Source organism: Malus sylvestris, chromosome 13, assembly GCF_916048215.2.
Source record: "Malus sylvestris chromosome 13, drMalSylv7.2, whole genome shotgun sequence".
Lineage (NCBI taxonomy): Eukaryota > Viridiplantae > Streptophyta > Magnoliopsida > Rosales > Rosaceae > Malus > Malus sylvestris.
Window position 1 is genome coordinate 16,478,874 of NC_062272.1, and position 62,355 is coordinate 16,541,228.

Sequence of the window (62,355 nt, forward strand, 5' to 3'; positions counted from 1 at the left end):
AAACCCTATACTTTTGACACCCAATAAGCTTTTAAACTTTAGATTACTCATTCTTATTGTCCTTGTAGTGTATTTTATGTGCTTATTTGCTTAAGTTCCAAAGGTTGTCAAATGCACACTCGTTTGATCACATGAACGCCCAAAACAGTTCAAATACACTTCAAAGAGAAAAAACTGTGTACTTTCGAGACCCCATAAGCTTTTAAACTTTTTATTACTTATTATTATGGTCCTAGTATCATATTTTATGTGTTTATTTTCTTAAGTTCCAAATGGTGTTAAATGCACATTCGTTTGATCACATGAAGGCCGAAACAATCCAAATACACACCAAAGAGAAAAAAACGTGTACTTTTGACACCTAAAAAGCTTTTGATCTTTTGAGAACACATTCTTAGGGCCCTAGTAATGCATTATATGTGTTTATTTCTTATGTTCTAAATGGTGTCAAACGTACGTTCATTTTATACTATGAATGCCGAAAACATTGCAAATACAATTGAAATTGAGAAACTGTGTACTTTGACACCTAATAAGATTTTGATCTTTTGAGTAATCATTCTCAATGTCCTAGTACCGTATTATATGTGTTTATTTGCTTAAGTTCCATAGGGTGTCCAAATACACCCGAAGAGACAAACTATGTACTTTTGACAACCAATAAGATTTTGAACTTTTGAGTACTTATCGTATGATACTTGTAGTGTATTGTATGTATTTACTTGCTTGTGTTCCAAAGGTTATCAAACGCACACTCGTTTGATCACATGAATGTCGAAAACAGTCCAAATACAATCCAAACAGAAAACTGTGTATTTTTTACACCTAATAATCTTTTGAACTTTTAAATACTCATTCTTATTGTCCTAGTAGTGTATTGTATGTGTTTATTTGCTTAACTTCCAAATGTTGACAAACGCACACTCGTTTGATCACATGAATGCTGAAAACAGTCCAAATACACTCCATAAGGAAAAAATGTGTACTTTTGACACTTAATAAGCTTTTCATCTTTTTATTACTTGTTCTTATTGTCCTAGTAGCTTATTATATGTTGGCTTAAGTTCCATAGGTGTCAAATGCACGCTCGTTTGATCACATGAATGCTGAAAACAATCCAAATACACTCCAAAGAGAACAAATGTGCACTTTTGACACCTAATAAGCTTTTAAACTTTTGAGTACTCATTCTTATGGTCCGAGTAGCCTATTGTATGTGTTTATTTAATTAAGTTCCAAAGGGTGTCAAACCCATGCTCGTTTATTTCCATGAATGCTGAAAACTGTCCAAACATGCTACAAAAGGAAAAACCACATACTTTTGACACCCAATAAGCTATTGAATTTTGTGTACTCATTTTTATGGTCCTAGTGGCGTATTATATGTGTTTAATAACTTAAGTTCCAAATGGTGTCATACGCAAGCTCGTTTGTTTCCATAAATCCTGAAAGCAGTCCAAAACACTCCATAAGGAAAAACTGTGTACTTTTGACACCAAATAGACTTTTGATCTTTTGAGTACTCATTCTTATTGTCCAGAGAGTGTTAAACACACGGTCGTTTGATCACATGAATGCTAAAACAGTCCAAATACACACCAAAGGGAAAAACTGTATACTTTTGACACCAAATAGGCCTTTGATATTTTAACTACTCATTCTTATGGTCCTCATTACATATTATTATTTTTTACTTGCTTAAGTTTTGAAGGGTCTCAATGTTTGATCACACAAATTCCGAAAACAGTCCAAAGAGAAAAACTGTGTACCTTTGACACCGAACTAGCTTTTGAACTTTTGAGTACTCATTGTTATGGTCCTAGTAGCGTATTGTACGTGTTTATTTTCTTTAGTTTCAAAAGGTGTCAAACGCACACTCGTTCAATCACATGAATGTAAAACTGTCCGAATACACTCCAAAGAGAAAAACTGTGTACTTTTCACTCCCAATAAACTTTTGAACTTTTGAGTACTCATTCTTATGGTCCAAGTAGCGTATTGTATGTTTTATTTGCTTAAGTTCCAAAGGGTGTCAAACGCACGCTTGTTTGTTTCCATGAATATCGAAAACAATACAAATACGCAGTCTAAGGAAAAACTACGTATTTTTGACACCCAATAAGATTTGGAAACTTTGTGTACTCATTTTTACTGTCCTAGTAGCATATTATATATGTTTAATTACTTAAGTTCCAAAGGGTGGCAAACGCACGCTTGTTTGTTTCCATGAATCCCAAAAGCGGTCCAAAAACTCCATAAAGAAAAACTATGAACTTTTGACAGCAAATAGGCTTTTAATCTTTTAAGTACTCATTCTTATTGTTGTATTAGCGTATTGTAGGTGTTTATTTGCTTAAGTTCCAAAGGGTGTCAAACGCAAACTTGTTTGATCACCTGAATGCCTAAAACTGTCCAAATACACTCCAAAGAGAAAAATTGTGTACTTCTGACACCCAATAAGTGTTTGAACTTTTGAGTACTCATTCTTATGGTCCTAGTAGTGTAATGTATGTGTTTATTTTCTTAAGTTCCAAAAGGGTGTCAAACGAACTCTCGTTTGATCAAGTGAATTCTGAAAACATTCCAAATACTCACTCTAAGAAAAAATTGCATATTGTTGACACGCAATAAGCTTTTGAAATTTTGTGTACTCATTTTGATGGTCCTAGTAGCATATTATATGTGTTTATTTGCTTAAGTTCCAAGGGGTTTCAAACGCACTCTCGTTTGATCACATGTATGTCGAAAAATGTCCAAATATGCACTGCACTCTAAGGAAAAACTGTGTATTTTTTACACTCAACAAGCTTTTGATATTTTGTGTACTCATTTGTGCAGTCCTAGTAGAATATTATATGTATTTAATTACTTAAGTTTTAAAGGGTGTCAAATACACACTCGTTTGTTCCCATGAATCTCGAAAGCAATCCAAAACACTCCATAAGGAAAAACTGTGTACTTTTGACACCTAATAGGCTTTTTATATTTTGAGTACTCATTCTTATTGTCCTAGTATAGTATTATACGTGTTTATTTGCTTAAGTTCCATAGGGTGTTAAACACAGGGTCGTTTGATCCCATGAATGCCAAAATTGCCCAAATATACTTCAAAGAGAAAAACTGTATACTTTTGACACTCAATAAGCTTTTGAAATTTTAATTACTCATTCTTATGGTCCTAGTTGCATATTATTTTTGTTTATTTTCTTAAGTTCCAAATATTGTCAAACGCACACTCGTTTGATCAATGCCGAAAACAATCCAAATACAGACCAAAGAGAAAAACTGTGTAATATTGACACCCAATAAGCTTTATTTATTTTGATTACTCATTCTTATGGTGCTAGTAGCGTATTGTATATGTTTATTTTCTTAAGTTCCAAAGGGTGTCAAACGAACACTCGTTTGATCACATGAAAGCTGAAAATAGTCCAAATACAATCCAAAGAGAAAAACTGTCTACTCTTTTGTATGTGTTTATTTGCTTAACTTCCAAACGGTATCAAACGCACGCTCGTTTGTTTTCATGAATGCCAAAAAATTGTCCAAATACTCACCATAAGGAAAAACTGCGTACTTTTGACACCCAACAAGCTTTTGAAATTTTGAGTAGTCATTTTTATGTCCTAGTAGCGTATTATATGTGATTGTTTGCTTAAGTTCCATAGGGTGTTAAAAGCACACTCGTTAGATCACATGAATGTTGAAAACAGTCCAAATACATTTCAAAGAGAAAAACTGTATTCTTTTGACACCCAATAAGCTTTTGAACTCTTAAGTACTCATTCATATGGTCCTAGTAGTGTATTGTATGTGTTTATTTTCTAAAGTTCCAAAGGGTATCAGACACACGCTCGTTTGATCTCATGAATGCCGAAAACAGTCCAAATACACTCCAAAGAGAAGAACTATGTACATTTGACACCCAATAAGCTTTTCAAATTTTGAGTACTCATTCTTATGGTCCTTGTAGTGCATTGTATGTGTTTAATTTTTTATGTTCCAAAGGTTGTCAAACGCACACTCGTTTAATCACATGAATGTCGAAAACAGTCCAAAGAGAAAAATTGTGTACTTTTGACACCCAACAAGCTTTTGATCTTTTGAGTATTCATTCTTATGGTCCTAGTAGCTTATTATATGTTTTTATTCGCTTAAGTTCCAAAGGGTGACAAACGCATGCTCATTTGTTTCCATGAATGCCGAAAATAGTCCAAATATACTCCAAAGAAAAAAACTATGTTCTTTTGACACCCATAAGCTTTTGAACTTTTGATTCTTATGGTCCTAGTACCGTATTTTATGTGTTTATTTGCTTATGTTCCAAAGGTTGGTAAGTGTACGCTATTTTGTTTACATTAATGCCAAAAACAGTCCAAATATACTCCATAAAGAAAAACTGCGCACTTTTGACACCTAATAACCTTTTGAACTTTTGAGTACTCATTCATATGGGTCTAATAGCTTATTGTATGTGTTTATTTTCTTAAGTTTCAAAGGGTGTCAAACGCATGCTCATTTGTTTCCATGAATGCCGAAACAGTCCAAATACACACCATAAGGAAAAACTGCATACTTTTGACACCCAATAAGCTTTTGAAATTTGGTGTTCTTATTTTTATGGTCCTAGTAGTGTATTATATGTATTCGATTTCTTAAACTCCAAAGGGTGTCAAATGCACGCTCGTTTGTTTCCATGAATCCTGAAAGCAGTTCAAATACACTTCCTAAGGAAAAATTGTGTACTTTTGGCACCTAATAGGCTTCTGATCTTGTGACTCGTGAGTACTTATTCTTATTGTCCTAGTAGTGTATTATATGTTTTTATTTGCTTAAGTTCCATAGGGTTTTAAACGCATGCTCGTTTGATCACATGAAGCCGAAAACAGTCCAAACACACTCCAAAGAGACAAACTGTGTACTTTTGACACCCAATAAACTTTTGAACTTCTAAGTACTCATTCTTATGGTCCTAGTAGCGTACTGTACGTGTTTATTTTCTTATGTTCCAATGGTTATTTATTTTCTTATGTTCCAATGGTTGTCAAACCCATGCTCGTTTGATCACATGGATGCCGAAAACAGTCCAAATACACTTCAAAGAGAAAAACTGTGCAGTTTTGACGCACAATAAGATTTTATACTTTTGAGTACTCATTGCTATGGTCCTAGTAGCATATTGTATGTGTTTATTTACTTAAGTTCCAAAGGTTGTCAAATGCACACTCGTTTGATCACATGAATGCCGAAAATAGTATAAATACACTCAAAAGAGAAAAACTGTGTACTTTTGACAACCCATAAGCTTTTGAACTTTTACGTACTCATTCTTGTTGTCCTAGTAGCGTATTATAGGTTTTTATTTGCTTAAGTACCAAGAGGTGCATGTGAAAGCTAAAAACAGTCCAAATACACTCCAAGAGAAAAATTGTGTACTTTTGACAACCCATATGCTTGTGAACTTTTGAGTACCCATTCTTATGGTCCTAATAGCGTATTTTATGTGTTCATTTGCTTATGTTCCAAAGTTTGTCAAGTGTACACTATTTTGTTTCCATGAATGCCGAAAACAGTCCAAATATACTCCATAAGGAAAAATTGCGGACTTTTGACACCCAATAAGCTTTTGAACTTTTAAGTTCTGATTCGTATGGCTCTAGTAGCATATTATATGTGTTTGTTTGCTTATGTTCCAAAGGGTGTCAAACGCACGCTTGTTTGTTTCCATTAATGCCGAAAACAGTCCAAATAACAAAAAACTGCATACTTTTGAACCCAATAAGCTTTTGAACTTTTGAGTACTCATTCTTATGGTCCTAGTAGCAAATTGTATGTGTTTAATTGCTTAAGTTCCAAAGAATGTCAAACGCACATTCGTTTGTTTCCATGAAATCCGAAAACAGGCCAAATACAATCCATAAGGAAAAACTGTGTACTTTTAACACGTAATAAGTTTTTGATCTTTTGAATACCGTTCTTATTGTCCTAGTAGCGTATTTCTTGAATTTCTTTTGTTTTTTATGGGTGATTGAGAAATTTAGGGATTAGGGTTGGGTCGGGGTCTGTTTGGTTGCCTGGAAAAATTTGGGAAGGAAAATTGGGTCATAGGATTTCTTGATTTGTTGTTGGATTTGTGGGAATTGTAATTTCTGGTTGAATTTTTCTGTTTTCATGTTTTTGATTAAAGAAGAATCGGAAAGCCAAAGAGGAGAAAGGAAAACTTAAACAAAAGACCTTTCCTTCTCCTTGCCATTCTTTTGCCCATCTTCCACTTCTAAGTTTATGACATTTCTCATGAGGCCTTCAAACTTCTTTAGTCTCATGGCCCCACATATTAATTTGATGGTGGGGTCCACTTAAAATACTGGGGACAAAGCATCTCTATGCTTATTCTTAGTTTAGCAGTTTTTGCCCAAGTTGGTTTGCTCTGCCCACCTTAATGAAGAAATGAAACATCTTAATTATATTCTCTGTTTTTTTATCTGAGTTTGGTAGGAGCATCTAAATCCCTAAATGTAAATTTAATCTCATAAGTTCTAAATATTGATGCGTGAGATTGGCCACATTTCATTTCTTCAAGGAGTCCATTTTTAAGATGTTGAAAATAAAGAATAGTGGGGGTTTCACAATTGACACTTTCATATGATGTTTTAGGGGACATGCAATTGATGATATGTGAAAACAGTTGTTAGCTAAAAAGTAAATATATGCATGTCTGAGAAAGTGGTGTGGAGCAATGCATAAATGTAAAGTTGTGATCTACTCAAACCACGTCTCATCAATTTTCACAAAGTAAATTCAAAGCAATTATGCAATACAATGGATGTTAAGAGTAATTTATGTTAGTTTGATTCACATTGTCGGTCTATCTTCTGATAGTTTAAAGTTTCGAGTCTGGTAACAAAGTTTTAGTTTTTTTTTTTTTTTCTTTTTGAGGTTTCGTTGTGTCGTGCATCCACTTATGCTTAAGCTATTGGGGTTTAGTAGTTATCTAATTTGAAATTTCATAAGGATTCATTGTGTTGTGCATCTTTCTATGCTTAAAACTTAGATTTCATGAGGTTTTGTTGTGCTGTGCATTTTTCGTACGTCTGCTTATATCTATTTCTGCTTAAGCTTTTGGAGCATGGTTGTGGATGCAAATTTCCACCATCTTCTTCTTTGACGAAAATGTACCTGCAAAATAATACCACCTAAGATTAAGGTCAAAGTCAGAATTCTAAAAAGAATGTATTTAGGAGTTTGTGGGTAGCAAATGGCTTAGCTTTTTACTGGGATAATAGGGCTATTTATAGGGGAGTGGCCGACCCTATTTTGAGAATAGTGGTCGACCATTTATGGTGTAATTGGGTGAATAATTACAAGATATTATGTGAAATAATATCTTGCAATGGCAATTAATCCTAAATTAAATAGGAAATTTTGGGAGTTACCTTTTGAATAAGGATTTGATGAGGAGTGATGAGAGGGATTTGAATAAATAGCATTTTGATCACTTTGACTCTTCCTTGATTGAGTCATTGTTGTCCGTTGCATGGGCATGGGAATCGCGGTGTGCCTCGAGGGTAATTTTGTCATTTTAACCCAAAAGTCCACGTGTCACCTCCATAATTTTCTTGATTATTTTTTGCTCCACAAATGCTCCCACATCTGCTGGGCTGCTCGTAAGAAAGGGTAGTAGGTGTAGAGATCTTCCCTTGCTTTAGGAAACATAAGATTGTTTCCTATTTTGATGTAGATTCCCACTTTAATTGGAAACTATATCCTTCTAGGAAAGGGAAATAAATCACTTCCAAAGTCTATTTAAGTCTACCTTAGGTAGATGATTATATCAACTATAGAAAACAATTTATTCTACCCTACAAGAGAGAGAAAGCTAGAGGATATTTGTTCTCCATCCCCTAGCAATCTTCTTCACTTTCCCATGCAAATGACCGTCTTTTGTTGCTTTCTTCGTCTTCACGCTGCACCAAGGTAAGAAATAATTAATTTTCCTTGTCGTCTTAATTTTTTGAGAGCTTCGGGGCTTGAAATTTGGCTCAAAGGGGATCAAGGATGTGTTAAATAATGGTTGGGGAGCCACAACATGGCTGCTGTCATGGGGCTGCTTCCTCAGCACCAAGGGCTGGCGGCGTGTAGCTAGCTTGGGCCAGAACTTGAGCACTGGGGAGCTGGGCTTGGGCCGTTGGGCTCGAACCTGTCCGGGTGAGAGGAATGAGGTACGGGTTAGCTGCCCCCTTCCTATTAGTTTTGGGCCATGAGCCCCTAGGTTGGCCCACAAGAGAGATGAGAATGAGAAAGGCGTAGGGGTTGGGCTCCCTTGGTTGCTGTCCTTGGGCCCCTTTTACACCTTTTTTTTTTTTTTGTGCAGTCATCTAACGATTCTTCCTTGTATCTTTGTAGAATTTCTTTGACCATGTCTTCTTCAAGCCACAAGAGTGACGATGCTTTGTCGCTGTTGTACTGTCAAGGTGGGTTTTTGAGTAAAGTGGGCTACTTCAAGGCTGCTCACTTCAAAATTAGTTCAGATGACTCTTTCAGAAATTTCCTTGAAGCATACAGGCATGTCATTCCATCCCGAGGTGTGTGTGAAGTGTGTCAAGGAGGGGAGCAGTCGTGAGCCATGTAGTGGGGCTCAGAGAGTTATCAAGTTTCACCCCTACTACTTCGTGTTGGGATTTACTTTTCCTATGCCGCGTTTCTTCCATGAAGTGTGCCCCCGCTTAATGTTCTCCAAATGTGGTCCGTGTGATGGTGGGATTCCTTAACCTGAGCCAATTCTTTGACTTGGATCTAATTGTCAACGAATTCTGGTACTTCTTTAACATAGGCCGCATTAATGGAGTTGGGCAATTGCGATCCCACATAGGCTCTTCGTTCATTCGAGCAAGGGAAATCATGACTAGGCCAATGAGACTTTGAAGATAAGTGGAAAATGAGAGTCTGATTCTTCTTCTGAGTTGCGTGTTCCGATGATTTTCATCACCGGTAAGTACACTGTTTGGTCTTTAGACTGCTTTGTGCTTTTGATAAGTTGCTCTCTGATTTGTTGATTGTCCTCATCTGCTTATGTAGATTCCAAATTTGGCTCAACTCCCAAGACTTCTCCAGATATGAAGAAGGTGCATGTTACTTTAGGTATTTCTGCTGGGTACCGTGAATGGTGTTGAATGGTTAGTCCTCTTTGCAGGGACAAAGGTGGGCTACCCTTGAGATAAGAGATAAAGTGGATCAAGGTGGATGCATTGGCTCGTCCGTTCGCTATCGTGGAGCCTGCTATGAATGAAGGTGGAAAGAATAGACCTTCCCTGCCTGCTCAAGAGATGCCGGTTGAGAAAAAACCAAAGACTTCATCCGCTGCTCGTGAGGGTTTGCTTGTTGCTGAGAGGCCTGTGATTGACTTGACTTTTTCTAAAAGGAAGAAAGATGAGGCTGCTAGATCTCAGCTAGTGACGTCTGCCATGCCGAAGATAGCTAGTATGATTGCTGACAGGATTGCTCAACGTAAAGGTTCTGTCTTGGCCTAAGTGCCAAAGTCTTTGCTAAGACGTCCGTTGGAAGCTAAGTCTGGTTCACCTTTTGAGATGATTGATATAATGAAGAGCGATAAGGTGGACTCTGCTGTTAAAATGCGACAGGGCCTAGTCCTCTTGCTGTTCAGACTGGTTCGCCTGCTGGGAAAGAAGAGACTGCTCGTGTGAGCAGTTGTGAGAAATTCACCAAGCCTGTATCTAGAAAGTTTGCTGAGATTTGTGCGCTTTTGAAGCCAGAGCTACTTGAAGACATGGATGCGTGTGCCAAGCTTGTTGATGGTGTTAGAAGGGTTGTTTGCCCAAGTTCCTTTACGAATCATACGACCCAATATAAGAGGACTGCTCTGCTTGCCATGAAGCAGAAAACGACGATTCTGGTAGCCGAGTCTAACTTCTTGACCAAGAAGATACCAAGGCTTCCAATGAGATGGCAACGACTATGGCAGCTGAGGTTTATTCTTCTGCCGAGATGATCAAAATGTTGGAGTCTGAGCTCGTCGCTTTAAAAGGGTCCAATATCTCTGCCCCACTTCTTTGTAACTTGAGACCGCCGGCCAGGAGATCGTTGACTTGAAGACTAGGCTTGACGCAATCTAAAGTATGAAAGTGCAAAGAATGAGATTGGTAGTTACATACCTCATATTCAAGATCTTGAATGCGAGCTTCATTCTACTGTTTACGCAAATGATGAAGAGATTATTGTTGATTATAATCAAGTGATCCACTTCCAGAAGACGCGCTGAAGATGCGTTGAAGATCAACGAAAATATGAAGAAGAAGGCGGATGAGCTGCAGGGCATCCATATTGGTCTGCTCAAGGAGAACGAACAGCTGAAGGGTGAAAACGTTGGACTCGAGGCTTCGCTTGTTCATAGTTAGGCTGATTTCTACAAGCTAGGTTATCTAGATCATCTCTTTGGTAGGGCGTCTGACTTTGAGTTTGCTGAGAAAGACTTCGAGACCTTCTCTATTTCTCCAGAATACTTGTTTGCCTTTACTTTTGAGGCTTCCATTGGTGAAGTAGTCGAAGAAATTAGTGCCCAAGATGAGGCAGCCAGGGGTAAAGCGCCGGATGATGCTGCTACTAAGAGTGTGGCAGCTGCTAAAGGTGTGGTAACCGAGTAGTTGTGGGATGTCCAAGCTACTGAAGAGTAGTCTTCTAGGTAACCATTAGGATTTTCTTTGTTTTCCTTGTTGCTTTTTGCTTTGCTTAAACTTCATCGATCTTTGCTATTTGTTCTCAATTTTGCTAGAAAATTTAATAAACTTGCTTCCTTTGCTTTTCTTCATCTTCGCTTCTTTTGTTTACGCCTAACCTTTGACTTTTAGACCAGCGGTAAGCGTGCTACTTTTTTATAAGCAGACATGCCCACATAGCCTATGCAACTATAGGTTTTGGTGTAGATCTTTTGCAAAGTTGTTAGCCATAGGGTCAGCAGCCAGATACCTTATTTACAGAGGCAGACGAGTCTACGTGACCATTTGGCTGTTAACTTTGGCTTTCTTCAATCCTTTGAGTTGTGCGACCTGCATCACAACATACTAAAGATTTATGGGGCATGAAATTCACTAACTTTTTGTATCAAAAGTACGTGGTTGTATGGAATTTCTAGGTAAAGGTTCGAGAGAACTCCTTGCTCTTTATGTAACCAATTATGTAGGTTGCGTAGCAAGTATCACAACACTTTAGGAATTAGTGTAGATCTGAACTATCATTCCGCGCTTGGTAGAGGTAAAGCTTATTGACTTTGTAGCATGTCAGTAGTGGATAGAGTTTCGTATATGCATGCTAATTGTTTAACCTTTCACAAAAATGTGCGGTTGTATAAGTTTAGCACGGCTTGCTGCTCATTTGGCTGAAAGCAAGAGAATTATGGATTAAGCTTGTTTTAGAGTTGTTGGATTTATGCTTTTCTTGAGATTTTGGGTTTGATGATGGAAGAGAGTGAAAAAAAATAGAGAATTTGGATGGGGATGGCTATGGTGAATTTGAGTATGCACCGTATCTAACATTTCCTCTTTCTATTTTTCTTTATGGTTACAACGAGAGACCAAAATTGAGAGAGAAAGAGTGGTGACCCGTTATTCCATGGCGGCCGACGAGGAGGAGGTGGAGGATGATGTCGTCTGCAACATCATAACCCCTCTATTTTCTCGTACGAATCTAATCCAACTCTGGCTACATTCCTCCTATTCCATCAAGAAACCCCCACAACCCTCTTGATTTCCAGTGACCCACCCATTCGCCGGTTCTTTAATTTAATAATTTTTTTGCTACACCCATTTTTTATTCAGGGACAAATTGGAATATAATTTTATTCAAAAAAAAACAATGGGTGTAGTGATAAGATTGCAGGGTTCAAATAAAATTTCACTAACTAAAATAACGCAAACATAATATTTAAAACAACAAAAGTATAACACAAGTATTAGAGACTTAGGTGACGTTAGATCGGGTTGCTTTTAGGCTTTAGTTTTTGTATTTCCACATTGCCCCAAATGTTTCAATGTTTCCAAAACTAACTCAAAATATTTTTCAAATTTGTAAAAACGGCTTAACCAGTGTCTTGACCGTGTCCAACCCGTGTCGGGGGCATGTCAGAGGCTTGTCGACGTGGCAGAGTGTTGGGTTTCGGAAGGTTTGTGCAACCTAGATGGCAGGCAACAAGGCTTTCCAGTGCTCAGTAATCATTGCTGGCAACAAGGCTGTAATTGTAAGGTCATCTCCAACCGAATGAGGGCCATAGGGCTCTCTTTAGCCCTATAGCCCTCCAAGAAATTATATTTTAATGAATAGTGTCAGGCCATATTTCATACCATCTCCAACGGAGGGGGCCAAAGGGCCATAGGCCAAACATAATTTATTATTTCAATTTAAAGAATATAACAACTTAAATTTAAAAATTACAACTTAAATATTAAAGACTACAACTTGAATTTAAAGACTATAATCATCATCATCATTCGCCATTGTAGGAGTATAGTCGGATGTAAACAACTCCCGTCGGGCCATAATTTCCCTCTTTTTCCTATCAAAATATGTCTTACTCATCAGAATGTAATCCGAAGTGTTCATTTGCATGTTCCTATCATCTATCTCTTTTTGTATTTGTTTTGCCCGTTCTTCGTGCCTAAAGTTCCTTTTTTCCGCGGCAAAGGCATTTTGCTCCACCATTAATCGCAATAAGGATGCCATTTCCTGTTGAAAGGCGTAAACATCCTTTGCCTTGCCCTTTTCCTTCAATTTTCGGGCCTTGTTTCATCCCGTAGCCCTAGGTATGGAACCTTCACCCGGAGACGGATTTCTACCCTTGTTTCTTGAATGGTAAGAAAGATTATTGGAAGAGATAAGAGAATAGAATGTGAAGAATTGAAATAAAATGAAGTAAGATAGTATGGAATGGTGAAAATTATGTGAGAAATGGTGTATGAATGGCTTAGGTATATATAGGAAAAAAAAATTAGATATTTTTTTTTTAAATTTTGTCTGGAAAAAAAAAATTCAAATCCAACGGTAATCTGGCGTCAGCATGACGTCAACTAGCCATTGCTAGCACCATTGGGTTTGAAATTCTGGTGCTGGCTCGGGGCTAGCTGGCTAGCTTCTTTGGGCTAGCTGGCTAGCTTCTTTGGGCTAGCTGGCTAGCTTCTTTGGGCTAGCCGATTGGCCTGATTTGATGGTTTTGGCCCGGAGGGGTCCACGAGCCCTTTGGCCTAACCCTTGGTTGGAGACGGTTTTGGTGTCATTTCGAGCTATTTTTAGCCCTTTGGCCGGGTCGGTTGGAGATGGCCTAATCATCCAAGCTGCATACGAGTAGGCGAGCAATAAGGCATTTCAACCTAACTGGTTGCGGGCCTTTTTTTATGTAAAATTTAACTACACAGGTATGAGGCCGAAACAGAAAGTCGGTTTTCAAGAAGTGTGCCTCATTCCCAGTCCTAGTGGAATATGCTAGATCCACAGATGAGTAGATGTTGTCTTATAATTACGAATTAACTTCGCATCACTGACGGATATAATAGCTCCAAAACGCCAATCAGCATTTTCATTTTGTAATACTTCAAAAACAGCACAGAGAGCCAATGCTAACTTCCCCAATTGGACGGTTGCAGGAATTTCAAAAGAATATGCACTTATATAACGAGGGTAGTCATAACCAGAAGATACCTGTAACACAGTAGTAACAGTGTTACCTTAATTATATATAATCCCCTGTTTACCAGAGAGAGAGAGAGAGAGAGACCTGATTCAGAACCTTGAGGTTTTGCAACTCATAATTGCTGGATGGCAGAGTTGTAAGATCCTCACGGTATGATAAATACAACTCTTGAATCCCAAAATGAGATACCCAATTGATAAGTGTAAGTCTTTTATGGCAGTGCCTTGTAGATTCATATATCTTACGGATCCCATCTTTCCCACAATTACTGGAAAATGCGTAAGCCTAAAGCATCTCCGAGGTCAATAACTTCTAGAGATTTCAAGCTGATTCTTCTTGGAAATATCACGAGGTTAAAGCAGCCCCTAACTCTCAACTCAACAAGTTTATCAAGGAATCCAACTGAAGGATGAACCTCAACTAAACCTCTGCAGTAATTTAGATTCAAACGCTTTAAGTTTGGGATTCCGGTGCAGTCAGGGATTTCCTCTAAGAATTTACAACGTTCAAAATTCATATTTGTCAAATTTGGGAATGCCTGCGCAACGAGAAAAAGAAGGGCTAGAGAAAAGAAAGGATAAAATAAACCTTCATAGAAATCTTCAGCCTAAAAATATGAGAAAAAATAGGGGATGAATACTTCAAAGTACCTTGAATCCCTCCCACAGTCCGGTTATGCAGCTTCCGGGCATCTTCAGCGCAAAGAGTTTCATTGGATGAAAATATGATGGCAAAGATTGTAACGAACATCCAGGCCAGTCAAGCCTCCTCGACTCATTGGAGAGATAATCAAAGTCCCCAGAAAAGAGTGCATCATAGTTCACGAAGAATTTCAGATCTTTCATCTCTGAGAAGCTTTTAGCATTCAAGCATATGTGATTATATGGTTCAGGTACCTTTACCATAATTCCTTTGATTGCATTTGTTCCCTGTTGCACGAAAACAAAACAATAGTTTTAAGAAACCTGGTTATACTTTATCCAGTAAAGTGCAAGTCTTTTCAAAATATAAATATTTTGCTTAAGATTTTACCAAGGAAATAATAATCAGATATGGGCTTGCTTGTAGAATTGAATGCCACAACATATAATTTATACGTACAGTATTTTCAGTTATCAAACGATAAACATCCTCGTGGAACCACAATCTGCTACGCTTTCCAGGTTCATTTGGCCATTCTTGGCAAACTATTTCTTTACCCATTTCTTCTAGCGAGTCATGCATCAGAATCCGAGTTCCATCTAGAGTTATGAGAGCCTTTTCTACAAGTATTTGAATGCCAATCGTAGGGTTGAGGTCACAACATTGTAAAATTTCTGTTACATAGGCTACATCTTTACCTTTAAAGAAACATGCAATGTCAAGGAAAACTTCTTTCACAAGATCTTCCAATCCAGAAAAACTTATTTTGAGTATTTCATGTATCTGTTTTTTAGAAGCTCTTTTGTAACTATCTACTGTCCCTAGCCAGTGATCTGCACTTCTGCCACACAAATGAGAACCCAAAACTATCAGAGCCAATGGGAGGCCTTGAACATGGTGTACTGGACGTTTAGTGAGTTCCTCATAACCATTCGGGGGTTGATTTGTTTTGAATGCATTCCAACTGAACAACTCAAGAGCTTTTCGACCATCTAATGCCTTGACGTCGTATACAAAATGAACTTGATGAGCAGTCAGCAAATGCTTATCTCTTTCTACTGCCCGATCCAAACCAATCAGACCCTCGAGCTAATTTGTTTAACTGTTCCAATTGGTCCACATCATCAAGAATTAAGAGAACCTTTTTATTGCCTAGCCTCTTCTTTATCAGCTGAGCTCCTCTATCAACACTAGTGACCTTCAACCCTTTTCCCCTAAGAATTTCAGCTAGAAGAGTCTCTTGCAATTGGACTACGCCTCCACATGCCAATGAATTTTCTCTAACATTTGCCAAAAAACTACTACCATCAAACTAAGAGGCAATTGAATTATAAACAGCTTTCGCAATTGTTGTCTTGCCTATTCCACCAGTCCCCCATATCCCTACCATTCTAACACCATCTCCCCCAACATCTAAGAACTTATCCACTTCTTTTATGCAAGACTCTAATCCAACTGGATATGGAGCAACATCCAAACATGTCTGGTGTAACACTTCAACTGAAATCTCCTCAAAGATCATATGGATAAATTGAGATTCATGCCTGCCAATTTGAAAAAACAATTAAAAAAACAATATTTCATATATCAACATTACACCTTGAAAACACAACACTTCACACCAAAATTAGTCGACCACTTGTTGCAGTCTCATTGTTTTAGCCTTTGTTTTTAACTCGATTTTACCTCACTGGTGATGTTAATTGCCACCTTCTTTTAAAATTCCCTAAATTTGTCCTCCAAATAATTATGTTCGAAATTTTTTCCATAAATCAATATCCATTTTATGTTTGGGCGCCGATTTTTCACACCCCATAAAGAAACTGGTTTAGGAGTGGTGAATATATTAAAAAAAAAATCAGTTTTTGACAAATAAAGCAGTTTTTTAGTAAAACAAATAATAAAGCAGTTTAAGCGAAAATGAAAACTGAAATATCCCAAAATATACAAAAAAAAAGGCTAGTAATTAGGCACTGGAGTGGTTAGTAATAAACGTACCCATCCAAGAAAGGCCACCCAGACAAGCTTGCTGCTTCTGAAAGAGCTTCCCTCCATCTGTACACCTTCTCAATATTATCTTTGAATGTTCGCTCGTGTTGAGCAAGTGCCTCACCATATGATCCTCTTTGGTTTCGTACATTCGACGGATCCACCTTGTAAAAAATTGACCTAACCATTTGTTGTTTTGATTTTTTACACTCAAGGATCTTCTCGAGTTCATCCAAGCACCACTTGGACTCGGCATAATTTTCAGAGAGTACGATGATAGAAATCTGACTCTTCAATTGCTCTGAGAAGAGATGCTGATATATTTTCTCCTCTTCTGATCCCATCATCTATGAAGGTAGTGATTCCCTTCTGACGCAAAGCGTTGTACAAATGACCTGTAAAATTATTGCGCGTGTCCTCACCTCTGAAACTCAGAAACACATCATAAGTGTATGGATTTGAGATAGAAAAAGAGGAAGAGGCTGCTTGATTGGCCAGACAAGCCATATTGTTTGTCTGGGGTCCAGATAACTAAACAGCCAGAGAGTTGGGAATTGTACTCATTTCTGAAACTGTTCGTGTTGAGAAAAACTTTATTGGGGTTGACCCCGATAGTGCATCTCTCGCAAAAACACGAGACTCGGTATTTTGGTCTCACCAGACCTTACTGATCCCACATGGTGTGAGAACCTCCCTGCTCGGGCAGCGCTGTGGAAGTTTCTCTCCTTGTAGGAAGCAGCTTCCTGCTGCCTGCAAATACAAATGTGAAGTCAAACGTGAGGACCCTTAAGGTTTGATATTTCTTTGTTCCTGACGCGTTTTTCACACAAAGAAACAACAAGAAGTAGTCTTTCGCTCTTGTCCAATTGACTTAATTTATACCGTCTCGCGTGCGTGCGTGTGTGTCGAACGGTAATTTCCCGGTCTTATATTTTCAACACAAACTTGCCAAGGGAGTGACAATCAGAGCACATTCTGAGGTTGTTAACCATATGAATCGGCACTCCTTGACATGCTCCGATCAGCCCGAAAGCAATGGCAAGTTTCTAACTGTGTCGACTGAGCAAGTATCCCTTTTCCTTCTCATCGACATCAAGCAGGACAATATCCAAATCAGGAACATGACCGGCTTCTCTTAGTCTGCAGTTGATTTCTTGCAGCATCAATCCAGTCTGGCTCTTCTCTGTGCTAGTATCATGGCCTGATGTAAACTCGTGGATCATTCCGTTGACGTGTAATTCTATGGAGCTTGATCCGCCACCTTGTGGACGCCTTTCTCCTTCAACTGCAGCCTCACTTTTACAACGTCAGCCCATTTCCCAGTAGATGCATATATGTTTGACAGAAGCACATGAATTCCGGTCCTCTGAGTAGACAGCTTGGATATCCGTTCGGCTGCATGTGATGCAATTTCGACATTTTGTGGGTTCGGCAAGCAGCCAAGAGAGTCCCCCAAATGACGTCGTTGGGCTCCATTGGCATGCTCTTTACCATGCAACCGTAATGAACAATGTGGGGGGGAAGCCGTGGACAGGCTACATTAACCTGAAATTGTTCCAAAAACCCTACATCGCTGCATGCTGTTAGTAGTGCCACAAAGAATACTACATCTGGTTTCACTCCTTGCCTAATTATCTCACCAAAGAGCTGTAGAGTCCGTTTCCCATTCCCTCCATGGCCATTGCTCCAACGGCTGCGGTCCATGCAGAAACATCTCTTATTCTCATGTTATCGATCGAACAAGTCCATTGCACTTTGAGGATCGTCGCATCTAGCGAACTTGTCGACCAAAGCTGTGTCAAGCCGCATATCACAGTCGATTTTCTTTTTCTCAATATAAGCATGGGTCCACTTTGCAAGATAAAGAGCCTAGATATCCACAGGCAGATGCCACTTCCACCATGGTCACCCTATCTCCCTTTATTCCCTCGGCCTGCATCACCCCAAAAAGCTCAATTGCTTCCTCAAACATATATTCTTGGTCCAAAGCATCAATCATGGTGTGTTCCAAGAGACAAGATCACTCTTCGGCATCTCATTGAACATCTGCCAAGCGGACTTTAAGTCACCACATTTGATTAAACCTGCAATCATGGAGTTCAATGACACTACAGTCCTATTCAACATATTAAAAAAAATTCTGCAGGCTATCTCTTGTTTTCCACATTTCATGCCATGGCAGCACTTTCCGAACAGAGAATCGCCCAGTTGTGTACACGCACAACAATGTAACCCTGTCGCGTCATTTCAAAGACAGCAAGTGCCTCCCTAGCCAGTCCTTGACGCACATAATTTGACAAAATTGTATTGTAAAGCAACAAATTCTTATCTACATATTCGTCAAAAATCTGTTATATATGTAGCATCCATAGCTCCACATTTCATTTACATATCAACAAGGGAATTCACCATAAGCGTATTAACCTTCACTCCCGACTCACCAAGATAAGCACACACCCTCTCACTTAACTCAAGATCCTTCAACTTTGCACAAGCAGAAATGACACACACAGTGGTAACCGAATTAGGTTCAACACCCGCATCACCATTTCAAAAAACAAAGAAACAACCTCTTTCACCAAGTTCCTCCTAGCATAACCACAAATCAAGCTAGTCCACGACACGGTATTTCTCTCAGACATTCCATCAATGAATTCTCGATATACGCATCTCCCTGAAACCCCATCTTCACAAGCGCTCGATGCAGCTGAACCCTTCATAAAAAGCCACAATCTTCGAGCAAGCGCTCAGCGAGAATGGAAACGTGAACTTATCAGGCAAAATGCCCTTCACCGACATCTGAACATAAGGCAGAATCGCCTCATCACCAAGCCCAGCACTGGCATAACCCCTTATCAGAGAATTGCACATGAACAAAATACCCTTTGTTTCTTGGTCTCCAAGGAAAAAGTCGAAGGCTTTTCGGGCATAATCCAAGCTTTCGGAGGTGCCCATTTCGGCGCATGTGGAAATCAGCTTGGTGACACTGGAGGGTCAGTTGCCATGGCCGGTTTTGGAGAAGCGACAGTGGAGTTGCTTTACTTGGTCCATGGTTTTGCACTTTTTGAGTGACCCACCCACTTGGGGAAGTTTCCATGGCTGTGGTTTTGGGTGTTGGGAGCTGTGAAGCTTGGGGTGGCGGAGGCCAGAGGGTTCGGTTGAAGCGTCGCAGCCATGGTGGTGGGATTTGCTCTATTTGGTGTTTGCACTTTGCACCGACTGTCAACTAACTTAACTGAAATGTTTCAATTGCTTCCTTTTCCGTTGGGATCAAACTCTGAATCGCACTAGATTCCGTCATAGTTGTTTTGTAGGGTTTCCTGTTGAGCCCAGCTATGTGAGCCCAAGCCCAATACTTCTTCTCTTGTAGTTGACCCGTACCTGCACCACCTTCGGGTCCATATAGTTAGGGTTACCTTTATGAGGAATATATATATGTAATAATGAGAGATGTGGAAACTTATGAATGATTGAATGAACTCTGTCTCTCTTTCCCTCAATTTCTCTCTTCCCCTTTTTCTCTTAATTTTTGCACTTTCTCTGTTTTCCCCTTTTTAATCATCTGAATCCAATTGGGCATACCAACTGGTATCAGAGCTCGTCGATTTGATGGGCAAGAACACACATTCCACCACCCTCGATCAAGATGCCATAGCTGCGGCAGCCGATGTTCTCAAGAACACCTGCGTACACAAGTCAACGACTTGGGTGAATCCATTTCCGCCCTGGAAACGCAGCAAACACACCTCCAACAATCTATTGATGCCTTGACCACCTCCAACACAACTTTTCAAAATAATATGACTTCCCAGTTTGCAGTGTTCCAATGCCTCCTCCTTGACGAACTCAGACTCCTTAAATCGAGTGTCCTACCCCTCCCCAAACAACCACCCACACCGTCACCCACCACACAGCCACCCCCTCTTCAACACCCATTCACCTTTCAATCCCCGCCCTTTTAACCCCAACGCATCACCTTCATTTCACTCCCTTTTTATGCCTCCCAGTACTCAATCATTATCAAGTCTCGGCCTTTCCCACCCACATTCCTCAAACCTAGCCCCCCTCCCCACCTATTCCACCACGCGACCCAACCCAGTTACCACTACCACACCAAGCTAACCCAACCCTACCCACCCTTCCTACGCATCATCATCACTCTTCTCCCTCCCACACACCCTCTTCTTTTTTGACCCATCCACAATCTTCTCATATCCTTCCTTGTACAACCCCCCACGCCCCCCCCCAACTCCCTACTTCACCCATATTAACAAACCCACCTCTCAAGAACCCTCATTCCCATTTTAAAGCTATAAAAATGGAATTGCCACGATTTAATGGCGAAGATCCCTACGGCTGGCTAGCCATGGCAGAACGTTACCTTGACTACTATGAGGTACCACCCCATCCATGGGTACTCGTGAGGGGCTGATGCCTCCATTTGGATGCAAGGTTTTGAGTAACGGTATGCGCTAGAAAATCGGAGCTTTTTTGTGGAGATGTTTCTCCAACGATTCGAAGGCGATGATAGTGCCAACATCAAATCTCAACTCACACATATCCAGCAAAAGACCTTCGTTGAGGATTATTTGGAAAATTTCACAAGACTTTCTTGTTGGGTCACGAATTGGACAGAGAACCAATTGAAACATGTGTTCTTAGGCGGCTTGAAAAAGGACATCCGCCATGACGTCCTCGCTCTTGAACCAGAATCATTACATCAAGCTCAGAAGTTGGCCAGAATTTTTGAAACAAAGCTCCAAGCCAAACGTTCTGTCCATTCCATTTTTCCCTGCCATTACCCATCCCCTACCACCACTCCTCATTCATCCATCACCACTCCAACACCAACAACCACCACAAGGCAATCACCTCTGCCTATCGGGCCCCTCAAGCGTTTAACACCAACTGAGGTGCAGGAAAAATGACACAAGAATGAATGTTTTAGCTGCCAAGAGCAATACAGCCCCACCCATAAATGCAAAGCCCCACTGCTTGTCGTACTTGACCCTACACTGCAGGAGGAAGATTCCCAAGAATTCCATGATTGCCATGAGGAGACTACGGTTGTTGAAGAACCTTCTTGTCACATGCTTGAGCTTTTCACAATTCCTGGCATAAATATAAGCAGACTAATGCAGTTGAAAGGGTCCATCTCTTCCAAACCAGTCATTGTCCTCATTGATTCCAGAGCAGCATGTAATGTTCTCAATCCTCGTATTGCCATACAATTGGACTTACCTGTGCACGAAATTAAACCTGTGAAATTCATCACAGCATTACATGACCGCTACTCCTCCAAATGAGCAACGGGTGTGACTCTCAAGATCCAAGATTACACATTACACAATTCGTTCCTCTTGCTAACTATACCTGGGTGCGACCTCATTTTGGGGGCAGAATGGTTAGAATCATTGGGATTCATTGGATGGGATTTTATACCCTCCAAGGATTGACACCCTCAACGTCCCTATTCCCTACATGTTACAACGTCGATACCTTATTGGACCACCTATACTCCCTCTTAGCCTCCATTCTCACCCCAAATACCACACTTACCCTACCCATTGACACTCACCCAGCCATTATATCTTTCATCCACCAATACAAACACCTCTTTGATCCCCTAGTTGGCCTTCCCCTCGAGAGATCAGTAGACCACACCATACCACTTCTTCCAAATACAAACCCTATAAAAGTCCGCCCATATTGATATCCCCACTTCTAAAAGGCTGAAATTGACAAACAAGTGCAGGAATTCTTAACTTCGGGTGTCGTTCACCCAAGTTCAAGCCATTTTTCTTCCCCGGTCCTCCTTGTTAAGAAGAAAGATGAGACATGGCGTTTATGTATTGATTATCGTGCCTTAAACGCAGTCACTATCAAAGACCGTTTTCCTATACCAGTGGTGGATGAACTCTTGGACGAGTTGAATAGCGCAATCATCTTCTCCAAACTGAACCTGAGATCGGATACCACCAAATCCGAATGAGTACCGAGTACATCCCTAAGACAGCGTTCCGCACCTACGACAGACACTATGAATTCACGATAATGGCCTTTGGCTTATCAAATGCGCCTGCAACATTTCAATCTTTGATGAATTCTATTTTCCGTCCATACTTACAGAAATTTGTCTTAGTCTTTTTTGATGATTTACTTGTTTATAGTCCTTCATTAGCTACTCACCTCTCCCATTTGGAGACCATTTTCGAAACTCTGTCTCACCACAGCTTGAACGTTAAATTAAGCAAGTGCTCATTTGGCCAAGAACAAGTTGACTATCGGGGACATACGATATCGGGCAAGGGAGTGGCTCTTGATGCATCCAAAATAAAGGCCATCGTGGACTAGCCGCAACCGACATCACTAAAAGGCCTTAGAGGGTTCCTCGGATTAACAAGCTACTATCGTAAATTTGTCAAGCACTACGACATACTTGCCAAGCCCCTCACCAATATGTTGAAACAGGGCAGATTCTCATGGTCCCCTAACTCTATCCAGGCCTTCAAAGCATTGAAACATGTATTAGCATCAACACCGGTGCTTGCCCTCCCAAATTTTTCGAAGCAATTTGTCGTCGAAACTGATGCATCAGGCAGCGGTATTGGGACCGTATTAAGCTAAGAGGGTCACCCAATTGCTTACCTAAGCAAAGCACTTTCAGAACGAACTATGGGTTTCTCTACATATGACAAGGAGATGCTAGCAATTGTCTTCGCAGTGCAACATTGGTGTCGGTACCTATTGGGCCAGCATTTCCGCATCCTCACTAACCATCAACCTATCAAACATTTTATGGAGCAATGGATTACAACCCCATAACAACAAAAATGGTTGGTGAAATTGTTGGGATACAACTATTCTTTCGAATATAGACCGGGTACACAAAACAGTGTTCCAGATGCTCTCTTCCGAAAACATGAACTTCTGCTTTTAATGGGCCTCTCAACACCCATATTCGACTGTATTCCACTTTTACAACGGTCCTATACTCATGATCCAGAGGTGTAAAAGGCTTAGAACCTTTTAGCTCAAGATCCAAACACTTCAATCAAGGGTTTCTCTCTCATCAATAATGTACTGCACTACAAACAAAGGGTCTTTGTTCCACTCACATCCCCATGGAGGCCTAAACTATTAGAAAAATTCCATGCTTCTCTCCAAGGGGGACACTCGGGTTTCTTGCGAACTTACAAGCGACTCTCCAGGAATTTTTTGTGGCCAGGAATTTGGAAAGAAACAAAACAATTTATGGTTGAATGCACTGAATGTCAGCGCCAAAATATCAAGAACATACATCCTCCCGAGTTGTTACAGCCCCTACCCATTCTCGCTGGCATTTGGCAGGACATAGTTATGGATTTCATCGAAGCACTTCCCCATCTAACAGCTACACCGTCATCCTCGTGGTCGTCAATCGTCTTTCAAAATATGGCCACTTTGTTCCTCTTAAACACCCATACTCAGTTACCTCTGTCGTTGATACTTTCATAAAGGAAATTTTTCGACTACACGGACTACCCAAATCAATTGTGTCTGATTGAGACCCGATTTTCATCAGCAACTTTGGGCACGAATTTTTTAAACTTCAAGGCAGCAAACTTTGCCTAAGTTCAGCCTACCACCCTCAAACAGATGGCCAAACGGAAGTCCTTAACCGCACTTTAGAACATTATCTTTGATGCTTTTCCTCTGACAAACCCTCTAAATGGTCTTCCCTCCTTCCTTGGGTCGAATGGTGGTATAATTCAAGCTTTCAATCTGCCATCAAAATGTGTCCTTATCAGGCGGTTTACGGAGTAGAACCACCAACAATCCACATGTATATGTGACACGCCCCGACCCTAATATTCCCCGAATACCAGGATAGACATGTGCTGGCCCGAAACCCGAGGGTGACGAAAGCCATTAATTGATACAAAAGCTAAGAATAAGAAGTAAATAAGGGTTATGAATTTAAATACAATGAGTTAATAATTTAGGAACGTATTCAGAGCATATAACTAACTAGAGCTCTAAAAGAATTAATATAAAATTGAATAAATAAAAGGATGTGGGTCCTACACCGAGATGACTCGAATATGCCAATGCGAAAGAGTTGACGTCGAGATTGTATGCCTCGATTCTAAATCCTAAAAGGGGGCGCAAAACAACCTTTCGCTAGGGATTATTTCTCCCGGCCTAACTGCCAACACCAGATCCTCGCCCCAGGTGACATACTGTTCACTAGGTACACACACATAGTTACGCCTCTCAAAAATAACCACTTCATAGTATAAAGTCATCCATGTTTATACTATAAAGAGGGGTTTCGAAAACATGTTCTAGCATCCTATCATTATCCATCAGATAGTTTACCAGTTCATGGTTTTTATAGAAAATACGATATATTAAAATATAGCTCAATATATGCCAACAATTAATTTCTTACAAATAACGGGATGATAATCAACATTTCAGTAAACATGCTTAACATAAAATCAGTTCATAAACTCGTAAGGCATGCATTTCATTTATGCAAATAAACTATAAAATTATGTAATTTTAGAAAGGGTCCACTCATAGTACTTAGCCGCCAAAAACTGCGCCACTAGCAAAGACGGAAACATCACAATAATTTCCCCTAAGCACATAAATAGCACATTTAGTCAAACTCTACTCAAACGATTTAATTTGGGAAAATAGACATCAGAAACGGATTCAGGATGTCGAAATTAGCCTAGGAAAGGTCTCGAACGAAAACTAAAAGTCAACCCGAAAGTCAAAGTCAACGGGTCAGTCAATGGGTTTTGAACTTGGATCCGGATTAGGGCTTAGGTCCAAAACCCCAAGGGTTTAGAGATTGGGTTTAAAGCCCTTATCAGAAAATGGCCCAAGGGGCTTTATTTGATTTAAAACAATTTAATTAAAAGAAAATGGGTTTTGGGTTGGGATAGGTTTAGGGTTGTCTGGGCTTGGGCCCAAACCCACACATACACACACACTGCCCGAAGGCCTTATTGCAAAGAGGGTTGGGCTTTAAGCTCTTTAACTGAAACTGGTCTTAAAAGCCCTTTGAGACTTAAGAACAAATAAAAATAAAATGGAATGGGTTGGGTTTTTTGGCTAACTCACCACAGGCCTAAGGCCCGAGACCTGTAGGGACGGCCTGAAAGGCCTGGTGTCGACGAAACCAAACGGAGAAGAAAACCGAAGCTTCTACAGCTCCGATCAACTGCAAACGTTCACCTTAGACCTCGATCTAAGTATCAAATTGAAGAGTGAGATGAGGGGAAGAGATTTATACCTTCTATTATCCGTGAAACAGCCGGAGGTGAACGGAAAGCTCCTTGACACCCACGGTTTCGCCTGAAATGGGTTTGGTACACCAAAGCCGATTTCGTACTAAAACCTTGGTAAATATAATGGAATCACTTCAATAATCACCTCCAAACATAAACCCATGAAGAATATAAGGAAATACGAGGCTTACCTAATCGAAAAACGAAGAACTCTCGTCGGAGAGTTTTCTGGGTTCGCCGAGTCGCACGACGACGGGGGAGAGAGAGAGAGGCGGCATGAAGGAGATGATGATGGTGATGTCTTCCTCACAAGTGGTGTAGCTCTGTGTGTGTGTGTGTGTGTGTGTGTGTGTGTGTGTGTGTTGTGTTCACGGTGCAAGAAAGGGAGAGGGATTAGAGTTTCGAGAGAGAAAGAAGGGAGAGTGAGTGCAGAGACAAAGAGAGAGAAAGGAAATGGGTCACAGGGTAGGGGAGAGAGAGAAAAAAAATGTGAGGTTTGTTAGGGTGTTGCCACGTGGCAGCTCAATCGGGTAAAGGAATATGGACTAAATTGATAATTTCATAAATATTTTAGGGAACAACAAAATTATACATATAATTAGGGTTTTAGGTGTTACAATATGCCTGGTTCGACAGCGGTACAAGCTGTCGATACGGCTCTGCAAGATCGGGACAAATTGATCCGCCTACTGCGCACAAATCTACAACTTGCTCACAATAGAATGCACCAGGTGTATGACAACAAGAGAACCGAGAGAGAATTCCAAGTTAGAGATTGGGTCTACCTTAAGCTTCATCCATATCGACAATAATCAGTGGCTACAAGATCAAACAACAAGCTGGCACCCAAGTTCTATGGACCTTTCCAAGTAACTCAGCGCATTGGTTCCATAGCATATCGCCTCTTTTTGCCTGCAGACTCCAAAATCCACCCAGTATTTCATGTGTCACTCCTCAAACGAAAGCTTAGAAATGCTTCTCCACCACTGTCTGTTTTGCCTCCGCTCGACTCCACCGGGGCACTTCAATGGCTACCAGAAACAATTTTAGACAAGGGCATGTTCAAGGTTAAAAACAAAGCTCTAACAAAATGGCTATTAAGTGGGCTAGCCTACCAACTGAAGACGCCACTTGGGAGATCGCTAATGACATCTTGGCCCGTTACCCAGATTTCAAGGCTTGAAGACAGGCTTGTTCTTACGGGGGAGGAGTTATTGAGCCCAGCTATGTAAGCCCAATACTTCTTCTTTTGTAGTTGACTCGTACCTGTACCACCTTTGGGTCCATATAGTTAGGGTTACCTCTATGAGGAATATATATATGTAATAATGAAAGCTGTGGAAACTTATGAATGATTGAATGAACTCTATCTCTCTTTCCCTCAATTTCTCTCTTTCCCTTTTTTCTCTTAATTTCTACACTTTCTCTGTCAAGTTTCCCCTTTTTAACCATCTGGATCCAATTGGGCATACCATTTCCCCCTGTGTTTCAGTTAATGGGAGATTTCTTTTTTTTTTCCTTAATATTAATGATTATTTCTTAAAATTAAGAGAAAATATTACTCTTTTGAAGTCCTTTAATAAAAAAAATAATGAACACACATTCTGTTTTCACCTCTTTTATATTATTGTTTAATTTTGTATGTTGTTTTATTTCACTTATTCAATTTAATGGCTAAAAATAAAAATAGTTGTGAAGATTAGTTCCCAAAACTGAACTTATACTGGTAAATTCAACCATTGTAAAGTTGAGATCTTAGTATGTAGGAATTTAAGTTGCAAAAAGGTTCTTTCCTTCGACGATATTGAAGTTGCATAACATTAATGTTTTGTTAAGTACAATAACACAAGATATTATTAGGCTGTTATGCAAGTGCAATTCTCTGAACTGACTAGTTTAAAGTCGAGAAGAGATAAATTGTTGGTTTTGTGATTTTTTCTTTTAGCAACAAAGGTAAAATCTTTTATTACCAACACAACTATTGCACAACAATGGCCTAAACCAATTACACAAAGCGAAAGGGTACCAACCAAACGTAACAACAAACGTTTAAGCAAGATATTAGGCCCAAAAATAGAAGCAAACCAAAAGAAAACCCTACCCTTCTACTATTACCGCAACTGCAACACCTCACAAACAGCACGAACCATCGACCCAACGAACGCCAGAAATTGAACCAAACAACGCCTCAAAGATGGAAGGAAGGAAGACTCCATCATCCAGCAAAGAATCCTTTTCCGATCGTAACCACCAAGTAGAAGAAATCAAAGAAACCAGTGAGATATCCACAATCAACACTGCCAACAATGATAGGCTGAAAGAAGGTGGTAGTGCCAACACCTAAGCCAGTGTGAACACCAAAACTCTACACACATTCCCGATGGACCCCAAAAAATCGCGGTCAAAAGTGATTGCATACCAAATGGCAGAGGATGGATGAGGGATGTGAAGATGGAGAGAGAACATGGGATAGAGAAAAGAAAAGAGTTGATATGAAGAAGATAGTTGAGCAGGATCAACGGCTTGTGGTGTGGAAAGTGTTAGGAATGTCGGTACTACAAGATAGAAAATGCACAAGGTAAAGTAGAAAATGGACACCAAGAATTTATGTGGTTCGGCAATTTATGCCTACGTCCACGAAACAAGGATCAATCTTCACTATATGAAAATGATGAGTACAACAAGAGTAGTCTTACCAAGCCAAAGACAAGGCTTGATGAATACAAGAAAGTATGACACACACTTTCTATCACTCTAAACTTCACTCACAATGTGTAGTGGAACACTCTCACTCTCACTCTCACTCTTGGAGTGGAACTCTAGCTTTGGACTTGATCTTTTGCTACTCACACTTAGTTCTTAATTGGTTACTTCACTACAACATCACACCCATATTTATAGGTGAGGGTTTGGCATTCTACTAGTTTCTAGTGTATTCTTCAAACCTCTAGCATAGATAATTTTAGACTAGCCACAAAATTGTAGCTTCTAGATCTTTCCATTTGCAACCAAGGAAGCTAGTACTCTCTAGCTTCTTCCATCAACTTAATAACATGTTAGAATTGTCTAGCATGCTCCAACCACCTCACTTGCTTACTAGAATAATTTAGAACATTCATCATGGGCTAGACCATATACCAACAATCTCCCCCTCCAGTCCATGAGGGAGGAATTCTGATCATGACTCCAAGTTACCTGGAGTCCATCCCAACAGCCTTCATGCAGAATTCCAACTTTGATGTTATGACTACCTTTGTCAACATGTCTGAAGAATTATTATCGGTATGAATCTTCTTCAGCTGTAGCAACTTGTTCTCGATAGCATCTCTAATCCAGTGATAACAAATATCAATGTGCTTAGTGCGTGAATGATATGTAGTGTTCTTGCTTAAATCCAGAGTACTCTAACTATCACAATAAACGCCATAATCACTTTGCTTCAAACCCAACTCTTGGAGAAACCACTTCAGCCATAACAACTCCTTGCATGCTTCTGTAGCGGCTATGTATTCAGCCTCGGTTGTGGACAAAGCTACACACTTTTGCAACTTGGATTGCCAAGACATGGCTCCCCCTACAAAAGTAAACAATTACCCAGACGTAGATTTTCTACAATCCAGGTCACCTCCCATGTCAGCATCTGTAAATCCTTCCAAGATTGGTTTGGAACCGCCAAAGCACAAGCACATCTTAGAAGTCCCCTTCAAATATCTGAGAATCCACTTAACAGCTTCCCAATGGTCTTTCCCTAGATTAGAGAGAAACCTGCTCACCACGCCTACTGCATGAGCAATATCTGGCCGTGTGCACACCATTGTATACATGATACTTCCTACCGCTGAAGAGTAGGGAACAACTGTCATTTTCTCTTTTTTCTCTTTGCTCAACTTGATATGATTGGCTAAAGGTGAGCTTACCGATTTGGCTGCTTTCATGTTGAACCTTTCAAGCACCCATTCAACATACTTTTCTTGTGACGGCCACAACTTCTTGGATTTTCTGTCACGAATTATCTCCATGCCCAAAATCTGCTTGGTTGGCCCTAAGTCTTTCATGTCAAAGGACTTAGATAACTCTTCTTTGAGCTTTTTAATCATAGAAGCATCTTGAACGACAATCAACATGTCATCAACATAAAGCAATAAAATGATGAATTTACCTCTAGAAAATTGTTTGATATAGACACAAGAGTCAGCATGAGTTCTCTTGTACCCATTACTCACCATGAATGAGTTGAACTTTTTATTCCACTGTCTCGGAGCCTGCTTAAGACCATATAAGCTTTTCTTGAGCTTGCACACCAAAGTTTCTTTACCTTTGACTTCAAAGCCTTTGGGTTGCTCCATATATATCTCCTCTTCTAAGTTGTCGTGGAGAAATGCAATTTTAACGTCTAACTGCTCGAGCTCAACATCCATGCTTGCTTCCATACCAAGGATAACTCGAATGGAAGTCATCTTCACCACCGGTGAGAAAATCTCATTAAAGTCAACTCCTTTCTTTTGACCAAAACCTTTGACAACCAAACGAGCCTTGTACCTTGTCATGTTGTCGTCCCTTTTCAATTTGAACACCCACTTGTTTTTCAATGTTTTTCTGCACTTTGGAACCTTCACCAGCTCATAGGTATCATTCTTTAATAAAGACTTCATTGCCTTCATCTATTTATCACTGTCGTTATAAGCTCTGGCCTCCTCATAAGTTTCGGGCTCTCTATAATTAGTCAACATGATATACTCTGATGAAGAATACTTGGTAGACGGTCTTCGACTTCTTGTGGATCTTCTGACCTGATCTTCATTCTCTTGTGGGGCTGGAGGCTCCCCCTGATTGGGTTCTCCTTGAATCTGCTCTTCTTGACTAGGCTCCCCTTGATCAGCAATCTCATGGTCTGGCACATCTTGATCAGGCTCCCATTGATCAGCATTATCTGGTTCTGTAGGTACTTCATTAGCAGCTGTTTTAGGGATGTCATCGTGACTTTCTTCATCTGAAGCTAATGGATCAACTCCTCTAACTGCATCATCTGGTTGTGCCTCTTTATCCGAATCCCCAATTGTTTGATCTTCATAAAAGACTACGTCTCTACTTTGGATAAACTTCTTCTGGTATGGGTCTCATAATCTGTAACCAAAATTTTCACCGTCATAACCAAGAAAGATACATGGTGTAGCTTTGTAGTCTAACTTCGATCTCTGATCTTTGGGCACATGCACAAATGCTTTGCAACCAAACACCTTCATATGAGAGTAAGACACATCATTACCAGTCCATACTCTCTCTGGAACATCATGACCTAATGGTACTGATGGAGATCGGTTGATTAAATAGCATGTTGTCTTACAGCTTCACCCTAGAACTGCTTAGATAACTTTGCAGTCCTTAGCATACACCTGACTTTCTCCATGATGGTTCGGTTCATTCTTTAAGCAACACCGTTATGTTGTGGAGTTCCAGGAACTGTCTTCTTCTGACGTATGCCATGTTTCACACAATACTCTCTAAACTGGTTAGATGTGTACTCGCCGCCGTTGTCACTACGAAGGCACTTGAGAGGTTTCCCAATTTCCCTATCCACCATGGCATGGAACTCTTGGAATGTCTGAAACACCTGGTCTTTGGATTTCAACAAATACACCCAGACTCTTCGTGAAGCGTCATCAATATAAGTAACAAAATATTTATTTCTTTCAAGTGATTCGACTTCCATGGGACCACACACATCTGAATAAACAAGATCTAACAAATTTCCTTTCTTTGTAGATGGAACAGAAAAACTAATTCTTCTTTGTTTTCGGAATAAACAATGCTCACAAGAGTTTAACGACGTACATTTGGCAAAGGGAATGTGAGACTTCTTTGCCAAAACTTGTAGGCTTTTCTCGCTCATATGGCCTAGCCTCTTATGCCACAAGTCTATAGATGAGTCCTCCACAACATTCAACTCACCTTTCAAAACCTTGGCATTTGACCGGTACAACGTACAACAAAGTCGTGTTCTTGCTACCACCATTAAGCCTTTAATAAGCTTCAATTTTCCTTCGCCAATATGGTGATAATATCCTTGTCGATCAAGGGTACCGATGGATATCAGATTGAGATGTATATCAGGAATATGTCTCACATCTTTCAAAATCAACTGGCAACCGAGATTAGTTCTTAGGCAAATATCACCAATTCCAAGAATTTTGGAATAGCTTTCATTCCCCATCTTCACTTTGCCAAAGTCACCTTCTTTGTATGTACTAAAGAACTCCCGTTTGGACGTAGCATGGAAGGAAGCTCCATTGTCAAAGATCCATTTAATGTCTTTGTCAGAGTTGCGCATATGCAGAAATTCACCAGCAAACAATATTTCTGGTACATCACCACATATGACAGCGGTGGTATTGCCAATATCATCTTTCTTCTGATTGTTTCCTTCCCTTTGCTCTCTCCTCCAAACTCAACAATTTTTCTTCATATGGCCTTCTTTGCCACAATGGTGGCATGTACCCCTGAACCTTGACTTGGATCGGCTAGGACTCTTACCATGACCTCTAGGCCCTCTGCTCTTGCTTCTTCTGTGGTTCTCTATGACAAATAGTTGGCTACTATCTACACCGGAAGTCTTTCTCCTTGTTTCGTCATTGAGCATGTTATTTTTAACATTATCAAGAGCAAGAACACCATTAGAAGCAGAGTTACTTACACTCACCACAAAGGTCTCCCAACTGTCTGGTAAGGATCCAAGTAGCAATAGCGTTTGCAGCTCGTCCTCAATCGTCATTTTCATAGTAGCCAACTGGTTGATGATATTTTGGAAATTGTTTAAGTGTTCTACTACACTTATACCATCCTTGTACTTCACATTGATGAGCTCTTTGATCAAGAAGGCTTTCTTGGCTGGGGTCTTCTTCTCGAACAAGGACTCAAGCTTCGTCCAAAACTCGCGGGCATTGGTTTCATTAGACACATGGTGAAAAACACTATCGTCGACCCATTGTCTAATTATGCTAATAGCCTTGCGATTCATCTTCTTCCACTCAACATCGGACATGGTCTCGGGCTTAGCGGCATCTCCTTCAATTGGCTCATGCAGATCCTTGCAATAGAGAATGTCCTTCATCCTTGGCTTCCATGTTACCCAATTAGAGTTGGTGAGTTTGATCATAGTGCCACTTCCTTCCATCTCGTAGTACGAGCCAACCTGGCTCTGATACCACTTGTTAGGAATGTCGGTATTACAAGATAGAGAATGCACAAGGTAAAGTAGAAAATGGACACCAAGAATTTATGTGGTTCGGCAATTTATGCCTACATCCACGAAACAAGGATCAATCTTCACTATATGAAAATGATGAGTACAACAAGAGTAGTCTTACCAAGCCAAAGACAAAGCTTGATGGATACAAGAAAATATGACACACACTTTCTATCACTCTAAACTTCACTCACAATGTGTAGTGGAACACTCTCACTCTCACTCTTGGAGTGGAACTCTAGCTTTGGACTTGATCCTTTGCTACTCACACTTGGTTTTTAATTGGTTACTTCACTACAACATCACACCCATATTTATAGGTGAGGGTTTGGCATTCTACTAGTTTCTAGTATATTCTTCAAACCTCTAGCATAGATAATTCTAGACTAGCCACAAAATTGTAGCTTCTAGATCTTTCAATTTGCAACCAGCTTCTTCCATCAACTTAATAACATGCTAGAATTGTCTAGTATCCTCCAGCCATCTCACTTGATTACTAGAATAATCTAGAACATTCATCATGGGCTGGACCATATACCAACAGAAAGACCATGCGGGAAAGACAGTAATAGAAAGAAAGGAAGGAAAAAAAACAAAAAGAAGTGACTACCACCGACCCTGGCCAGTGCAAGGCCGCCGGCTGAACGGAAAGCCGGAAGAAGGAAGGAACAACCTCACACAAGCAGTGGGAAAAGCTCTCAGAGAGAGAGGACTCTCACCAACACGGGAGAGACACTTATGATTTGCATTGGATCCATGATAGAGAAACTTAGTTGTAATATCTGCATATTACATTTCTGTATCTCTTATTACGATCTCTTGTATCATTCTTTTCAAGATTTCCTTGTTCCTTAGACTAAAACAGTTACTAACCACAACAGACGCCGGTATAAGATAATTTCCAGAACATGTAAGAATGCGACTGAGTACGGACCCAAAACCTCAGAGACTGCCAGAAAATTCTACCCTTGAAATTAATAAACACAGTTATTTGGAAAAACCTCACCATAACAAGCACTGTTATTCACTTATTCTGGAACAGACTCGCCATGGTGATATTTTTACTACTTCCTCGGAGTTACAAAACAAGCAAAGAAAAATGATACAAAGGTTTTTATTCTTAGAATATTTACACACCAGTTTCTGAGAACTCGGTTAAGCATCATCGTTAACGGTAGAAGAAGACTTGTTGGAGAGAGTTTTAGATATGGCTCTGATGGTATTTGGAGTAGTCCTGCAGCAGCCTCCAAATAGAGAAGCCCCAGCCTCACACCACTTGTCTATGGCTATGTCTGCAAACTCTTCATTAACCACACCAGTCGATTTCTGCAATCGAAAAGTTCCATTCAAAAATTTTCAACACCGCTTTAGACATCAACATGGATTAATTTAGCATCAAGATTTCATAACTTTTAACAAACGTTTGCTCCGTTGATGTTTTTAGGTGCCAGTAGATGTTGTAAAAGGTAGGGTACGTAATGTTCTATTGTCCGACATGCTCATGTTCCTAGATTGTAACTTGGGCCACGTCTTCAAGCATCAAATTCAGTTTGACAACATAAGTATTTTCCACATAACACAACTCTAGATTGATGCTTATTGACTAATTTATGACATATGCATGCTAATTAATTTAATAGAAATTATACCATTAATTTGAAAGAAAAGAAAAACATATTTTATTTGGGAGGGATAACGAGTATGGATTAACAGTTTAAGATCTAAGGTTTCATATTTTGAAAATCATGTGTTTCTCTTTCATAATGTTCTATTGTCAGACTTATATTGTCAAACAAGTGATTATGTTGAAAGATTATAATTTGGACTATGCGTTCAAGCAAGAATTAACATGACTCATGTTGCAGATTCACAATCTAGCAGCATAAGTATTTTTTGTGAATAGTAACCTCATATGGTCGTATTGATGCCTACGTGACATATATATGGTCATCTACTTGATGCAATACCATTTGAAAGCAAAGCAAAGAAATTTTATTTTAGGAGGGTTAGTGTCAGAAAATGGGAAGTAACAACATATATAGAAGGGAAACTCACCACCCACTGCTTGGTCTGACCATCATAAGTCTCACCGCTGTTAGGGTATATCACTATTGGTTTGTTTGTAACCTGCCAAGTAGATAGGTAAGGAACATTATATAAGATGGTTTTATGGGCTAATTAAGTATTTTTAATTACTCATAACTTGATCGAAGATTATACATTCCGAATAGATGAAACCAGTCCGTAGATAAATCTAGGAGGTGTGCAGTTGATTCCAACAGCAACAACGTTCTTGCATGAATCTGCAATGGAGGCACATTCTAACATGGAATCCCCGCTGACCACATTGATTCCATCCTTCGAAGAGAAGGAAAACCAGGCTGGAATTTCTATTCCTTCTTCATCAAGAAGCTCAGCATATGCCTGCATCACATTTAAGCAAGGAATATTTAGCCAAAATCCAGACTGGAACTGCTGATACCAACAGATCCACATACATATAGCGGACAAATTGCAAATGAGAGTGCAATGGGGCATGATGCCTAAAGAATATGAGTTTATTCAATGAATTGTAACTAAATAAAAGTAATTTGTCCGGTTGCCTCAAGAGAAATATCAGTTACCTTTGCTTCTATCTTATTTGGAATCGTCTCAAATGCGATCAGATCAGCACCAGAATTGGCCAGAATCTGTACCCTTTCCCTGTGGAAATCCTTCAATGTTTCTACAGTTATCGCATCTCCATAGTTCCCACTGCAAAGGAAAACAGAATAATCAAGCCAAAGAAAATGAACCTAAAATCAAGATCATTAATGCTCATATAAACAACGTACATGAAGAAACTGTAGGCAGAGTTTTAATTATTTACCATTGATCAGAAAGTTATCAAGTCACCTTAGTAATTTATTTGTGACAATGAGTGGAAAATGAGTTCACTAGTTACCTATATTCGGAACCATCAGCCAAGTAAGCGCCATAGCTGCCGATAGATGCTGCAACTAGAACTGGACGTCTTGATTGAAACTTATCATAGTAAATTTCTCGCGCCTCAATTGCAATTTCAACACTTTTCCTAAGCAAATCTTTGGCTTCTTCCTTAGAGAAACCTTTGGCCTCAAAACCCTGAATGGTGGCCTGTATCAAACATAAATTATAACTCCTCAAACTTTAATTTATTTAAAAAAAACTAAAAAAAAAAAAAAACACAACCTATATACGTTGAGATCACGTGGTGGGAAGGATGAACAAAATTAAATACCTGATAAGATGCGGTTAGTATGATGTTTGCACCGGCATCAAGGTAGTCCAAGTGTACCTATATTTTTTTCCCAACCAAGTTAAAAGAGGAAAACAAACAATTGAGGTTATGTTTTAATCTTTCTTCTTTGTTGTATTTAGCAAGTGTATAAGTTTAAAACATGACGCAGTAATGATATGAGACTGTGTCCAAAGTATGACACGAGTCCTAAAACTTACGCAATTACATGACGAGGGATATAGAAACAGAAGAGTGTTGGAACTTATTAAAGGTAAGTTTTAGTCCACGAGAAGTATGATGACAAAACCATGATGCTAGAACACGAGAATAAGTTTTGGTGCATAATCAATAAACTAAGGTGTAATGACACAAACTCAAGTTTTGGTCTAAAAACTAAAAATTAAGGTATAATACCAGAATAAGAACCTAATTAATTAAAGGACGAAGAGCTGTTCTAAAATTTCCCATACCAGAATAAGAACCTAATTAATTAAAGTATGACGATCTGTTTTAAAAATTCTCGCCTAGGTGATGCTAAACGGATGATCATCATTCCGATTAACTTTTAAGTGTTAGAAAATTAAAAAATGATGTCTAAAACTCCTTAGACCCTCTCCAAATGAGATATCAAATATACCAAATATGATTAAAAGATATTTAGGTGTTCTCCAATTGATATACCATATATGATGTGGCATGTGAGTCATTTGACTCATTGCTTTCCAGCTACTTTCTTTTTTTTTTTTTACAGCAAACAAAGGAGTCAAATATATTTAATTGAATTTTTTAATACATGGGTCTCATTAACAACCAATAGAATAAAAACTACAATTAATTTTTGACACATTCATTGGAAAATAAGATAATTTAGCACTTGTATTCAATTTGCTACATCAGTCATCAAATAAAATTTTGACATATTATATTTGACATATTATAAAAATAATAAAATATGTTGACATAATTTAACCGTAATCGCATAAATAGAAAAGAATGAGAAAGACATGGTAAAAGGAGGGCAGACAATCTGCCTCCTTCCTTATGCACCAATGTTTTTTTTATTCATTGTTGTGCAGGCGCCCTGAAAATCACGGCGTGAGTTCATCAGAAGATGAGCCCAAATGTTTTGTGGTTCGCCACGTTACTGTCAGAAGCTGACGTGGTTCACTTACTAAATATCTATTTTATTATTTTTAAGCATCAAGAAATTACTCTAACTTATCCAAAAAAAAGTCGTTCTGCATTCAGAAGACCAAAATATGCTCTTGCTCTTAGTAAATAACAAAGGGCTTGATCAAACACACATCACCAACAATACATAGTTCATTTTATTTATGCTCCCAAAAATATGTACACACAAAAAATAAGCAAAGACAAAGAATTTTGCATATATAAAATGAATATTGACCATTTTCTTCTCATTTCTTTCAATTGTTTCTTTTATGTATTAATTAAACTATGAAAAAAATTTCCCCCTCTTATTTTTCGCATGCACTACAATTTACATGTTTAATTTAAATTGAATAAATCAAAGAAAATCGTCAAAACAAAACAAAAAAGGGAATCGAAAGTCTTTAAAGGAAAATATAAAAGAAAAAGATAACAATTAAGCGTAACCGATCGAATAACAGATGAAGTACCGTACGTACCCGTCTAACAAGGTGAGGTGAAGTGATAAGGCATTTGGCGCTCCAAAGAGGGTCGTTGAGATCAGCTCCATGCCGTTCAAGCTCCGTAGCAAAACCGCCGTCGAGGACAGCATAGCCACCACATTTTTCTAGGAAATCAGACAGGAACGACGACGTTTCCTTGCTTCCTAAACCCATAGTGCTATAGGTGTGCTGTAGTTGTATGGGGTAGCAGAAGGTCTCCGCGTATTTTCTGTTTTTGTAACCGAAGCGGCTTCTTGAATAATGGATGTGGCCACCTTCCTGAAGTTGAAGCATTGTGTAGAGGGAAGACAATGATGTGGATTTACAATTATACCCCTTCACGTTGCTTAAAAACATTTTTTGTGTATAAACTTTTTTTTTTTATATTCGTTCTAATCTTTACATTGTTTTATTTTAGGGAACTTTAACGAAAAGCACCCGATACTGTTCACTTTAACGAAAAACCACATTTTTACACTAAAAAGTCAATCCTGGTACTATTCACTTTACCCTTTATTTTGTCCTTATCATTAAAACTCAAAGTTTTCAAGCCATTTTCATTAGTTTTCCTTTTATTTTATTGGGTATATAACTTTACAACCGTGACTCTCTGGTATTCCAATAATAAAGGAACAATGTTCAAGTGTAGCGTGATAGAAACTAAAGGCTAGAGTAGAAAATGGAGAATATGGGAGGTGAGTGGATTGCCTTACTTAAAACAATAAAATTTACAAAATTAGAATGAGATCATGTATAATTATCAAATTGGTAACAAAATACCAATGAAAAAAATAGAGTTTTTTTTTTTTGTTAAACTGTTCCAACTGTGTATTTGAGCCAAAATCGATTACGAAGGATTTAAGTTGCATTTTGATGGCAATATATGTTTTGTTAGACTTATTTTCCAACGGCGGATTTGAGCCAAACCAATTTTCAATGATTTAAGTCGCATTCTAATAACAATATGTTATTTTAGATCTATGCTGAGAGACTAACAAGGTGTAATCAACAAATGTACAAATTCACGCTTTACATGAATCAAGCAAAGAACATATTGTAATATATTTTTTTTTTATATAACGATATATTTACATTAAAAATAATAAAATGTATAATTAAATCCAAACATAATCCAATTAACACACTAATTAATCAACTCTAACGTACATTGTGATATTCTTCATTTTTGGTACACCTTACATTGTGATATTTCCCCCTAAATAAGGAATAGGCACTATATGGCCAAATGCGTACGGGGTTACTAAAGGACAACCCAAAAACTATGCAAGTTATCATTTGTTCTTATCACCAACTCATCAAAGTCACATTTCGTGTTGAAATTTCTTACTAAAATATGAATAAAGCACGCACTACCGCCACGTATGTGATTCCTGTCTGAAATTTATACCAAACAAATATCTAATGTGCAAGTAATTGTGTTTCTATTGGAGCGCACGAAAGTTGTGATCTTATGTATGAATGTGATTGAACTGAACAAGTTTTCTAGGCTCTAGGCCATTCGATACTTCACATTTCTCAAATATTTCTTCTCCCTTGATAATCATTCCAACTTTTACTTTTTAATTTTAATTTTCTAGTTTTGGTTTTTATTTAGACAAAAAACCAAAACTTATTTGTTTAGCAAGTGGTCCTTATTACAGTAATGGAAAGATATTGAGTTCTTACATAATCGCATGGATTCGAATCTCATCGGTGACTAATCTAACCTCTAATCTAACAAAATTTATCGTTTGACACCAAAAAAAAAAAAAAAAAAAAAAAAAAACTTATTTGTTCACTGTTTTCCGTTTAAACTTGCTTGATAACGTTTACATTCTTTTGAAAAAAAAAAATTAAAATCAAGATGCATGTCGGTTTGATAACCATGGGTTTTAGTCTTTGGTTTATGGTTTGTGATTTTTTAGATTTTAGTTTTCACTTTATGATATGAGAGAACAATGAGTAAAAACAAAATCTGAAAACAAATTCAAATACCTTTTGATTTTGGTTTTAGTTTTTAGTGTTGTGGCCTATTTTATCTGACAATATTAAAGAGGGCTGGCGGCAAGGGAAGAGAGAAAAAAGAGATGTGTTTATAGAATTGTAGGGGAATGTGTATTGTTATCTCTCCTATATTGTGTCTTTATTTATAGTAGTAAAGGGAGAGAAGATATTCCTTCTTCCCCAAGTAATACAAGCTGTAATAGGAAATGATAATTAGAATCAAATCTAATCTAAGATTTACACAATCACACTTAAACTAGGAATGTTTACAACACTCCCACTTGAGTGTGTAAATACTCAAGGTAGATTTAGCATCATCCAGAAGTTGAGGAAGTCGACTCATCGGCACTGATTCAAAGAAACAACGTTTATTCTCCATAAGGTAGGAACTTGCATAAGTAGTAAGTCTCACTAAAAAAACCCTAAAGCTATGGTAAAAACCCGAGGAGGGACAAAATCCATAGTCTAAGGAAAAATGCGTGAGAAATGCAAAAGTCAAATAAACGTCTACGGGACGTCATCAAAGATATGACCAGCCCAAGGTGGGTGCCTCGTTAAAACCCAGTTAGGTAGCAAAAACCCAGTGGGAAAATACTCCTAATTGTGGGGAAAAATAGTACATTAAGATCAAGCAAGTATCTACAGGATACTCCCCCTGAGTTTGACATAATTCCAAAGAGAAATAGCAAAGTTACAACTCAAAAAGTTTACGCATACCAATTCCATAAACAAGCTTTTGAAACGTCGTCTTCGGCAGTGATTTGGTGAAGAGGTCAGCCAAATTGTCTTGTGAACGGATTTGCGTGACTTCAATCTTCTGATGCTCTTGTTGTTGATGTGAAAAGAAGAACTTTGGTGCAATGTGCTTGGTGTTGTCTCCTTTGATGTAACCTTTCTTGAGGTGTTCGATGCAAGCTGCATTGTCTTCAAAGATCGTCATCGGGACATCAACGGCTGGATGAAGATCGTCGTCAAAATGAAACTAGAAACTCTCTTCTATAAATAGAGATCATTCTCTCACAATATTTCCTAATGTCATTTGTACTAAATCATTCACTAGTACTCACTAAATGAGAGCTTGAACCTATATACTTATGCAAACACTTCACAATTAATGAGAACTCCTCTACTCCGTAGACGTAGCCAATCTGGATGAACCACGTACATCTTGTGTTTGCTTCCTTGTCCCTATCCATTTACATACTTATCCACACTAGTGACCGGAGCAATCTAGCGAAGGTCACAAACTTAACACTTTCTGTTGTACCAAAGTCCTCACTGATTTTGTGCATCAACAGGTATGGCACGACAATTTGACAAAAAAATTCACCCCTAATTATATTTGTACAATAATGTAATTTAAATTGAAATGACGAATTTAACCCCTCCCTTGATAGTCATGTGAATTTGTTTCCGAAATACCAACAAAAGTTTGGGTTTAGACCTGAATTGCTAATAGGCGAAGTTTAATTAACAACTTTTACACAACAAAGATGATATTAAAAGTGGCGTGTCACCATAAGGACCATAAAAAAAATTTGGCCATATTATTTCCAGTTTCTATGCATGCATACAGTCCATTTAACGTCTACATTCTTCATGGGTGAAAGTTATAGATAAGGTGAAGGTCAAGTGGGAGAGGCTGCATTATATGGAGAGTGACAATGATATAACTTGGTGCAAGTGGTGCCACCACTACGCCCAAAAGTGTACGGTTAATCCATATAATAATCGATTACGTAAATTAAAGGACGTCATATCATATCAGCTAGAGATATCTTGTTATCAAGATAAAAGGGTATTTTATAAAATAAAATAAAATAAAAAATCATGTAACATCCGAAAAGTAAAAGGTGGTAATGCGTAACTACTGTGCATTTGTGCCTTAGGCATTACAAGGACATTTGGTTCCAAGTCCCACTTCCGCCAGTACCTACAGGAATCAAGAAAGCAATACTGCAGGAGACAAGTGAGGTGAGGATCCTCCTCATGATCCATTACTAAATTCGTCCGACTAGTAACTTGTAACCGTCGGAATTGGGGTCGGTGAAAAAGTAACTTCGTACTCGGTGGTGTAAGTAAAAATAATAATAATAACGATAACCAAAATACAGGGTTGAAAAATAAAACTAAAGAGGGTAGACGAGCTATTGTTTCACTCGCCCTTTATATGTTAGAAGAGCAAGATAATTTTTTTTATTATTTTATGTATACCTGTAAGGATTTGGAGTTATCATTTTAACAGTAAAGTTTATTTTCAACCTTTTATTTCATTTCTTCGCTTTTATTTTTATTTTAACTTATTCATCGAGCGCGGAGTTATTTTACACCGATCCTAAGTTCAAGGCGCGACATAACTCCACTCATATTTATATGGCAACTGTATGACAACAAGAAGTGTTGAGGAGAGATTTCCTCTGGGTCATTTGGAGCTCTTCAAAGGCGCATGTAATCCAACTCCGACTAACCTAGATGCATGGTGAATGGTTTACAGGGAATGGATACGCTATTAAGTGGTGTTCCGTATCAATGAAATAAGGAAATGTAAACAAAACTTGTGTCCTTATTTGATTAGTGCCAAACATCACCGTGACGGTATATTTATATCATATAAGTCATTCTCTAATGGATAGACGTGCGAATTCATACTAGAATCTCACTTACGCTTTTCTTTTTTTTTGGGTCGAAATCTTTCATTTGAACACCCATCATTTCTAGCATTGGCATGTGAAATCTTGCCATGCTACTTGTGAAGGAAAACTAATTAGTCTGTTTGGTATCCCTATTGCGTCCAATTCTTTGCTTTTAGAACTATGAGTACGACTGAGGATCCTCTTCGGATCCTCTTTGTGAGGATCTCGGGGATCCTTCTATCACATTTATTTATCGTACATCGTGCAACTAGTTTTCGTCAGATACTGTTTATATTTAATTTTAAATAAAAAAAATTTACAATGATTTCTGACCGCACAATATACGATAAACAGATGTGATTGAAGAATCTCCACGATCCTCACAAAGAGCTCCTTATTGCCCACTTCTTTTGATCCATCCCAAACCAAAGCTCAAATACTATATAGAGCGGCCATGAGTTGCTTGCAAACATTAGATGTAGCTTGGGTTCTAAATTCTATTATTTTGTTCTATACTTTTGATTGTTCTCTTCTATTTTAGGTATGACTTGTTTGATACGATAATCGTACTAAAATTTCTTATCAATTGTTGTACCAAATTTTTGGTATGACAACATTATTTACCATCTTTGTGCAAAACTTTTAGAACATTAACCACTCAAGTGGATTTGAGTATCTTTGAGAGCATTCAGGCATATAGATAGACTCGAAGAGGGTCTCGAATGGCTTTATGTTCTCTTTTGTACAAGTAATATTGGGAGAGGGAGAACTGAACTTGAAGGTGCATAGATAAATATTTGTAATAACCCGCATTTAAAAAAAAAAAAAAATATATATATATATATATATGTTACTAACATTATGTATTATTATGTTTCTTTCAAGTATAAATTTTTTTTATTGGGTTTCTTTTATGCACAATGTTTATGCATACAAGAATTATATTTTTGCATGCAAGCTAGTCTCAAATGTGAGGTCTTTTACTATGGCCAGTCAGAGTCATCAATGGCAGCCATGGCGGACGAGAAGATGGATGAGGCGGTGGCTAATTAAGTTGTCATGAGAACCACTCCATGTGCACCATCTGTTCCCGCTAACGTGCCTATCACCACACCCTTGGTTATGCATTGTTAACAGACAATGAGATGGTGAGAAAGAGATGATGTAAGAGTGAAGTGTGTGGGGAGAGAGAGAGAGAGAGATAGATAGATGATGTGCTTATCCTCTCAAAGATGTGCACATCCATTATAAACCAATCTTTAGTCTTGCAGAAAATGATATGGGTGAACTGATGCAGGGTATATTAATCAACTAATAGACTACTACAAGTACAAACCAAATTGTCATCGAGTGACTCTAGGTTGAAGTTCATCATGCAAACAAAACATGTTCACATTATTCGTTTAATGAACAAAAGTCTGTTGATCAACAAATGGGACTTCCCTTTCCACAATTTTAGCCACAAAAATCACATATGACAATACCATTTCTATACAACATTACTCTAGTATTATTTAAACCTTTTAGGTAGATTGGCACTAACCGTACATTGTCAAAGATATCAAACACACATAAGGATCCAAGTTTCATTCTTTACTTCCTTCATAATACCACACAATATCTCCACTAAACATAATTCTAAATTTTCATTTTCTTTTCCTCAACTTTTCCACCAACTCACATAGGATTATTTGGCAAGGTTCCTTCTTAATTTGCAACCCCAAATCACATCAAGTTCCAAAAATCTGTAATCTCATGTTTTCGGTGATGGTGGAAGTGATTGTTTCCGATTGTAATCTGATATGTTGATTAGAGCATCCAATTTCACGTGGAATTTGTGCTGGATTTTCATTTACTTGTTGTGGTTTTATTGGTAATTTGCTTGCCGTGTATCTTGCCAATTTACTGTGTTTGAGAGGATAAATTTCTTCTGTGTTCCTAGATACTTTCTACTGTTGTGGCTTTGAAATCTAGGGTAGAGAATCCACCCTGCAAATTTTGAAGTGTAGAGTAGGATAAGTTACCAGCATGGAGACCCCACAACACAACACAACCCACCCACAAATATTCTAAACTCTCATCCAAAACCGAAACTCTCTCCAATTTCACACGAAAATGTAAACTTGAACAACAATTACTACAATTTGAAGCAAAATTCAAGCTACCAATACTCCAATTCAACAACTAGCAATAATACCAATATCCCCAACAGAGAGAAAAAATAACACAAAAAAATGGAACCCCAAATAAAAAATTCAACACTTTTGCAGAGAAAAATAGCAGCTTTACCTCCCTCCAATAACAGTAATTGAAAGTTCAGCACTTACATTTGTTGGGTGGCAGCGATGACGCCATAGAGAAAGCTGAGCTCCCATCCCACGCCGATGTACTTGGCTAGACTGCTACTCATGATAGGGAGTTAAGTTTAACTGAACCTAGATAGGCCGTCCGGTCAACACTCGGTTAATGTTAATCGTAAATCCCAATCTAGCAATCAAGTAAAAAAGTTGGTATGTGAATAACCAAGCATACTTGCACATACTGTATGCCTCTCTTTGGTTCAGTGTTTTGCAGACAATCCAACATTTCTTCTCTTGGTACACATATTTTTTGGACTGTTTATGTATCTATGCATTTAACGATATCCTGGTATGCTATATTCCTACATCGTCCTTCTGAGCCTACTGACTAAAACAAAAGTAAAGCAAAAGAAACACTGCCTCTTTCTCTTTCTCATAATCCAAAAGGTCTCAAAACGACATATAGTGCACACTGCACACTCACAAATACGTTTCAGATACAACATCTTTAAAATCTCAAAAACCCAACACAAACAAAAGCATTGGTGTAAATTAACTATCTAGCTGAAGAAACTAAAACAAAAGTAAAGCAAATTATATACCTCAAAATGTCAAGCAACCAAGTTATTCTTCTAACGACCCAAAATTCTGAAAATTCCAAAAAAAAAATAAAGGTAAATCCCTTGGCTATTCAGAGCATACGAACCATGCCTATGTCTAGTAGGAAAGGGAGAAGAATTGATTGCCAGTGCCGTCGTCGAAGGTGGCGGTGGCAGAGGAGGGATAGTGTTTAGGGATTGATTTTGGAGGACGATTTGGGCGGGAAAGAGGAGAGAGAAGTCGAGGTTTCTGAGAGAGGGAAGGCGAGGAGGTCGAAATGAAAGCAGAATTGGGGAGTTTGTACTCGTAGTAGTTCTAACCATGGTCAACACGTGGATAATATGGGTAGTTTGGTAATTTAATTGTTCCAAGGAGAAAAAAGAAAGAAAAACTAATGAAAAGTAAAAAAAAAAAAAACTTTAGTTTTAATGAAAAACAACAAATAAAGATGTAGTGGATAGTATCAGAAAAAGTTAAAATTGTTGTAAACATTCCTAGTTTAAGTATGATTGGGTAAATCCTAGATAAGATTTGATTCTAGTTATCCTTTCCTATTACAACTTGTATTACTTGGAGAAGAAGGAATATCTTCTCTCCCTTTACTACTATAAATAAAGGCACAATGTAGGAGGGATAACAACACACACATTCCCCTACAATTCTACAAACACACCTCTCTCTCGTCTCTCTCTCTGCCGCCGGCCCTAGTCCCTCTGTCAAATAAAATAGACCACAACACGTTATCAGCACACTCCTACCGCTGCGCTTAGGAATCTGACGTTGGAGATTTTTTTCTGCATCAAACCAGTTCATCTATATCATCACGCAATCAGGTTCTTTCCAAACAACAGCTTTTAACTCGATATTTTGCAAGCCCTGATAGCATGAACATTCACCATTAAGCATGACCCAACTTTACGTTTAACGTATTTTAGATTCTACGTAAATTGTGTATGCTTCATAATCAAAATTGCTACAATTATGTGAATTTGATATTTGTCATGAATTGAATCCTACATATGTACATGCATTGAAACTATTATTTGCATATGCATCAAAGTAAATATGTGATTCATTGAATTATATATGCATCTAATTAAAAAAAAAAAAAAAAAAAAAAAAAAAATTTAGGGCTGCACACAGCAGCCCATTCCCCTCTTCTCACCCCGTGGGCCTGTAATCCCACCCGAGGGTTCTTGGCTTATACTTTTAGGCCCCGAGATTTTATTATTTAATATTTTTTTTAAATATGGGTTTTTATATTTTCACCCACATTTTAATTTGGCCCCGAAGACCAAAAATAAATTAATTCACTTATCATTATACAATATTTCTGCATATATTCTTTGCATATTTGTTTGCATATATATTTGTGTTTGCCTGCAGGAATATATGAACCTGAAGTTCATAATTACTTTGAAACCCGAAGTTTCTTATACACATGCCTTGTTAGAAAACCCGAAGTTTTCACTTAAATATATCACCCATGAAAACCCGAAGTTTTTCATGCAAAATTAAACCAATACATGTCTATTAGAACCTGTATGTTCTACTCCTATGTGAATGGATTGATTTTTCTCCATTACACTAACCACATCTTGTCCATCTATTTTGATAGGACCATGTCGAATTTGAACAAACTCGACTTCACCGCTTTGGAGGTTTCTGGAAGGAACTACCTCAAGTGGGTTCAAGATGTGAAGCTCCACCTCACTGCAAAGAACTTGCGTCCTGCTATTGAAGAAGCAACAGATAAACCTGTTGGCGAAGCTGAAAAAGCCACTGCTATGATCTTCATCCGAAGACATATCCATGACGCTCTACAAACTGAGTACCTTGCTGAGGAGGATCCACGTGCATTATGGGTCGCTTTGGCTGATCGTTTCGATCACCAAAAGGACATATTCTTGCCTGAAGCAAGACACGACTGGCAGCACTTGCGCTTCCAAGACTTTAAGTCTGTGAATGAATATAATTCTGAAGTTTGTCGAATCCGATCACTTCTCAAGTTTTGCAATGAAACTTTGACTGAAGAGGATCTCCTGGAGAAGACCTACTCGACCTTCTCTGCTTCTAATATTGTCCTGCAGCAACAATATAGAGCTCAGAAGTTCACTAAGTTCTCGGATTTGATCTCTGTTTTACTTCTTGCTGAAAAGCAGAACCAGCTGTTGATGAAGAATCATCAAGCTCGACCTACTGGGGCTACTGCTGTGCCTGAAGCACATTATAGCATTAATCAGCACCCAAAACGCCAAAAGAGGCGTGGTAAGGGCGGCCAGAAGCCATCCCACCAAGGTCAACAGAGCCAAGGCCCATCCAAGGGAGGAAACAAAGCCCAGAAGCGCCCAAACCTCGCTCCCAAGGCCCCGAACTTCAAAAATAAGGGCAAAGCACCAGCCACAATGAATGACGATATGTGCTATCGTTGTGGTTCCAAGGACCATTGGTCCCGTATTTGCCGTGCTCCCAAGAAGGTTGTGGATGCATATCATTCTCGTCGTACGAAGTTTGAATCAAACTTCCTGCAAGTGGACGAACCGGAGACTACAAAGATGGAGGTTTCTGATTTTCAGGAGGATACCACTCCTATGGAAGATTAGAATCTTAGACATAGACTTATTTTTCAGTTAAAATAAGACAATTGGGGCCGAATTCCACCTTGTGGCCGAACCCCACCTTGTTTTTTGGTTGATTTTGAACAATTTTCCTTTATGTTTTGGATTATTAGTTGGCGATTTATTTTGGATATTAAGTTTTTTCCTTGAATAAATGAAATTATTTTGAATTGATACTTGTTTTTATAAACTTTTATGCATGTGACCAATTCAAATTAATTTTTCATTCTAGGTATGACTAGTGGGAAAGTTAGTTGTCTGGCAGATAGTGCAACCACGCATACTGTTTTGCGTGAACGCATCTATTTCACTAACTTCGTACCTAAAAATGCACCTCTGACAACCCTCTCAGGCCCATCCAACCTGATCGAAGGATACGGTAAGGCACGTATAATGTTGTCCAATGGTACAATCTTGACCATTGCTGAGGCACTCTATTCTCCACGTTCCGAAAGAACGTTACTAAGTCTCAAGGACATTAGAGATAACAATTACCACGCTGAAACCCACGTAGAAAACGGAGTTGAATTTCTGTGCGTAACTTCCTACGAATATGGCCAGAAGCGTATTCTAGAGAAGATGGAGCGTAACCCGAGTGGTCTGTATACTACGACCATACGCCCCATAATGCCACTATGTGGCCGGCCCTACCACAGGGACCGCGCACGAAATTACACTTTGGCATGATCGTTTGGGACATCCTGGACGAATAGCGATGCGTCGTATCCTCAAAACTTCACACGGGCATCCACTAACCCGAAGCTTAGGTTCGATCCATGAAATTGCATGTCAAACATGTTCTATGGGAAAGCTTATTACTAAGCCTTCTTATGACAAGATTCGTTCGAATCCTCCCATTTTTCTACAACGGATTCAGGGGGACATTTGTGGACCGATTCAACCTCCCTGCGGACCATTTAGATATTTTATGGTTTTGGTTGACGCTTCTACACATTGGTCACACGTGTGCTTGTTGTCCACAAGGAACGCTGCATTCTCCAAACTGTTGGCTCAGGTTATCAAGCTCAGGGCTCACCACCCTGATTATCCGATCAAATCTATTCGATTGGATAATGCTGGAGAATTCACATCTAAAACTTTTGATGACTATTGCATGTCGGTTGGGGTTGAAGTTGAACATCCTGTACCCCATGTTCACACCCAGAACGGCCTGGCAGAGGCTTTCATTAAGCGTTTACAAATGATTGCTCGATCGTTGGTCATACGTACCAAGCTCCCGATCGCTGCTTGGGGCCATGCAATATTGCACGCAGCAAAGTTGGTCCGCCTGAGGCCTGTTGCGACACAACCATTTAGTGCCCTTCAGTTGGTCACCGGATGCGAACCCGACATATCGCATCTGCGCGTTTTTGGTTGTGCGGTCTATGTGCCGATCTCGCCGCCCTTACGTACAAAAATGGGGCCTCAGCGAAGGATGGGAATCTATGTCGGATATGATTCTCCTTCGATTATTCGTTACTTAGAACCTTTGACAGGCGATCTGTTTACCGCTCGTTTCGCGGATTGTCACTTCTATGAGACAGTCTTCCCGTCGTTAGGGGGAGATAAGAACGTCAACGTTCCTAATGAACGACGCGAATTATCGTGGACGACTCCCACTTTGTCTCATTTAGATCCCCGCACCGCTCAGTCTGAAGCTGAAGTGCAGCGCATATTAGATCTCCAGAGCATAGCTCAGAGCATGCCAGATGCTTTCACCGATCTAGCGCGCGTGACAAGATCACATATTCCAGCTGCGAATACGCCTGCAAAGATGGATGTACCAAATGTACGACGGACTACCCTCCTGGAAGCCCGGGACGCCAATTCTGGTGATCCACGTACATTAGCGGCTAGCCAATCATCTGCCCCTACACAAAAGCGTGGCAGACCCCTTGGTTCAAAGGATTCACACCCCCGGAAGAGGAAAACCACGGCACAAGGTCCTGAAGAGCCTACCGTGAATCCGACTATCGCTTACTCATTTTACCCAACTCATGAGGAAATTCTAGATTATGGAAGCGTCCTTGAAGAGACGAATCCTCCTCCCGAGAATCGTGAGATTTCGGTCTATTATGCTAGCTTAGATGATGTGTGGCGTAGAAATGAGATGATTGTCGACGATGCATTAGCATTTGCAGTGGCTACTGAGATCATGTTGAGCGATGACATTGAACCGCGTTCGGTTGATGAATGTCGACGTAGAGCTGATTGGTCAAACTGGAAACAAGCAATCCAAGTCGAACTTGATTCACTTGCGAAACGTAAGGTGTTTGGACCTGTAGTTCCTACTCCTCCACATGTGAAGCCCGTTGGCTACAAGTGGGTTTTCGTTCGGAAGCGTAATGAGAAGAACGAAATTGTGCGTTACAAAGCTCGTCTTGTAGCACAAGGTTTCTCACAACGCCCCGGGATTGACTATGACGAAACTTACTCACCCGTTATGGATGTGATTACTTTTCGATACCTTATCAGTTTGGTAGTTTCCGAAAAACTGGATATGCAGCTGATGGATGTAGTAACCGCGTATCTCTATGGGGATCTTGATACGGAAATTTATATGAAAGTTCCCGAAGGACTTACATTGACTGGTTCAAATATTTCCAAACCCCGGAACACGCTCTCAATTCGGCTGAGGCGTTCACTATACGGTTTGAAACAATCCGGAAGAATGTGGTATAACCGTTTAAGTGAGTATTTGACTAGTCAGGGATATGTGAATAACGAACTATGCCCTTGTGTGTTCATTAAGAAGTCACATTCCGGATTTGCGATTGTTGCAGTATATGTCGATGACATGAATCTCATCGGAACTCCTGAAGAGCTCGCGAGAACTGCTTCGCACCTGAAGTCGGAATTTGAGATGAAAGATCTAGGTAAGACTCGATACTGTCTCGGTCTCGAGATAGAGCATTGTTCGGATGGAATCTTAGTACATCAATCGAACTACACCCAGAAGGTGTTGCGCCGTTTTAATGAGGATAAAACGAAGTCTTCGAGTACTACTATGGTCGTTCGTACGCTAGATGCAAAACGAGATCCCTTCCGTCCGAAGGAGGATGATGAAGAGATTTTGGAGCCTGAAGTTCCTTATCTAAGTGCGATAGGCGCTTTATTGTACTTAGCTCAATGCACTAGACCCGACATCTCTTTCGCTGTTAATCTTTTGGCAAGATACAGCAATGCACCAACACGCAGACATTGGACTGGCGTGAAAGACATCTTCCGTTACCTTAAGGGTACTACGGATTTGGGCTTATTCTATCCCTACGAATCCTCGAGTGATGCCGCACCCTATGCTCATCGGGTTGATTCTCGCCTTGTTGGTTATGCCGACGCTGGATACTTATCTGATCCGCACAAGGCGCGTTCTCAGACGGGTTATGTCTTTACCGTTGGAGGCACCGCAATATCTTGGAAGTCAACTAAACAGACCTTAGTTGCCACTTCGTCTAACCATGCTGAAATTCTCGCCTTACATGAAGCAACTCGGGAATGCTTTTGGTTGAGAGCAGTAGTGGGCCATATTCGAAGCTCCTGTGATCTTCATCCCGCCGTTAATGCCCCGACGACGATTTTTGAAGACAACGCAGCTTGCATCGAACAGCTCAAGAAGGGTTACATCAAAGGAGACAACACCAAGCATATTGCGCCGAAGTTCTTCTTTACACATCAACAACAAGAGCATCAGAAGATTGAAGTCACGCAAATCCGATCACAAGACAATCTGGCCGACCTCTTCACCAAATCACTACCGAAGGCGACGTTTCAGAAGCTTGTTCATGGAATTGGTATGCGTAAACTTTCTGAGTTGTAACTTTGCTACTTCTCTGTGGAATTATGTCAAACTCAGGGGGAGTATCTTCTAGATACTTGCTTGATCTTAATGTACTCTTTTTCCCTACGATTAGGAGCATTTTTCCCACTGGGTTTTTGCTACCTAACTAGGTTTTAACGAGGCACCCACCTTGGGCTGGTCATATCCCTGATGACGTCCTGTAGACGTTTCTTTTGACTTTGCATTTCTCACGCATTTTTCCTTAGACTATGGATTTTGTCCCTACTTGGGTTTTTGCCATAGCCTTAGGGTTTTTTAGTGAGACTTACTACTTATGCAAGTTCCTACCTTATTGAGAATAAGCGTTGTTCCTTGGAATCAATGCCAACGAGTCGACTTCCTCAACTTCTGCATGATGCTGAATCTACCTTGAGTATTTACACACTCAAGGGGGAGTGTTGTAAACATTCCTAGTTTAAGTATGATTGTGTAAATCCTAGATAAGATTTGATTCTAGTTATCCTTTCCTATTACAACTTGTATTACTTGGAGAAGAAGGAATATCTTCTCTCCCTTTACTACTATAAATAAAGGCACAATGTAGGAGGGATAACAACACACACATTCCCCTACAATTCTACAAACACACCTCTCTCTCGTCTCTCTCTCTGCCGCCGGCCCTAGTCCCTCTGTCAAATAAAATAGACCACAACAAAAATATAGTTTTTCGTTAAACGTGAATAGTACTGGAAGTGTATCGTTAAAACTTCCAAAAAAGAACGCGATATGAAGAAGAAAATAAGGGTATTTTCTTCAAAACACTTGATGAACAGTGTTTCTAAGCTGAGTTTTAGTATAAGTATAATTTCACTAGTCAAAATATAACTCACACCCTAACTCATGAATAGTCTTTATTTGCGAGTCACGGCATGAAAATACTTTTAATTGAGCTACAAACCACCTTACTTGAAAATTTGAAAAACGAGACCAAAAGTCTTTATTGCATAAATAAAAGAGAAAACTAATGAAAAATACTTGAAAACTTTAAGTTTTAACAGAAATGACAAAAAGGCGTCGTAAGTAAATAGTATCAAGATTGACTTTTTAGATTAAAAATGTGGTTTTTCGTTAAAATGAACGATACCGGAGCTTTTTGTTAAAATCCCCTAGATAAAACAGTTAGTTTTCAAGAATCTCCACATATCTTCCTTATCGATCAATTCCAAACGTATTTGACCAAAATAAAATCAACTAAGGAGTAAATCAACGAAGGGGGTGCACTTACTTGAGATTTTGAAGATTAATAGATTGATAAATCTATGAGGTTCGATGAAGTTTTCAATGATTCACATACATTATATGTAAGTTTTGAGTGAAATCTCTCAAAATCTCAATAGAAGGGGGTGAGATTTATGATTTATGAATAATTAAAATACATAATGAAATCTCTCAAATTTCCTCACTTTTTAAGTTCCTTTAAAACCAACCCGAAATACATTTTAATAAGCTGTTCAACTTGCTCCTGTCCAGTCAATCCTGGTTAGTTCCTAAGCAACGATTACCTCGGCTCTTTTTTTCCTTGTACAGCACGCGTTCGATCCCAAGTTTGATCAATTTATTCTCAAATGCACGAACACCTTAAGCCCTCAACTGTAACCACCTTGGACCATTAGATATGGCACGTCCCAATATCGAAACAGAACCACATCACAAACACAAGCTGGAATAGAGATTGATGAAAATTCCATAAACCTTTCTTCATTCAATAAAGAAACAAGTTTGCAACGCTAAGCGGAAAATCGGCAACTGCATATCCGAGAAAACATTACCATCCTTCTTTTTATCATCTTTCTGGCAAGAAAACAGCCCAATCAATTTCCTTTGGTGGCTGGTACAAATAAAGGGTAATAAGCTCATGGCCCGCGAGTGGGAGCAAAACAGAAACAGCCCGGAGAACGGTCTTCAGGTATCATTCCGCCTCCTTTGCTCGTATCAATTACTTCCAACATTTTCACCACCTCACCCATTTCAGGACGTTTATCTGCATTTCCATCCCAGCACTTGCGCATGATGTTTGCCAAAGAACTTGGACAGCATTTGGGGATTTCTGGTCGTAGGTTCTGATAACAAAACCATAAAATATGCACAATAAAACGCCCATAAAAATTTAGAGGTCAAATCTTCAACAGGACACAAAAATTAAAATCTTTACCAAGACAACCAAAGTTCATTCAGACTAAACCAACAAACAGAAAAGTAAGCTCTATGTCCTTGTATTTACATGAGCTAAAAGAGAGATATCTATTAGAGAACAAAAACTGACCTGCCGAACAACTGCAGATGATACATCAGCAAAGCTAAGATCTGGGTAGGGCATGTCGCAGCAATAAATTTCCCATAAGCATATGCCAAAGCTATAGACATCACATCTTCTATTATAAGGCTTACCATCTAGAACCTACATAAATATCTTGTTAGCTTAAGAATTTACCACCGAAAACCCTACATGCTACCACATGAGCTACTGTACTGAATTGCGTGTTCAGATATGCAATAAGAATGTCAAGCGAGGAGAGAATATGATAAATTCATTTTTGTTCATTGACATTCATTTCAAGCCCAACATAAAACTGGGAAAAAAATTATGTACATACCCTTAGCAACTAAGAGCACAAACGATAGTTCTACCTCATCAAGGAGGAACACAATGCAATTAAGCCCCCATAAACTTTAGGCTCGTTCCCACTATTCTAAAAATCCCCGCCTAGCGTCACTGACCACGGTCCCGATTAATCCTTAGGTGTTTGAAAATTAAGGAGCGCCTAGATCCTCCTAGGCACCCGCCTAGCCTGGCTAAACCCGCATAGGCCGTGACTCTCACTTAAGACAAAAAATAGTTAACTTTCATTTTGCATTTTATTTTTTCAATGAATTGTAAGAGACTTGCTGAATACTTAGATGAACACTCATTATATGCTTGTTCCCCATGTTTTCAATATGTTCTAATACTTTATAATCTATATGTCATTTTATTTTATAATTTATGTATCCCAATACAAAATTTATGTATGTATCCTAATACAACTATGTAATTTTTTTTAAGTAGAAGTAGACATTTATTTATATGTAATATGATAAATATAATTAAATTTAAAAAACCGCCTAGGCCCATCTAGACGCCTAGGCGCTAGGTCATGTCCGCCACCCAACTGGCGCCTTTTAGAACCTTGCTTGTTTCAAATGATAACTTCTGATTCTACAGTTAATAGTTAAACCCTTTTTCACTAAACTCACATCATACACCCCGACTGGCACACATCCCATTTTCTTGATATCATAGCCATAATGCATTCTCTCTCTATCCAACTCTCTAATATCTTTCTTAAAAGGTTGACCCTTCATGTGCCAAGTATTGGTCCAGGCAAGGACCTGGACTCCTCAATCTGTACCATCAGCAACAAAGACTTCAGTGTGATCCACAATTATGATCCTACAATCCACAACTCTTCAACTAAACCCTCTCACCTTCCCCTTCTTTCTCTTTCATCTAAAGCTCGATTCAACATAATCAGTCAAGCTTATCTTTAATAACAAGAAAAGGTCATAGGACTGGTTCTTAAATGCTTAGTGGTGCTGCTTGTGTGTTCAATAAAAGGTTATCAAACTCGACCTCAATGTATTACTTGTTGAGTTTTGATGCCTGGCCATTGCAAGAATGCCAAGGAAGGGGATTGGGAAAGTCTGATTTTGTAATCAAATTTGGATGTTAAAAAAAACACCCTCATTTGAGTCTCCATCTTCATCGCCTTCAATTGCAAATTTGGTGGTTTATGAATAAGGGGTCATAAGGTGTGATGGAGTAGTAGTGAGTACAAATAAGTGGTGATTACTCCAGGCAAAAGTAAAAGGAAGGTGGCCTTGTAATACTATCTTCAACGCTGTGAAAACTAGCAACAACAAGCAATCCCCAACATTTCAACACGGATGTTAAGACCATGTCAGAGCTTTTCTCCATACCATTTTCTTGAGCCCAGTTACCCTTGCATTTGCCCCACAACAGGCTTATGGCAGTTTGGTCGCTTTGGAAAATATGTGGGTAAGGTTTTGGCAGGTAGTTTGGGCTTTTCTCACATGAAGAGCACATGCTTGCTCACACATGAAGGCCGCATGTTATTTCCATCAATTTTTGAAGTGCAATAGCAAACAAAAAGATGCATTTAAAAACTAAGCATAATTATAGATGTTGTAGTGAGGTTAGTCGTATTTCTCTTCTCTTTTTGTTCTTATATTCCAAGTTCATAGAGCACAACAAAGAGTTAGCTTTTAAGAGTAACAAAACATATGAAGATATTAACTACGAGTAATACCTCTGGAGCCATGTATCCAAGGGTACCAGTTTCACCAGTCATGTCTCTTGGATTCTGAGCTTCAACACGAGCAACACCAAAATCAGCTATTTTAAGGTTTATGCGAGTATCAAGTAGCATATTCTCTGTTTTGACATCACGGTGTACGATCTTTTGAGAATGCAGATAGCTAAGACTGCAAAGGGAATGGTTAAAAACCTAGATCAATGAGAATTTTACTAGAAAAGTATATAGCACAGAAATGTAGAGAACAATCGAACTCACCCTCTAGAGAGGTCCAAAGCAAGTTGGATCACAACCTTAAAGGCAAGTTTCTTTTGCCTGTTTCTTATCAAAAATTGCTTTAGCGTCCCACCAGCAAGATATTCCACAACAACACAACACGCTCTAGTAGGATGAGAATCTACACCGTCACTTGAAGAGCCTTTTGTAGGAATTTTAAGATCTGAAGTTCCCATTGAAGCTCCAATGAACTGTGATAAAAGAAGGGAGGGAGGAGAGGGAGAATCGTTAAAACCCAAAGGATTATGACAAACAAAGAACCACATTAAGGCACTGGGACACTACTATTTTACCGAATCATTTACTAAAATAACTATCAAGATCACCAGCACAAGATGAAAATAATCACTCCACAGCCGACAATTTCTTTAATATTAAAATGCAGATTTCAAAACTGGATACAAGATAAAAAGAAAAGCGGGTTTGTACTTTTGTAACATTAGGATGGTCAAGCTTGTGCCAGACAGCTACTTCTTTTTGAAATGAGGCCCGTAGAGCAGCAGTTTCAGCACCTGTGGCATAGCCATCCTCCCCCCAGTCCAACAGCTTCACTATTATATATAGCATGTGGTTGCAATTAGAATTTGATATGCATGCAAAAAAGGAGGCATATAATTTTGTTGCTCTTATTTGACATCAGTTTACTAGTCCAAATTTAAATCGCACGTTGTTATACAATATCAAAAAGCAAATATTCATTCATAATGCTAGGAGACCACCATGAAAAATGACCAAAACTCCACTGGATTCCAGATAAGACAATACCAAACAAATCACAATATCAGTAGTTCATAAACACTACACTTGCAGAATTTAGAACTATGCATTAAGTTCTCATGCCACAATAGAAAATCCCAAAAGTATGACATTTAACTCTCTACACAAATTAAGCTCTTCCATTCCTACCCGTTTTCAAATAACCAAAATAATATATATTATTAAATTACTGACATCCACAAGTTTTTTTTTTCCTTTTTGAACTACTATTTCCAAGGCTTGTCTAACATTATACTAATTAACACATTCATTATAAACTATTACCAAGTTGAGATCATTCAAATACGAAGTTGTACCCCTAAGTTTCCATTGTCGGAATCATCCAAGATAGCAGATATGAACCAACACCTACTCATATGACTGATAAACATTTAGCGGAAACAGAATGAAACAACATGATTTATGCACATATTCACATCTAGAAAGAAAGTCCGATAAACATCAGTACAGAATTAACTATACATACAATTGTACTTTCAGTAACAGAAGCCAAAAACTGTAAATACAATCCATATTATTTAAGAGTTGCTGCAGTCATATCAGAATTATGAATGGTCATTAATCACAACCTTGTAGTACATCACCACGTCAAGAATAGATAAGGTGAATATCTAAGATAAATTCCATGCATACCATGAATAATATGTAACACTTACATATCACGCCTCAAATGTGAACATGGAACATGTAATCAGTTATGCCGAAAAACTTGATATATTCCAAATTAGTGCTTTAACATAACACACCATTATTCAAATGCTAATATTACATCATTATAGTTATATTCGAATCCAAATGAAATTAGCGATGAGATCCCAAATTAACATCCAAGATACCTAGAGAATATGCCTTCAACAAGAAGTTGACAACTCAATTGTAATCAAAATCAAAATACAATATCCTACAAGACCGAACAAATCAAAATTACAATGGAATGGATTATTAGTGATTACCTGCAACATCTTGATCATCATAGGTGCCCCTGAATACGGTACCATAGGTCCCTCGAGCTACAATATATCTTATTTCCAATTTAGCTAAATCAATCTCCCATTCTTCCTTAGGCCTGGTACTCTCAATGTTTCTGGACCAAACCCGGCTCAAATGTTTCTCAAGCTGTATATCTAAGTTCTTCAAATCGATTTTATCTGCTCGGAAGATCATCTCTTTGCTACTAATACTTCCTGTGCCATTAATTTTTGGTTCCACCTCTTTGAAACTCATACTCCCTGCACTCCTAAGTTTTGAATTCATATTACCTTTCTGGTGATCCACCATGTTTGGTACATCTGCAACTTCAACATTCTCACTTGTCCTTGAATCCATTACTAACAATCAATGCAGAACAACCAAAACACGGAACACCAACCGCCAAACGGTAACCGAAACAACCAAAAACAATAAAAAGAAAACAAGCAAATCCCAGAAACAAATCTGTGTTAAACTGCTGTCTTAGAGAGACATGATCAACAAAGCTTCGATTTTTTCGCCATCATCATCTTTGCCAGATTTGGATGAATCCCATCAATGACAAATGTTCAAAACAGATCAATTCAAAAAGCCTTTTTCGGGTTAAAAAATCGATTTCCCCAACACAGATATCCTTAAATTCAACAAACGAAACAGAAATATCTCATCCAGTTGAAACTTAATCCCAACAACCCAATTGCCTCCAATGTTGGTAACTATGCACCAATGAGAAAAATCAACACCAGCTCCCTTTCTTTTATATTCCACATAAATTAAAACAAACAAAACAATCTTCAAAATCCCAAGTACCTCGTCACCAAACACTCTTTTTTTTTTCCAAAAAATTAATCAAACAAAAGAATGGCAATAAACTCTAAGAAAACGACTCAATTTCCACAGCTGGATAGAAAAAATTCAAACAAACAAACTCTTCAGGTACAAATCAAACCCACAGACACGCACCAGAAGAATTTCACGCATGCAAAAAAGTCCTAATCGACCCCAAAAGATGAATAATTTATAGAGACAGATGAAAAGGTTGACCTTGAACACGCTAGAGAATCGAAGAAAAACAAAGTCGTTCGTTGGAGAAAAAAAAGTAAAAGGAACAGAAATTTAACAATACAGAAAGACAACGTTTTTGGAGTGTTTTGGGGAGGTTCGGGGCTAATGGTTTTTGTTTGGTTTTTCCTTTGCAGATGAGATTTCGGAGAGGATTAACCAAAAACTAGAAGAGGCAGCCACAGCCCAGAAGGCAGAAGCGATTGGAGGAGAATTTTAGAGAGAGAGAAAGAGAGAGAGAGAGAGAGAGAGAGAGAGAGAGAGAGAGAGAGAAAGGAGGAGGAGCGAGAGAGATGCGCGGGTTTGCCTAATGTACGGCTTTGGAGGAGGGAGAGACTGTTTCAAAATTTAAGGAAAAGAAAAATGGGATAGAGGTACATATACGGATACCGGACAGGTGGCAACAAAAAGATAACAAATCAAAACAGAAAAATTCTGCTTTTTCAGTCCAAATAAATCCTACGATTCTCAATAACTTCTCACTTTAGTTTTTTAGATTTAAACTTGATATGATTGATTCATGGGTTTATCCGGATCAATCATTTTAATTATTTCGTATAAAATGTCCGTTAAATAAAAATAAAATAAGTTACATGTTGTGGTCTATTTTATCTGACAGAGGGACTAGGGCCGGCGGCAGAGAGAGAGAGGAGAGAGATGTGTGTTTGTAGAATTGTAGGGGAATATGTGTGTTGTTATCCCTCCTACATTGTGCCTTTATTTATAGTAGTAAAGGGAGAGAAGATATTTCTTCTCCTCCAAGTAATACAAGTTGTAATAGGAAAGGATAACTAGAATCAAATCTTATCTAGGATTTACACAATCATATTTAAACTAGGAATGTTTACAACACTCCCCCTTGAGTGGGTAAATACTCAAGGTAGATTCAGCATCATGCAGAAGTTGAGGAAGTCGACTCGTCGGCATTGATTCCAAGGAACAACGCTTATTCTTAATAAGGTAGGAACTTGCATAAGTAGTAAGTCTCACTAAAAAACCCTAAGGCTATGGCAAAAACCCAAGTAGGGACAAAATCCATAGTCTAAGGAAAAATACGTGAGAAATGCAAAGTCAAAAGAAACGTCTACAGGACGTCTACAGGACGTCATCAGGGATATGACCAGCCCAAGGTGGGTGCCTCGTTAAAACCTAGTTAGGTAGCAAAAACCCAGTGGGAAAAATGCTCCTAATCGTAGGGAAAAAGAGTACATTAAGATCAAGCAAGTATCTAGAAGATACTCCCCCTGAGTTTGACATAATTCCAAAGAGAAATAGCAAAGTTACAACTCAGAAAGTTTACGCATACCAATTCCATGAACAAGCTTCTGAAACGTCGCCTTCGGTAGTGATTTGGTGAAGAGGTCGGCCAGATTGTCTTGTGATCGGATTTGCGTGACTTCAATCTTCTGATGCTCTTGTTGTTGATGTGTAAAGAAGAACTTCGGCGCAATATGCTTGGTGTTGTCTCCTTTGATGTAACCCTTCTTGAGCTGTTCGATGCAAGCTGCGTTGTCTTCAAAAATCGTCGTCGGGGCATTAACGGCGGGATGAAGATCACAGGAGCTTCGAATATGGCCCACTACTGCTCTCAACCAAAAGCATTCCCGAGTTGCTTCATGTAAGGCGAGAATTTCAGCATGGTTAGACGAAGTGGCAACTAAGGTCTGTTTAGTTGACCTCCAAGATATTGTGGTGCCTCCAACGGTAAAGACATAACCCGTTTGAGAACGCGCCTTGTGCGGATCAGATAAGTATCCAGCGTCGGCATAACCAACAAGGCGAGAATCAACCCGATGAGCATAGGGTGCGGCATCACTCGAGGATTCGTAGGGATAGAATAAGCCCAAATCCGTAGTACCCTTAAGGTAACGGAAGATGTCTTTCACGCCAGTCCAATGTCTGCGTGTTGGTGCATTGCTGTATCTTGCCAAAAGATTAACAGCGAAGGAGATGTCGGGTCTAGTGCATTGAGCTAAGTACAATAAAGCGCCTATCGCACTTAGATAAGGAACTTCAGGCTCCAAAATCTCTTCATCATCCTCCTTCGGACGGAAGGGATCTCGCTTTGCATCTAGCGTACGAACGACCATAGGAGTACTCGAAGGCTTCGCTTTATCCTCATTAAAACGGCGCAACACCTTCTGGGTGTAGTTCGATTGATGTACTAGGATTCCATCAGAACAATGCTCTATCTCGAGGCCGAGACAGTATCGAGTCTTACCTAGATCTTTCATCTCAAATTCCGACTTCAGGTGCGAAGCAGTTCTCGCAAGCTCTTCAGGAGTTCCGATGAGATTCATGTCATCGACATATACTGCAACAATCGCAAATCCGGAATGTGACTTCTTAATGAACACACAAGGGCATAGTTCGTTATTCACATATCCCTGACTAGTCAAATACTCACTTAAACGGTTATACCACATTCTTCCAGATTGTTTCAAACCGTATAGTGAACGCCTCAGCCGAATTGAGAGCGTGTTCCGGGGTTTGGAAATATTTGAACCAGTCAATGTAAGTCCTTCGAGAACTTTCATATAAATTTCCGTATCGAGATCCCCATAGAGATACGCGGTTACTACATCCATCAGCTGCATATCCAGTTTTTCGGAAACTACCAAACTGATAAGGTATCGAAAAGTAATCACATCCATAACGGGTGAGTAAGTTTCGTCATAGTCAATCCCGGGGCGTTGTGAGAAACCTTGTGCTACAAGACGAGCTTTGTGACGCACAATTTCGTTCTTCTCATTACGCTTCCGAACGAAAACCCACTTGTAGCCAACGGGCTTCACATGTGGAGGAGTAGGAACTACAGGTCCAAACACCTTACGTTTCGCAAGTGAATCAAGTTCGACTTGGATTGCTTGTTTCCAGTTTGACCAATCAGCTCTACGTCGACATTCATCAACGGAACGCGGTTCAACGTCATCGCTCAACATGATCTCAGTAGCTACTGCAAATGCTAATGCATCGTCGACAATCATCTCATTTCTACGCCACACATCATCTAAGCTAGCATAATAGACCGAAATCTCACGATTCTCGGGAGGAGGATTCGTCTCTTCAAGGACGCTTCCATAATCTAGAATTTCCTCATGAGTTGGGTAAAATGAGTAAGCGATAGTCGGATTCACGGTAGGCTCTTCAGGACCTTGTGCCGTGGTTTTCCTCTTCCGAGGGTGTGAATCCTTTGAACCAAG

The 62,355-nt window shown here is 39.1% G+C and overlaps 2 protein-coding genes and 2 pseudogenes across 5 annotated transcripts; all 4 read right to left on the reverse strand.

Annotated features, from left to right (window-relative positions):
- Positions 1 to 13,687: 13,687 nt before the first annotated feature.
- LOC126596559 (disease resistance protein RUN1-like) lies at positions 13,688 to 16,967 on the reverse strand (annotated as a pseudogene).
- LOC126595292 (pentatricopeptide repeat-containing protein At3g22690-like) lies at positions 16,918 to 19,500 on the reverse strand (annotated as a pseudogene).
- Positions 19,501 to 33,801: 14,301 nt separating this feature from the next.
- On the reverse strand, positions 33,802 to 38,049 carry LOC126596560 (homocysteine S-methyltransferase 3-like). The gene is made up of 7 exons (XM_050263185.1): positions 37,760 to 38,049; positions 36,111 to 36,167; positions 35,796 to 35,986; positions 35,476 to 35,605; positions 35,072 to 35,275; positions 34,907 to 34,978; positions 33,802 to 34,177 (listed from the first exon to the last, which is right to left on the reverse strand). Exons 1-7 carry the CDS (start codon positions 37,934 to 37,936, stop codon positions 34,007 to 34,009), a joined length of 1,002 nt encoding a protein of 333 aa, XP_050119142.1. The 5' UTR covers positions 37,937 to 38,049; the 3' UTR covers positions 33,802 to 34,006.
- Positions 38,050 to 52,986: 14,937 nt separating this feature from the next.
- Positions 52,987 to 59,487, reverse strand: LOC126597051 (serine/threonine-protein kinase STY13-like). Of its 4 annotated transcripts, none has more exons than XR_007614120.1 (7): positions 58,075 to 59,487; positions 56,774 to 56,895; positions 56,327 to 56,535; positions 56,063 to 56,237; positions 54,019 to 54,146; positions 53,525 to 53,815; positions 52,987 to 53,415 (listed from the first exon to the last, which is right to left on the reverse strand). XR_007614120.1 is itself a non-coding variant. In XM_050263809.1 (6 exons), the coding sequence occupies exons 1-6, from the start codon at positions 58,445 to 58,447 to the stop codon at positions 53,707 to 53,709; spliced, it is 1,116 nt and encodes a 371-aa protein (XP_050119766.1). In that variant the 5' UTR covers positions 58,448 to 59,487; the 3' UTR covers positions 52,987 to 53,706. The 4 variants fall into 4 exon arrangements, 2 of the variants coding, with proteins under 2 accessions (XP_050119766.1, XP_050119765.1); XR_007614119.1 differs by having other exon boundaries at positions 54,019 to 54,153; positions 58,075 to 59,485; XM_050263809.1 differs by having other exon boundaries at positions 52,987 to 53,815.
- Positions 59,488 to 62,355: the final 2,868 nt, after the last annotated feature.

Excerpts from the sequence above, each read along its gene's own strand:
- LOC126596560 (XM_050263185.1), bottom strand. The coding sequence starts at position 37,936 with ATGGGTTTAGGAAGCAAGGAAACGTCGTCGTTCCTGTCTGATTTCCTA. Across the intron at positions 35,987-36,110 it reads TACTAACCGCATCTTATCAG|GCCACCATTCAGGGTTTTGA; the intron begins GTATTTAATTTT and ends TGTTTGATACAG. Across the intron at positions 34,178-34,906 it reads GTCAGACCAAGCAGTGGGTG|AAATCGACTGGTGTGGTTAA; the intron begins GTGAGTTTCCCT and ends TTTCGATTGCAG.
- LOC126597051 (XM_050263808.1), bottom strand. The coding sequence starts at position 58,447 with ATGGATTCAAGGACAAGTGAGAATGTTGAAGTTGCAGATGTACCAAAC. Across the intron at positions 56,896-58,074 it reads TGATGATCAAGATGTTGCAG|TGAAGCTGTTGGACTGGGGG; the intron begins GTAATCACTAAT and ends TATATATAATAG. Across the intron at positions 53,816-54,018 it reads CATCTGCAGTTGTTCGGCAG|AACCTACGACCAGAAATCCC; the intron begins GTCAGTTTTTGT and ends TTTTGTTATCAG.